Below are 60948 nucleotides of genomic sequence, written 5' to 3' on the forward strand. Positions count from 1 at the left end.
GTCTCTGCCAGCCCACCAAACACCCTAAATAGTGTTTTCATCATAACTGTCAGAGCAGCTGCCATCGTCTGCTCACTGTACCCACCTCTCAGCTTCCCCACGACAGAAACAATATCATGACAATGATATATTATTACTGCTGTGTCATTCACTTGTGATGCCTGCTACTTCTGACAATGACAGTGTGAAAAATTGAAACAGTGCTGGAAAAACAAATTTTAGTTCAGTCTTCCTAATTCCTCAGGTACTCCTTATCCTGACTATTTTCATTTCATCTAGTTGACTGTGGGAAATATCTCACAGTACATTTATTTGACACCCACAGTTGCTACTTAATTGCAAAAAGAGGGTTGATGTACAAAAACAAATCTGATTATAATTAAATTAAATTACTCAGAAGTGTATTGTGCTGCTTTGATATTTATTCAAACATTACAATGTGATTATTGAAGTGTTTTATAATGTGGGATCTAGTGAAATATTCACCAGCAATTAAGTCACTGAATCCTGCCATAATTCACTGAATGCTACATACCAGTATTGGTTGATAATAATGATTTTCTATCTATTGTTTCCAAACAACACATCCGTAAACCATTGTTGTTTTAAAATAGTTTAATTTCACAATCTCTCTCTCTCTCACACACACACACACAGAGCATCTTCTATTCTATTCTACATGCACACTGTCAGCAACAAATTTGACCAAGTCTGTTGCTGAATAACAGTACTCGATTCATGTATGTATGTTCATAATTCATGTCGTGTATGTTGTAATCAGCTATTTATGGACCTACATAATGAAACTATATATTAATGTGTCATTGAAGTCTTCAGTAAGAGCCAACAAGTAAAACACAGAGTACCAAAAAAAAAAAAACAAAAGTAAAAGAACATCTTAGTGACAGTGCGGTTTGTGTTCATAGTAGTCATATTGCATCTGAAAGACAGTGCATCTATAAAGTGATGTCCCGATATGATATCCTTATTTGTGATGCAAAAAACATTCTTCAAAAACAAGTTTTTATGCATTTAACTGTACTTGAGAAGGAATGTGATGAACTGTTATTGCCTCCATTATGGACCCTTTATGGTTCTTACCCACTTGTACCTTGTATTGGATTTCAATGCATTTTATACAGCACCCTATTTTATCTTAAGGCAGAAAACCCTAAACTTAACATCCTGAAATAAAAACTGGAGTTTTACTTTTGACATTGGAAGATTTTAATGCAATAATTACTTGTCATACTGCTATGGCTGATCCTTCACATGAACACTTAATAATACTTTGATTACAAGGCAATAATGTTGATAATTTAGAAAAAGTGATCTGTATATTTAAACTCATAACCTTTCTCATTTAAAACAAATTTAAATTTGTGCATTAATTTTTTTTTAATTCAAATATAAATGAAGCTGTGTAGAATTGTTCTATTACTCTACATATACAGTAACTGAGCTCTGAGCTCCATTTTTCATCTCATTTGTTTCAGGCTACTGTATGCCATTGCCAGCATCCACAGCGTCATACATCTGTTCATTGTGATTAGACTTGGACATGTCCAACCAATCACAGGGAAAAGTGGCAACAAACACTCATCTAACAATTGGATCTTAATATCTACATTAATATATATACAGCTTCTCATCACAAAGACCCACACTTCATACAGCTGCATCCAGACTTTCCAGTCTAAACACTCACACCTTATTTCCCTATGAGAGGTGTTTTTATAATAGGCAATTGTTTCTCCATCCCAACAAATCCACAAACCTCAGTCAATAAAGGAATGTGAGTAACCCTATGCACATTTCATCACAGCTGCACTCAGTCTTCCAGCATAGCATACCATTGTTGATAGGCAGGCTTCAGACATGAAGAAGTAATATGCGCAGGTCCTGCCCTTAATTTCTACATACATTCTTCTGTATTTACACAAAAAGCAGGTGGGGGGGAAAGGGCTGGGCTTTGCTTAGATTCTCCTCTTTGGAAGCTTTACAATGAGAAAGGCAACAGCTGTTCATTTGATACCGCCTGCACCTTTGTTGACCCCATTTCCGTCTGTGCGGTGGCTGAGACAGTGGAGAAATTAGTTGTATTACCCGCTCCCTACCGTGGCAGGTCTAGCTGTGATTCTGCCCAGATTCTGTCCATTACAGCGGCCCCTCTGTCTGATTAGCCCCAACACACTCACTAACATGCCAAATCACTGCTTCGCCCGGCTGCTGTGAACCTCCACTCACTGACACACAGACAGAGAAACAGCAGCTCCAAGGCAGATAGGCAACGGTGTGGATGACAAATGTGCTTACCTAAATGCAGAAAGCAAAATGAAGTTGTTTGGTTCCAGAGTCTGGAACCAAACAAAAACAGATAGAGTTGGGATGTAACTGGCATTGTATTCACAAATAAAAGTTGAAAGTGAAACAACATATTAGGATATTGTCAGTCAGCCACAGCCCAACAGCTGTATCTATCCATTTAATGTCTGGCTTTAATCTTTGTTTTTTGAAACCTCATTCTGAGGTTTGTATACCCACAGATGTAAAAACACGTACATTGTCCCCTGCACTGAACAAATCATGCGCAAGTTGTAATTATTCCAAATTGATATATAATAATCTATCTATATGCTATCTATAATATATCTGCAGGTAAACACATCTGAACTGGTAGGTATTAATCAAAACCACACACAACACTGATGATGTACTGTAAGGCCACCTGTGCGATGGCCACAGTTCACAGTCCTGATCCTGGAACTGTGTGGGTCCATGGATACATCCTGAGTGCTAAGCCCTGAGCCTCCCCACACCTGTCTCTGAAGGTGCGTCAGTTAAACTGTAGTAAGCCATCAGTATTGTGAACATGATAGATTTGAATGCAGGCCCTGTGCTTTCTGCACTTTAACAGCATCCCAACGGTATTTCTAAAATACTGCAGCATCAGCTGGAGCAGATAACTGCTTAGAGTCATTAATCAATTAATATAATCAGTTATGTGTTTGTCCCTTTAAGAAAAATATAATAATACATAAAATACTTATAATTTTGTGAAATTGTGCTTTGGGTTACTTTATGTGCTTGTAATACTAATAATGCTGTGATGGTTTTATATTAAGTAACATAAACATGACAATATCATAACTCTGAATAGCTTGATTAAGACAAATTAGTCAAATGAGAAAAAAATTATTAATTGTTTTGAGCAAAACTGAGAATACCACCTCAGCCTCAACATCAAATTGAGGTTTCATTTACAGGCTCCGACACTGTATCTGTGAAGATTTGTCTTCACAGTTATTAATCCACATGCTATTTGCTGAGAATACCTGAAAGCAAAGAAATCTTATTTATATAGCACTTCTGAGAAAGCAGTTCAAAGTGCTTCACAGAGGCATTTAAAAACATTTAAAAGAGATTTGATCAGAGTTGCATAAACAGTAGTGGACACCATTTCAAAAGATTATGGTAAAATGACAAATAAGCTAATGCACAAGATTGAAAAGATGCGTGTTATGTGTGAAACTTGCTGTTGAACTACAGCTCAACTATCTAAATGAACTGTGTCAGGAGGTCTCAGGTGCTCTGGAATTTTATTTGATAGGTTGTGAGATAGCTGGACTTTGGCCTGTTGTGACTGTAACAGTACAGTAACAGTGAATTTTGAGAATCTTTGTCATAAAACATTTGTATAATGTATACAGAAAGGGAGCCTGTCTGGGGGATCTGCTGGGTCTCTTTAAATATTTTTTTTATGAGTTTGGTCAGACCTGCTCTATATGTAAAATGCCTTGATGTGACTTTGTTATGATTTGGCACTATATAAAAACAAAACAAAAATGTCTGTTATTAATGTCTTAATGTAATGAATACCTCTTTAAAATCCCTATCTACTCTAGTGAAATTAAATACCAGCTTTCACTTGAAGTATTGTGCTATAAAATAAGGTACTGATGCAGAAAAACAAAGCCACGGCTTAAATGAAAGTGAAGAATTTTAAATATTACATGAAGCAATAGCTGGAGTCGTGTTGTATTGGAAATATAAAAGAACTGGTCAAAAAGGTTGTGAAGGTTGTTGGTGGCGGGTGGTCCTGTCCTGGCATGGTGACACTATATCATGTGAGCAGTTATTATTATTACTGCACAGCTAACATTATTCACACCACATTATTATGATTATCATGACTATTTTCAAGAAAAAACCCATGCAGTTTCTGCAGCTCACATGATGAAGCATACAGCCTCCACCTCCATCTACCCCCCAACCATTTTTATTGAATTTATGCACAACAGACATTTGAACTGAAATATCCTTTTTTAATATTCACTCCCAACACAACAGTAGCCTAAGTCCTATCGATTGTGGCTGAATTAAAAGTACCTGATGCAGGGCGTCTCTAATCCACAGGGTCTTTTAAGAGTCACCTGGTCTGACAAATGGGCCCTTTTAAAGGAGTATAATGTGTTCTTAAATTATTTTATTGATGGGAGGGGGACAGCCTCTCCAGGTACCCATACAAACTGACTTAACACGCTGTGAAAGGGTCAATTTGGCCTCCATTTTCCATTTCTTCGTTATCTGCATTTGGAGTCCTGCTGACAAGCTCGACATGAGTTGGGATGGGATTTGAGGTGGTTTGGTAAATTTCAGCATTTGCTCACATATAAGAGGTTTTCCCATTTCACAGAAAATTCACTAATAGTTTTTGCTTGCTTCATTGCAGGTTTGTGGGAGACGATTGTTTTAGTGTCACATGGCTGTCATCTTCTCAGATATATAGATCTCTGCATTTCTCTTTATCTGTATGTGTGTGTGTGTGTCTTTTCATAAGGTTTTTCTGCAGCTGCTAATTTAAAAAAGAGTAAGTGACACCTGTGATTTTTAAAGTATGTCTTGGGCCCCACCAAATCTCCCCAGAATGGAAAATCAGACATCTGCCCTCTCCTGCTGCAGGTTAACACACAACACAAAGCTTTTCAGCTCTCCCCATGTACATCTAACAAATCCACTCCAAGAAGGAGCCTCATGCAGCGGACAGCCAGAATGACATTTTGTCTTTCATAAGCCTGGCAATTTCCCCCTGAAAATGAATGATTAATGCTGAATGGAGGAGAAAAGATGTGTAACGCTTTTCAAATCAAGCAGACTCTGTAAAAGGGAGAATGCTAATTATATTTCTGTTTGTATGACCTCTTCTAAAGTGCATGAAAGCCTCACACAAACGACAGGTGAAATTGCATTTTCAAGTAACATTTTAAAGGTCCACGTGGGCACTCTGCCTAATCAAGCCGTTTGTAAATGACTCCTCTTTTAGACTCCATTAGGAAGTGGAGAAGGGACATTTCGTCATAGGATTCAGAGTCAATAAGTATGTAATCAGGACGTCCAGAGAATGTAGCAACCAGTGAAGGGGATAATTAATGAGATTGCCTTATGAACTGATTAATTACTGACTGTTGGCCTCTTCAATTGTCCTTCCAAGTGCAACATTTGTTCCCTTGTTGCCAATAAAGCCCTGATTGACAGAGGTGACCACCATGGAAGAGAATCAAGGCATCTAAGGGTTTATTAATTGGCTTTTTACACATGGAAGCCGCAGGCTGACATTCATAAAGACAAGTGAAATGTCTTGAGAGGAGAGGTCAGACTGCAGGCAATAAGCCCCGTAGTATAAACACAGGTGGTCACCAATTATCAGGCACAGATAACTATCTAACATGAGTGTTTACTGGCATTTAAACAGAAATGGTAAAAGTGTATGCGCCTGCTTATTAAGCAGTTGTTTTAAGTTGATTAAAATAGATATTGTAATAAGATATCAAAATAAATCAACATGTGTAAAAAACACATTAATATACGTAATAATGTAGATATATATCACTATGGTATGGTACTGATATAGTTTATTATTGATAATCACTGATGAGCAGTAACGCGTTAGAAGTAATGTGTTATTGTAATCCAATTACTTTTTTTCAAGTAACGAGTAAAGTGAGGGATTACAAATGCAAAAACAGTAATTGGATTACTGTCACTCACCCGCAAGCATGCTGCTTTACTACTAAACCGTGATTTTGTTTTGATTCGTAAAAAAGACGTAGGCGCGACGTCAGTGACAACACAACAGGAGACAATTTGGAGTGCGGGAGAGAGCAGGACCGTGCAGCGTTTATTGCTTGGAAGTACCGACATTACTTTGAGTTTGACTGCGGCATTTCATTTAATTTTTGCTTGATGCAATGTGCATAAAGTTAAAAGATTGAAACTCATTGAGGAAGTTTTAAAAAAGGCAGTTTAATTTGATTCAATTTTATATGTTGGAAAATGCAGAAAGAATAGAATTAGGCTGAAAAGCTTTATTGCTTCATAGCGTATTCAGGTTGTGCATCATCAAGTCACTAAAGTAATCAAGGTAACTAATTACTTTTGGAAATAAGTAATCACTAAAGTAACTGGATTACTTTCTTGGAGAAGTAATCAGAAACTAATTACTTTTTCCAAGTAACTTGACCAAATTTTTAAATAAATTTTTCATTATTGATAACATGGACAACAATAACTACAGACTACAATTGACTTCCAGATTATAATACTGTGCTCATAGACAAAGAACCGCCCCCACACACACCCCTTATTTTGATTGATTTTCTCCCCTTTTCTTTGATTAAGAAAACAAAGAAGAATGAAGGATAAAAGGGGGTAACACCATCCCGCATTCAGGACATGAACCAATCCTAGGGTTAACACTGTGTGTTCTTTAGGCTGGGGAGGCTGGCTAGGTTATTCAAAAGTCCCCAGATTCCAGGACTATGCTTGTATGTCCAGAAAAAAATGGGTTAGGGTTAGACAAAAAAAATGTTTACATAAGCCCCCTCCTCCCAAATCCACTGAATCATTCATGCAAATACACACATAGGTAGCTTTTTAGTGGGTGTGTGTCTGCTGACCCATGATGACCACCTCTTTCTGAAGGCAACAAAGCTGAAAGAGAAGGAGGTGTGAGATTACACACATTTAAATCAAGTGGATGAGTGCTCTTACTGGTGTGATACCCACTGGGCCTAATTGTGACAATGTGCTGCTGGACTACCACTGCCTTCGTGGCAGTCCAGTCTGGATGTAAGTGGCTACAGTAACTGTGAAAATGCTCAATAGATTAAATGATTGTTTTTACAGTGTTACCATTGTCAGTGGATAATTAGTTCAATACCTGTTGGGTAGAATGAAAATATTGACAGATTGATTATTGGTCCAGTTCATACTGTATATGTATATATTTGTTATGTATTTTAACACTGACTCAATTAGCCCCTCCATATTATCATTACAAGGAAACTTGACTGAGGAACTTGAATGCTCAGAAATAAATCAATAAAGGGACAGTATAAAAGGGTTAGGGTTAGGGTTAGGGTTAGGGCTATAAATATTCATAATTTGACTAGATATAATTTATATTTCAATACAGACATATTTATTAAGCCAAGACAATGACTAACACAGAGATTTTAATAGATAGACTATAAAGTTGGTGTGGTTGTGAGTAAAGTTGTTAACAGAAACATAATTAATTGATTCGTGGATTCATTAGCCACACTAAAACTCTGTTTGTCTTGTGGGAAAGCAATGAAAGCAGCAGTAAGGTCTCTTTAAGATCTGTGGCTTGTGAAAAATGATCCAATGTTAGGGTTACATTGACCCATAATGTGTTATCACACTCATTTCAGCCTTTGTAAAGAGGAAATGATTCTTGACTGTCTCTGGTATTACTCTAATTACATGTATCTGAGTTCCAATTTCACTTTGGCTCCATTAGGCAAAAATACATCTCTACCTTCAGTCTAAAACATATAGTAAAGGACTTCACAAAATGGCCATTACTACTTCTTCTCTTATTTTCTACTGTGTATCCTTATCTCAGGTCATGGGGGATGCTGGAGCCAGGTCACCAGTCCATTGCATGGCCAACAGACAGACAGAGAGGAACCACCACTCACACTCACGGGCAACAGAGTCACCAATCGAACTAAATGTGCATGTCTTTGGACTGTGGGAGGAAACCAGAGTACCTAGTGGAAATCCGTGCAAGTACAGGGAAAACATTCAGGGCTGGGATTTCCCCTTGAATGCATGATCTTCTTGCTGTGAGGCAACAGTACTAACCACTATACTGCTGTGCTACGCTCTAGTTGTGATGATGACTTCAAAAATTCAAAATAAACTTTAAAAAAGATGGATTAACCTTTAAACCTATTATATTTAGCTTGACCTAATTTGCAGCATTATGTATAATTAGTTGACTAAAACAAGACTATAATGAAAACAGTACAGATTACTAAATTATGACTGAAACTAAGTGGCATTGTAGTAAAAAGACTATGACTAAAAGTAGATGAAAATTTGCCTTAAAGTTAACACTGCTGTGATTTTAGTGATGCGTTTAGCATCAACACTTTTGCAACATCTTATCTTAACTTCTGTTTTGTTCGTTTTCTTCCAAAGTTGTTAAAAGCAAATTTCGTTTCTGCATATCTGGATACTGTGATTATTCACTAATATTATTAATTATTTATTATTGTAGCATCAGCATAAATGGAGCACTGCAGTGATACAAAGGAGCTTCAAGGAATAGTTTTGCGTCGTACATGCAAAGAAAAAGAAAATCACATCATAATTTTTAGATTTTTTTAGAATGAAATTTACATACAAAAATAACCATTCAAACTGAAATAATGACTCTGGCATTTTAGCAACTGCCAAAATAATAATGTTATTTCGATGAAAAGTATTTATTCTAATGAGAAAAAAATAAACTGACCCAAAATTAAGTTTGTTGAAAAAGCAACATTTGCATTTGTCAGAAACATCTGCTTTGAGGCTCAGAAAGGCTAAAAAACAGGAAAGGACAAAATGTGTTTTAGATCTCTCCATATAAGCGTAAACATTGCCTTAGTTCTACTCTCCTAATTTCAGATGCAGCCCTCTCAGACACAGGAAATGTTGGACTCAGGGGGTGGCGTATTGCTTGAATTGGATCGTTTGCTCCTGGAGTCTTGGTCCCTCATGGCTACACAGATCCCCGCTGAAGCAGTTGAACAGCCCTAAGCCTGTCTATTCTCACTGTCTTCCCTATGGATTAAATGGCTTTCTGTTGCCTCTTTCCCTCCACTTGCTGTCAACGGGAGTGACATTTCATTTTCATTTCCCATGGCCTCAGCAGATGAGGCAGCAGTTTTCTGTTTTTCTTCTTGCTCATTTGAAAGTAGCAAATGACCAGCAAGAACTTAATTAGCAACATGTCCCTCCTGGCTGGGGGTCTGAACCGCCACTTGTTCAGCCTGCATCAGAGATAAAGTCGGCCTAAGTGAAGTGACAGCAAGCAAGAGGAAAGGGTACACAAAGTGTTGGGGGGAGGGAGGCAGCATCTGCCCCCATACAGATTTGCTTAATTGGGTTTGACTACCACAATTACAGGGTAATAATGGCCTTTTCAACCTGTCCACATTGAAGTGAAAGGCAGTTGCTCCGCACACCCGCATGCTGTCAGATGGTTTATGGCAGAGAGCGAGTGACAGAGAAGGAGGGGAGAGAGAGATGGGGGAATTGGCAGTGGACTTTAGTTAAGCAGTGGTTATTGAGTCTTTGATAGGACTCCAGGAGGCCGGGGTAGCAACAATGACAGAATTAATGGGCAAGGCACGATGAGAATGTCAGCTCAGCAGGGGGCTCCTGTGGCCTTTGAGCTGCCTTCTGACGCCTCTGTGATTGTGCTCTGCATAGCACTGTGAAAAGGCTTGACCTGTTTGTTGGTGTTTCTGGTCTTGAATGCTTTTTTTTGCCATTGTGCTTATCATCACCCAATACCCTGAATGAGTTAGTAACGCAATGAGAGCATCATCAACTGGATATAATGTTGTTAATGAGAAAATAAACAAATAATTCTATGCTTTTCAAAATTCGATACACAAGTAGATTTGGGAGGGAGGGGTAGTGGTGTGGCAACTGCACTACAAACGCAGGAACAAAAACAATTTCCAGTATCACAGAAAATAATTACTGTGATTGTTATCACTGTAAAGTTTCACTGCAGTATGTGGTGAAAATATAATATTTGATGAGATTGAAAAATTCAAATAATCAAAAAAGCAGGTGGAGTAAAAAAGAGATCTTGTCTTGGAGCCTTATTGGATTTGACCACATTATTCATTTTCATATTTACAGACTGAGAGCTTGCTATCAGGAGTGATTCTTTTCTTCCTCCTCAAAAATTGTAATCTTAAATTTTTGTACTATTTGTTTAAATCAATTGGATTCACATTTTGAAAGAAATGTGCACTGTGTAGCACAGTGTGTCTCAGTTTGAGCACATGAAAAAAAATTAAATTTACAGATTGGCAGCACACATACACATACACAAAGACAAAAAGTTTCCAGTGTGGGCCAACTTGTATGGACTTTAAGGCACCCTGCTGCCAGTCATGATTAGCCCAAACGATGGGCCCATTTTGACACTTCAGAATGAAGTCTTGGCAAATAGCCCTGGGAAGGGGAGCCACATGCTACGAGATGGCTTTTCCCTGATATAATTTGTGGCTGCAAATTACAAAACAGAGGCAGAAATAATGTGTAAAGTCAAGTTTGGTGAGGGAGAAAATGGAAAAATTTAGGACTGTGTGCCACTCTAATGGATATCCTTGTGTCTGGGAGAAAATGGGACTCAAAAATGTGTCCTTAATGTCTGCCTGCGCTGTTTCAGGGAATGTATCAGAAGAAATGTCCCCTGCCATTTCTGCAAGCAATCACTTAATGGGATGGGCAAATCTCAACAAAATTGATGTACTGATCTATTTCTGGGCCTGACAGATGGAATGAAGCTGTGGCTCCTGGACCACATAAAGGAAAAGGAAGAAGGAGAAAAACAGAACTGATGAAAACAAGCCTTTCATGCTTCACTCAGCTATGCAGCATGCCGGCAATGTTTGTGTGTGGCTTAAGTGCAGACACTGACAGGAATTTCAATTATTTAATTAGAGAGGGAAAATGAAAAGACTTAAGTGTTGTGATTTCTGCAGTCTTTCATAGATCAATCTAATGTGCACTCACATTGGAAATCAACCAAGATGGAAGAGGGGCAAGTGAAGTAGCGTCTTCCCAAATCACGCAATTAAAATGGCAAATTAGTTTCTTGATATATTCATTTAAGTGGTTAAGTGGAAAGGTTTCTCTCCCCGTCCACACAGCTGTCTCATGGGTGGGTGCAGAGAGGCAGAGCCATCCACATACTCGTTTGGTTAGAGCTGCCGTTCATTTGCTGAGAAAACACTGAAAGCACTTTTGCACAAATTAGCCATTTGAAGGCTCGAAAAGTCTATTCCGGGGAGTTGATTTATGCATTTAGGCGAAGCGCTGCTGCAACGTAAAGATTTAGAAGCATTTTTTCTGCTAATGTTGCTAACTTTCAGAGGCCATTATAGCTTTTTTGTTGTTGTTGTTGTTGTTGGGTTTTTTTTTTACCTTGTGAACAGCAGAGCTGGAAAGTACCATTTACCAAAATACCATTTCTCATTTCCGTCGCCATTACGTCTCTATTCTTACTGAGATATTGGCAGGCTATTTCACAGCTGTATTTAATATAATGTGAACATGCTGTCCATAACAATGTTTCTGAAGAACCTGTGCCACTTAATTAACTGAGTGGAGAAACTGGTAATATATGGAATTTAATTCTGAAATTCCACAGATTTAAACAATGAAATAATTTAATTAGAAAAATATTAAAGACTCAATTATGAACAATAAATTGGAGAAAAAAACATATATCTGATGATGAGTTCTCATTGCAGTGATTTTTATGAACTGGATCCCTTTAATGGAAAACTTGACATGAGAGGGAATGCTGTTGTGCTGACTATCAGAGGCTGCTACTGGTGATCTGTATATCGAGCTGATAACTTTCCCTTCATCCTCCACTGAAGACCACTTTCAATTTAACTTCATGGGACAAAGCAATTTTAATTTTAGTCGTATTGCCACTTAATAACAAAGAGAAAAATTGTTGTACAAAGTGCTGGTGATGTTATCTCCAACAAGAAAAAGCCTTGTTTTCAGGTAAATCACTGGGTTTGATCCATCTGTTTCATAGTGAAAAAGAAATATGTGTAAATAAAACAGAAGATGCTATGTGTCCTTTTTTTTTTAGCAGTTTAGCATTGCTATACACTGAGAGGCTTCTGTTAATGTTTCATTTACTGATAGAAAAACACAATCTGTATATAGTTCATGGGATTGAAAACCTACAACAGTGTGATTGCGTGCCATTACAAAAGGATGTTTTTTGATGACTGTACCTGGATGGATATATACCTTCACCACTCTTTTGAGCTTTTTATCACACTTTTCTTTACTTCTTCAATATTGAAAGTAAAACTCAAATGAATTAATTATTAAGTAATTCATTGTTTCATTAATTATAACAATTAACAATTTATGCAAAAATAAGTGACAGTAAGTAAAAGGAGGCATTGAAAACAGAACAATAATTCTGGGGAAAAACAAGAGTTAAAACGTGTAGTAAATGCATTTGGGCCCTCTACCTAAGTAGAATTTCACCAATGTCAAAATACTCTGAAAATCCAGTTTTTACAAGTGAATTTGACCAGAGGAAAGTGCAGCACTGACAGCAGAATGTGTGTATAGTGCAGTCTCCTCTATTTTTGTGATTACAGCATTAGAATTGCTGATGCATTGAAATGTTAGCAATTTGTACACATCAATATGACACAAATGAGTCTTGGGATAAAGTGATGACATTTTTTACCAACTGATTAAAGGTTATCTTCACCTTGACATCATAATGTTCTGCAAAAGCACTTTTTTGACCATGCATTATGCTGATTGGTGGACCCATATAATTGTTCAACGTTTGTTCTAGCTCTTTCTTGACAAAGCAGAGTAATACACAGTAAAAATCAAACTAGACGTCAGTGACAATGATGCTAAAGGCAATAACTCTTGGAAACACATCAGTAAAGTATCGTAAAATTGTAAATGTGATTAGAGAGGCTACTTTCAACAATGGGTAAAAGGAAAATCAGGTAGAATCCTGGGCAACACCAAGTATCAAACCAGGAAATGGGTTACTGCTTGGAACAGAGCTTTGACAGAGGTTAGAGTAAGGACACAGCGTGCCATGGGGCATGTGCATCATCTCACTCAGAGCTGCACAAGCAGCCCACAGGCAGGAGGATTTTAATGCAATGCAGACACGCCAGCCACACAGTCTTGTAATTACTCTTGTCGTGTTACTTTCCAGCTCCTTACCCACCAATGAATCCACATAAATGTAGACTTTCCACAACAAAATTAATCTCTCAAAAGCTGAATAGATTAGAGAAATGTGGATTTGCTCTTCTGTCACATTGGCATATTGTCCACTTTGATGGTGCATAGGAGGATATCAAATGCCTTCCTAGCTGCTGCACTCCAGAAGGAAGGAAATAGGCTGTGGTCTATAAAAATGAAGTTAGAAGTAAGTACAGCACTCAAATCTCAGGGAGAAAAATGCTTTTTCTGGGGCATTTTGTTGTCAATTGGTCTGAGCAACTTGCTGTAATGCAGGTAATGGAGCTACTCTTCTCCTTTCATCTTCAGGGTTTGTACCTGTGTGTGTTAAAGCAAAGGGGGTCCTGGCTGGATAAGGGAAAGAGCCACAACATGAGGAAATACAGCCAAATGATGGTCAGATTGAGTCAGAGCACAGCGTAGGGACCTGCACAGGTGTGAGCTTCCTCTTCAAACATCTCCCAGCTCCATTTACCTACATTGGGATGAGTTTAGAAAGTGGAATTTGTGCACATTTCAAGTATTTAATGAAGAAAATGTTGCAAGATTAGACTATAGTGCAACATAAGAACAGTAATCAATCAGTTCATTAAATGTTTACAGCAACATGTTCATGGTAACACCTCACAAAATAAATAGAGGAAACGTTGCAACATTTTTGCATTTCACTCACTTAGTCAGCGATAAGTTAAACCAGACCAATTAATATTAAAGTTATCTCGGCTAAGCACTTACACAAATTAAAGATGATCATGTATGACATATCATTCACAGAATTTATTTAAAATACAATACCATAAAAGTATTACAAGCTATTACATTTATCAAAGGACAGTTCCTGAGTTTTATTCTGCATAGAACATAGACCCACATAAAGACAAAAAAGGCACCACTTTTTGATTATTTATAATAAATAGACCAGCCAAATGTATACTGAGACAAAGAAAAGAGATCAATAATATCATTATTATAATTCCCAAAATATTACATTTGTCAAGTTTCTCTTATTTATCATTGAAAACAGAGTTGTGTTGTCTGTTTGATGGGGTTTTAGAGCAACTTGCTGCTAGGTGGAACAAAGGCCAACAAAACAATGTTTCACATTAAGCAAGTTTAGTTTCATCTATAGAAAAATGGCAGTGAAACATGCTGCTCATTTAAAAAGCCATGTACATCAAAAACAGGGTTTCCAGTAAATCCAGCAGCAGATGTTTACCTGAGCATGTGACATATTCTCAGATTGGAGAAAAGATGTCCTTCACTCATTCATTCTTGCCCTGTCACAAACTCTTCAGACATGTCAGAGCTAAAAGTAAAAACATTGTCTATTTCCTATATATGATGAGCTGTTGAACAGTAGTGTAGTTTATGTATGTATTTATTTTGGTGAACCAAGATAATGGGAAGGACAGTGATATAGCGTAACATAGTGTAACAAGAGTGATAAAAATTAATGAATGTATTTTTGACTCTTTTGATGGATTAAAAAAACTAGATTTGTATTCAATAATTAAATAAATGTATATATGTGGTATAGAATTTTAAACTTTCTTTTCTCTTTTTCTTTACCCATTTTCCTAGGGCAGTAAACAGAGAGCGGACAGTGAGGGGTGGGGTTAATGGGGTGCCTCCACCAGATGAAGAAGTGAGTTGTTGTGGCAGTTATTGCACATGTTTGGTTTGATTTGGTTTAGAGTTGTGAAAAATCATAAATAGATGGCTGGTCTACTGTTGTTACGCTCCAGGACCCAGTCTCCCAAACTGGATTTCTCCCAGAGCCTTAAGGAGGAAGCCAGTTCTTCCCTTTTCCCTTGCCTCTTTCTCCCTTTTCAATTCATTAAACAGTTCATTCATTAGCCATCCCATTTAGAGTGTAAAATAAGTAACAAAATAGAGAATAAATAACAAAATAATAAAGTAATAAGTGGGTGACTCTACAGTCTCTATACCCTATGCAGGTTATTGAATATATATAAATTTTGTTACTCCTGTCTGCTGGGGCAACAAAAAGCTTCAAAAATGATGAAGCTGATATGGAAATGGTGTTCCACACATGAAGCAGAGACAGAAAAGCATTAGCATTAAAGTTTGAGTCAACATGAAGAAGGTAAAGTCCAATCACTATATCACTTTTCTCCCAGTAAAATCTATCTATAGCTGCTGAAGGAATGAATGTTGACCTACTGGTCTATGACCGTGTTTTTTTTATGCAGCTGCATTTTATACAGCTGCAGCTGGAAACCAGTGCTGATGAGAGTGAGCCAGTGAAAAGTCATCGCCCATCAATCAAATAACCACTGAAACAAAACCAAGTTAAGCTATACTTTGCAGTAATAAAGTCACTGTAGGAAGTTTAATCTTTCAGAGGTTTCAATAATCTTCTCAACAGCTTTGAATGTTTTCTACCAACACAGCAAGACACAAAACTAACTGACACAGCATTCAATGCATTTTACAGCCAATATTCTGGACTTGCTATATGACCTGAATGTAAAAAGGCCCAATACAAGTGAAATGTGTCTTCTTTACGAACCTGTCCTATCAAGGTCAAGTGCTCACATTTTGGGTTTGCACACTGTTGCCAGAAAAGTATTGAATACTAAATGTGAAATCTGACCTAGTTCATATAAACTGAATCCCATAACTAGAAGACTGAGAGGTAGTGAAGAACTTCACTTTTTTACCGGATGTGGATATAAACAACTACAATTGAAAGCTTAAAGGTTAGATTTTCAATTGAAATATATTTATTTCATGGTAGGTTTTTGAATTACGTGCTTGTGTTTTGGAGTATTTTCTAAAATAATGTCTACAATGTTTGTTCTCATTTTATGACCAAGGGTGACAAAAGGTGAAAAGTAAAAAAAAAATGTCTTGCTTAAAGATGGGGAATATTTGATATGATTAAAACTTGAGAGCACTGTGACAAGGTTCATTTCCCTGATATCCACCACATGCACTCGGAGAAGGTTCAATTTGCGCTGCACCTGCTTTGGGATACATAAACATTAAAAATTGATAGATAACAACACTGTGTATGTTATTATATCAATTAGCATATGCTGCAAATCTAATTACAATACACTGAAGCTCATTTACATCGATAACATTTTCCAAATGTATTCAAACTTAAATATTAGATCTTAAAGACTTGTTAAGCTGTGTAACGATGTGGCGAGGCCATTTAATACCTGTTCCTCCCTCGACTAAAGCCAGTTCAGCCCTCCACTTTCAATTAAAACCATGCAGTCATCAGTATTACTTCAGCTTGCCAAGCTTTGGCAGTTACTGTGTTTTCAGCAGATTCCCAAACCACAAAACTGGTTGGTGCTGATTGGCCAGTGGTCGTCCCAGCCTATTGTCATAGAGCAGCGTGTGTTGTAGCCCCAGTTTCCCTCTGTTCACCCTTCACATGCTGGCTCTATTAGCCTGCTGAAAATCTGCCTGTGTTGGCATTAAAGGATCTTGTTGTATATTGTAAGACAGCCCTGCCTTAATACATATCTTCACAGAAGGGGTTGATTAAGGTAAGATGATCTTGTATTTTGTTCACTAATATTATGTTAATCCAATCATTTGTAGTTTTGTTTTGTTTTTTGTTTTTTTGTGCTATCTTTTTTCCTCATGTTGCAACACAGCTCCAGCAATTAAAGCTCCACAGGCAGCGATGCAAATATTAGCTGCATTGGTAAAATTAAAACTAGGATTAAAACATGAGTATTCCCATTTTATTGTGTTTTAAAAATAATTTATATCAACAAATGTGGTTGTACAACAAACAACCGCATTTGTTGTTCTCCTCATTATGGATCAGTTTTCTCATTGGTGAATGAGAAAACTGATGAATGAGGTGAAAGATGAAGAGTTTCTGTTGAAAGGTTTAGTGATTGTGTGACAGAGTGGAAACCATCAGGCTCGAGGTCCGCGGCTGCCACAAGCAAGGCCTCTGTTTTGCCATTTATCGCAGATTAAAGAAAATGACAACCAAGGCAAATATTAAAGATAGCTGTCTGATGTTAATGTTAGCTGATGTTTTCTACACGACAACACTGTCAGATCTTCATCTGTTTTGCATAGAATGAAGCTGATGTACAAAGTGCTTTGGTTTGGATTGAGACAGCTCCTGGGACACAGCAGAGAGGATACTCAAGGGCAAATGTGATCCAGTGAAAATATAGATCGCTTCAATAACACACAGAGATCTTCAATGAGCACCACGTTTGGGTTTCAGACATAACAAGATATATTTCTCATCCTTCATCCCTTCCCCAAAAAAATATCCATGACAACTCTCCATGAGAAAGAGAGGACAGCTGCAGGATATTGCATCCAGGTGGAACAATGAGCAATAGATGTATCAAGTATCAAAGCATTGCTAGATTCGATGGAGGCCATGTCTGTGTGCGTGTGTGTTTGAGTGTGCGCATTGTGAGTGGGCTTGCATGTAAAGCCTTCTTCAGGGACTGATCTCCCAGAGAACAAAGTAAAGCATACACACACGGATGACCCACAGCTCAATCCAAAGGAAATAATATGTTCATTACAACGCAATTACTGACACTTACACTCTCTCTCCCTGAAGTGCATGTGAGGTGGATAGAAATCCGCTGACCACTGATTTAAGCAGCCTTGTGTTCCTTCATGTGTGTGTGCCTGCAGGTGCAGGATGTACAGCTTTATGGGCGGAGGTTTGTTCTGTGCAGGCGTGGGGAACATCCTCCTGATTGTTTCCACAGCAACAGATTACTGGATGCAATACCGGCAGGCCAGCAACTACATGCACCAGGGCCTGTGGCGCTACTGTATGCCAGGAAAATGCTTTCCACACAATGACAGCATCGGTAAGTATAGCCAAGTGGTGTAGATGACTAGAAAACCACTAACTTCTGTATCTAGTAATGAGCAAATATTTCTGTTGCTAGATGTAAAAGTTATCTTTGTATTGTAAACTTAATCCTTTATACTGATTAGGTAAAGAATTTCTTCAATTTACTTGATAATGGAATTAACTGTCTCAGACAGTCCGCAGCACAATCATATTATAGGCTTTCTGCCTGTACTGTTGCATGTTTCTATGGCTCATTTGTGCTTTGGAGTTCAACAGGATACTTTAAAATACAAAATGAGAGCTAACAAAATTAATCAAAAACAAGACTGAGCACTATTTTTCATGGCATAAAACTAATAAAGTGTTTTATTTAAATGTTTGACGTTCAAAGCGTAATGTTCACCATTGGGTTTGATTATAAAACAGGTCTATGCACTATATTAAGCATGTTAAAATATTATGGATGCTCGCAGGCTGTACACAAAACCCTAAACCCTAACCCTAAAACCCAACCATCAATACTTTTTACACTGATAGCTTTTTTTGTCACAACAAAGTAAGCCAGGCCAACTTTCATTTTTGATTGGCGGACTGACCTAATGTTACTAGAGTTCCAGAGAGATGCCTGAAAAGCGGAGATGTAAAACTCCACTGAGATGGTAATTTTCTCTTCAAACCAATATGGGATCTTCAATGAAAAACAATATATTGTGATACTTAATGTTATATATTTATCTATTTCTTTCTTACATAGAACTATTGTTAAGGTTTTGGTCATGATTGCACTATTTGCTAAAATTACAATTCTGTCAGAGACTAGACTTCCTGTAACATTCTCATTTCCAAAGGATTTTAGCGCTATTGTCTGTCTCTCCAGATTAATAAATGTTAAACACACATTTACTATGCCATTCTTCATAATGTCTGTTTGTTAACATGGCCTGAGTACATCTTGCATCTTATATCATTCACCTCTGTTAACTTCCACTGAGCCTATGGGTGACTGACCTTTGACCTTCTCTTCAGCCCACTTAGACGGAACCCGTGCCCTCATGATCCTGTCTCTTTTGGTGTGTTTCATTGGTATCATCATTGGCATCATGGCGTTCATCCATTACTCCTCCTTTGACAGGTTTGATAAAACCTTTGCTGCAAGCATCTTGTTTTTCACCTCATGTAAGTTCAGCAATCCTGCTTTCATACTGTCCGTTTGGCTTGAACTTTAATTTGCAAAAAAATTCACTTTAATTAATTTAAAGTCAAGATTCAATACTCAATGCAAGTTTTTTTTTATAAAAATAATCATGTACTCACCATGAACTAATGCTTTTTTTAATGATTCCATTATCAGAGCAATTTCAAAACACAGCTGCTTATTACTGTATATAAAAGATTTTATTCATAACAGAGTTTTCATTAAGCTGCTATTTTAAATGTTTAGATTTGTATTCACTATCAGTGAGACAATTTGGTGGTCATCTGTAACTAAGAGTGAATCACATTTTCCGTGAACTGCTGTGAACATCTGCGTACTGCATTTCCCACACACAGCAGAAATCTCTCTGAACCAGTTTCCACTTCTCTTTTTCTGACCAGGCGTCCTGGTGTTTCTAGCCATGGCAGTGTACACTGGTGTGACCATTAATTACTATGGGAAGCGCTATGGGAACTGGAGGTTCTCCTGGTCCTATATTATTGGCTGGGTGTCAGTGGTGCTCACATTCTTTTCAGGTAAATATGTAAACCAAATGGCATGAGGATTCCTGTCAGTCACAGCGGGGCTGTCAAATTCCTTAATTTGTCACATTTTGTCTTGGTTCATTTTCCGCAAAATGTTGACCTCTGTTAAAGTGGCCTTGAGTAAGTTCCTGGATATTAAACTAATGCACCCAGTAGGCAGTTGATAAAGTCTCTGCTTGAAGAACAGATTTTATGTTTTGCATCTGGCTCAAAATACTTTTACTATTTAGGATTAACTTTACCCAAGTCTTGTAGTAGCTTTTAAAAATCCAAATGTAGTACAACAGAAAAAATATCCATACCCACATAATGTCAAGGCCTAATGGCATTCACAATACATGGGCTGTGTGTGATAAAGAAAAAACATGTAAAAAAAACACAAAGAAAATGTGTGTTATTGTACAATGCAGCTCTCAATAACAACAGTCAAAACATACATGTGTTAACCCATAGTCAAGCCGCTGAATCAATGATGTGACATTATAAGTAAGTGATGCTTTTACTAAGTGCTCATCTCTGAATCCTCTCCCATGCTGAGCAGTGCTGCATGATCAGCGTGCATTTCACTGCACTGAATATGAAAATGGTTTGGAGAAAAACAGCATATTCAATGTTCTGAAAGTACCTCTAGGCTTAATCGAAAAATAAAATTACTAAGTAGGCTCATAGGACTATGATTAAGTGTAACTGATGGAAAACAACTCCATAATATACATTCATGTCTGTTGTGTTTTTCATCATTTTAATGCATCATTCAGAGGCAATACTGGATAATTACCCTGTAGCAGAGGGCCTTCAATTCCCTGATCAGTTTAACTATGGTTTTGATATAAAAAAATATGACTCAAGATATATATAGATGTTTAAAAAAAATCACCCATTTAAACTTCTTCTGTTTCAATGAAGAATTTTCGATTTCGATTTCGACATAAAAAAGCGGATTTTCTGAGTCGAAAGTATTTATTGTGAGTGGACAGTAAAGACTTGGCCTCTTTTCCCTTCCAGGTGTATTCTACATGTGTGCCTATCGGATGCATGAATGCCCCAGGAGCTCTAACTCTCATTAGATCTCAGTCATCTTCCAGGAATAAATAGGATCCACAGTTTCCCTCTAGAGCAAGATAAATCAAAATTGAAATTATTTCAATAAAATAGACTGAGAGCAATGTGACTCTTCCTTTTGATTCGCAGCATTCATACATATTTTACTTTATTTAATTCTGGAAGTTGGACAGTTGGTTTTATGCTACAAACTGCCCTGTGTTGTATAACAGTCAGTTATTCATATGTTGCTCAAAATGATATTCGTACAAGAGGGCGTTAGAATACACCCTGAAAGTCAGAAGATAAAAACACAAATAACGATTATATCTCTCCGATGTTTAATGACTAAGTTCAATTCACCCCGCTGCAGAAGATGTAGAAAATAATCTATGGAGTTTTATAAATGAAATGATTATTTTTGTGAGCCCCTAAAATGCCGACACATTGGAGCGTTCACTCTAGCAGCAGCAGCATGGACGTTCTGAGGGCTGGAAGTCAGTGCGCTGCTGCTGCTGCTACAAACCTCTTATCCAAACGCGCCGCCTATGAACTCAGCGACTCACCACCTGACCGGCTCAAAATTTCACTTAATTAAATGACCGCGAAATGCAGCTTAACCCAGCAGTAAGAACGGATGCCTAAGAAGATTTCATCACCATTAGTTTCATTTACTTTCTAATTCTCTCCTAAAAGCAACTTCTTATCGTGGTGCACCCGTTGAAAGCGACTGACGCGCGGCCGGGTGCAGCAGGGTCAGTTCCATCTGCCAGGGCCAGCTCTAAGCTCTTTCCTAAACTTATTCCTTAGTGGAAAAAAGGGTCCGAAATATTAATTTTTAATGTGTTGTTTTACTCCTGGAATATTGTTTTGCTTTCAGTCTAAACGTACTAGCGAAAAAGATTTTCATTAAAACATATTAAAGGGTGCAAGTTATTATACGTATTATTAATCCTAATGTGACATCAGGTAGCACTAAGACAGCCAGCCTGCTGTGCTCATTTACATTTTGAGCACACATGTTGATTTAACACAAACCTATACAAAGGGCAGAACAGAGCTTTCCCGCCGTAACTGATTCCCAGTAATGAATTTGTTCTCGCTGCATCTGATCAAATAGAAATGCTGTCCTTCAGCCCGAGGATTACAACTTCCGCTCTAACATCTCCCTTAATTGCCTAATAGCATTGCAGCGCGAATTCTGCCTACATTAAGACACTTTCACATTAACTGGCCTGATTGGAAATGTGAGGACAACACCATATCAACAAATTACAGCGCACCGCTTTCTTTCGCAAATGGGCACAGGAGCGGCACTTGTACTCTCCCAGATTTTAATACTGACAATTATAGCCAATTTGGGCGGAATTAGACAGACCTGTAGCAGCCTAATCCTCCTGGAACACGGGCTACATCACTTGATTCAAAAGCTACTAACAGGAGGGAAGATGATGATCACAGTAAATCCATCGGACAATTACAAACGCTGCGTGTGGCCGCATGTTCTAGTTTGAAGACAAGTCAATCTAAAGTTTTGTGTGTGAGACTTTTGCCGGATTTGATAACTTGTGGTAAATAATTAAACTTTTTTAATCAGAGTCAAATGAATTCGCACGGTCAAAACATCTTAGAAGGACAGTGAAGAAACGTGACCGTGATGTTATAAGACAAAAATAATAATTTTAGGTTGTCTATGAGAGATTGTAACAATGTTTACCCGCCGCTTTACACCATCAAGCCAAATTACATAAACAGAGTATCAGGACATAGCCACTGTCATCTCCCTTAAAAACAACTACTGTACGAGTCTTTAGTGCGTGTTTTCATAATAAAACATGTTCTCTGTTCTCCACTTGAGAAGATTTCAGCTATCTTCCAAGTCACCAGTGGAGAAGCAGAAAATGTCCAACGAACGACTCCGTTTGAAATGAGATGTACCAAACAGTGCTGTGGTTTCGGTTTAATGTGGGGGAGCGAGGCAGCACGGTCACATCGTGGACACTGCTCTTGCTTCACAACAAAATGTCGTGGGTTGTTGAGGTTAATTGGTGACTCTAAATTGCCCGTAGGTCTCAGTGTGATTGTGAGTGGTTGTTTGTGTCTGTGTGTTGGCCTGCGATGGAGACCTGTCCAGGGTGTCCCTCACCCGGAGCATTGGCTGGGGCAACATCTTCACCAATATGTTTTGCTATTTGACAAAGTATAATTAAGCTAAATTAAAAATTCACAGCCTGCTAGTAGCAATGTAGTTGCTAGGCCACCGCCTGAGATACGCCGGAGCTCCACCACGAGCTACTGCTACCACAGGTGCGCCGCTTATCTAAAATCTGATAGCTTTTTTTTTTCACAAGGCTTCAAACGCGGCCCAGCCAATCAGAGCGAAGAACTGGCCCCTAGTGCAACCCCACCGCCAGTACGAAGCTCTAATTGGCTGCAGCGCAAATCAATTTCCACGACCCGCCACTGTGTCTGAATAAATACATGTTGGAAACTCGCCCTCCCTATGACTCCTCTGTCACACAGCACACGCCGGGGCTGCATTTAAACCTGGGAGAGTTGGAGGGAAGAGGCAGATTCTGGTGCAGGTTATAAGGCAGAAAAAATACGCTAACTAAATCAAACTACCATCATGAGTATGAACTACGCGTCTGCGGCGCCCACGCAGAGGTCGACGTCGTTTTTCATTGAGGACATCTTACTGCACAAACCCAAGCCACTGAGAGAGGTCATCTCCTCGCCGTTCTGCAGCTCTCTGGCCTCCCGGATGCCTATCCTGGAGTACGGATACCCGCTGATGCCCACCCCCATCCTGGCGCCACATCCGCACCACCCCCTGCACAAGCCCGAGCATCACCAGTACTTCTTCACGTCTGGTAAGCGGAGGCCTCCCCAGGAAACTTATAAGAGCAGATAGACCCACGGAACTCCCTCTCTGTGACAACAGTGATATCAATAGAAGCTAACAAGTTTAAAATAAAAGGTCTGTAATTGCCAGACATCTTTTTCAGAAAGGGAACGCCTCTTTCAGACATTTATTGTGTAAATTATGAATTACGCACACACACACACACACACACACACACACACGCAGCATATAAATCCTGCGCAGGTAGTGAAATAAAGTATTTCTGATTTAAACACATTTGAAAAATAAATATATTTTAAAAATGCTGTTGACTGAACTCGGTTTACTCTCATTGAAAATCACAATTACTTTCCAGTATCCACTTTTTACTTAAAATCAGTTTAAACCTGAATTCATTAATAAACCTTTACACATAGTAACTTTTGTTCAGGTTTTAAAAGACATTTGTTCTGTATATTCTTTATATCGTGAGGATAATGTGTTTACTTTCACTAACTAAAAATCCTATAAAAGGCAATTTTCTACTTTTTTTCTTTTGACATTATGTGTTTTATTTTATTATTATTATTATTTATTTATTTATTTTTGTTTGTTTGTTTGTTTTTTACAAACTTTTGTCAAATCCCCTTTTTTCGTGTCTTATCCCCTGCAGGGATGCAGATGCCTGCCTTGTTCCAACACCACGCAGAGCTCCCGGGAAAGCACTGCAGACGCAGGAAGGCCCGGACGGTTTTCTCCGATTCGCAGCTCTCAGGTCTGGAGAAGAGGTTTGAAATCCAGCGATACCTGTCCACACCGGAGAGAGTGGAGCTTGCCACGGCGCTCAGCCTGTCTGAGACACAGGTACTCACAGGCACACTCACACATCTTAAAGTACAGGAGAGCAAGAGGCGCTACGGGGGTCCACTCAATGGCACTGAAATGTATTTTATTGTAGATAATGTGTGGTTTTTGTTTCTGTGCATTCTGAAAACTCAATACACCAGTATTTCAAAAATAATTTGTGACACTATTGAAAAACAGACCGTGACCACAACAAAATGGTGGATTTCATAAATGCATAAAATTTGTTTTTGCACACATTAAAAATCTTAATGTTAATTGCGACTGAACTGATATTGTAGTAATCAATTGTTTGAAATAAAATCAGGCAATAACTGATACTTTAGAATATAACTCAATCTGAAAATAAGATGACTGTCTATTTCACTCTACTATTATTAGACCAGTTCAAATTACTTTAAATTAATTTTGGCTTTATATTGATGATTGTAGCCGTTTGGAATTGGTTGAATCACAGTCGAAAGAAGCGAATGTATTTATACAGCAACTTTAAAATACTAGACAAAGCGCTGAATATACATAAAGTAAAACAAAACAAAAACAACAACAAAAAAAATAACAATAAAGGTCATTGAATGTTATACGTATTCAGTGCTTCCGCCCCCGTCCCCGCCCCCTCCTGTGCAGGTGAAGACATGGTTTCAGAACCGACGAATGAAGCACAAGAAGCAGCTGAGGAAAGCGCAGGACGAGCGGAAGACAACCGGGGATCTGGAGCGCTCAGCGGAGAACTCCAGCGAGAGCGAACTAAATGACACCGGAGGGGAGGAGCTGAAACACGGACTGCAGCCGGACTCGTACCTGCTAGAGGAAAATGAAGACGACGACGACGTGGACATCGAGGATGACATTTGCTCCCCGGATCATCTACTATAGTAGGTTGTGGCGTTGCGGCGACGTTCACACTGTAAATGTACATATACATTACGCACTATGTTACTCGGGGTTGGAGGGTAGTCTACAATACAATGTCAGTATTTATTAAAAAATTTAAAGTGGAGTCCATAGATTTTTTTAAATGCCCCTTTAACTCTCTCTAGGCTACTGGCTATGGGGACTCCAGTGTTTTCGTGTCTGGGGAAATTTTAATGTTATTATTATTATTATTATTTTTATTATTATTCATTGGATAGTGTCGTGATCAGACGGAGAATAAAACAGACTGACTCCTTGCTTTGTAGCAGCACCCCCAGACTTTTGCACTTTTATCTCAAAACAACTTTTCCATGTTAATTTTATTTTTTATCAATGTTGTCTACTTTCGACATTTTTCGTTCATACTGTTGGACGTTTCGTTTTGGACAGAAGCTCTGAGCTTCGCTAAATGCCGTTTCTATTTCTGTGTGTAAATATATAAATAGTATACATGAATAATGAATGAGTACTTGGCTCTGTTTGTTCTCTTATGTTTTTCTTTTCATTTTTATGCTGAACAGAAGTAATTTAGAAGATTTTACAAAACTGACGCTGAGAGACGCAATAATAATAAATGCCGTGTTGGTGTTTAACCTGCACATTTGCGTGTGATCTTGTTTTGTCAGCTGTTTTAACCTACAGATGAAGCAAACTTGACAGCGTGCAGGTCAGAGCTGAGAGAAGCTGCCTGTTTCACTGAATTCCTGCTGCAAACACATGCAAACTGTCCGCAAACACACACAAACTGACTCCACACAGCACGGAGCCCGATGATGTGTTTGGTCTGTGTTTATTTTAGAAGAAGACCTATCAAATGAAATTAAACAAGGAAAAATTTTAAATTTTTTTTCCAGTGGAAATCTTTAAATATACACTGTGCTCAGTGCTCAGTGAGTAATATGGCCTTTAACGTCAGCCTGTTTTTATGAATTAACAACAAACAGCAATTGTTTGATTTATTTTATAAGAATGAACATAAGCATAATTGATTTCAACTGGTCAAAAAATAATAATAAAAATAACAATTTTATTACATTAACCATGGACTTTGTAAAGACGAGAGATGATTATTACTCCAGTGATTCAGACCTGTTGTGAATTTCGAAAAGTTAAACCCTAACCCTGACCCCATGGAGCAGCATTTTCTCTTAAATTTTTGAAAAACAGAACATTAAAGTCCTTTCTGTGCAGTTTCATTTACACAAGAACACGTTTTATTGTTCATTAGATTTGCATAAAATTTTCTATTATTTGTTGGATGGGTTAATCTTTTTAAAAATATTCATCAAAAGATATCTATCATATCAGAGATCTCCCACTGTGGCCTCTGACTGTAAGGACGAAATATCTGTAGAAAACAGCCTTCCAGTGAATTATACTGTTCCTGTTACACATTCAAGAATATTACGACAGCTTTATTACATGTACTGAATTATATAAGCTGCATAATTCTTCTGGGCATCTTTACAATTACCTGAATCTTGTACTTCCTGATGAATTTGCTGTCCTTTCTTTCCTTTTGAAAAGCAATTCATGTCATCTTCAAAATGTGATTCTGATTGACAGGCAGTGGGGAAAAACAATGCGGAGAATAGGCCATGCAGAAGGTGATCAATTAAAAGATTAAGCATTTTGCAACACATGGACGCATCTGCATTTGTGCCTAATAGCACGGCCATCAGCTCATTTTCAGGAAGCATGCCGCCTACTGAAAGCACACTTCTCACATCAAAGCATCCACGTCTGCCTTAGCATCCCAATGGGCAGAAAGGGATGCTAATTTGGCCCCCTTCATGTATAGAAGTGAAAGACTCCTTCAATTAACTGGATTTCAATGGCAAAAAACGAGAAGGTGGTACCAAAAAAAGATGCAAAGAGACTCAGTCTAGATAGGCAGTGTTTCTCATTAAATTAAAAAGGGCTTGGTCATTTGTTTCAAACCACGCATCTGAGGACTTAACACTAAAAACACAGAGCTTCAAAGAGTCCATGATGGGTTAAATAGAGACTGTAATCTAATTAAAATATTGCACAGAGGTAATAGTGCTTTGATAATGATCTGAGGGTTCAATTAGTAAAATGAGCTGCTTGAGTGTGTTGTGTGTTGGGGAGAATTTACACCTTCCAGCATTGCTACAAGATGCAGGGACCAATGAATGAAAGAAAAACAGACTGTTTGGTTTAGACATAAAAAATATTGTAAGCTGTAAGTGTGGCAATATATGGCAACATTAGTCAGTGGTCTGGGGCAGTTGTAAGTAGACTATGCAATCACATTAAAAAGGTACTTGGTGTTGACTGTTCAATGTCACAGTTCATTCACTGTGACCATTCAAAGCCTGCTAGATTTGTTTCTTCCTTTCCAATGAAACACAATCTGGGCTACTGCCTCTCTGTCTATTAAGCAGTTACATACAAATACACAGTTATGTTTAAACACAAAACAGTATGAATAAACAGATCTAGTAAAATCAGTAAAATGTACCAAACACGCAATGCATACCATGCACAACAACAACATCAATTCCACAGTACAACAAATTATTTCAACCAGTTTTGAGAGCATTATTGAGCAATATCCAGGATCCCGAGGAGTGCACCCTAAACATGTGTATGGTCAGTCAGCCTCACTTGTTACTGCTGGAGTTGGCTACTCCCATGTCAGAGTGTTGTTACTGTGACTGAACTGACTTTAAACAGCATGAACTTTCCTGAAGAGCGACACGGTGTGCTTTTCTTCTTGGTGCCGTTTTCTTAGGAGCTCCAGTCTAGTTACCTGGGCCACATCCAACTGCTGAAAGTGAGGAGCATGCTCAGTGAAGCCCTCTGGCTGTTTTTGTCTCTGCTTTGGTTGGGACTTTAGAGGGGGTTTGACTATGGTCTTGGCATATTCCAAGGCCTGAGTGACACAAAGAGACAGACATCTACATGTTAATATACTTATTGTGAACTTTAATGAAGTTACAGTCAAGAATATTCCTTTAAGTCAAATTTATTTAGTAAATTCTCTAATATCCTAAGTCCTGCAAACTTCCTCATTAACCTGAGCTGGTTCACCCACTAACTAATCACCTGTAAAGATTACATCCCCCACAGGATCCTTAAATAAACAACATTCAACATTAAGATTAAAATGCAGAGAAAACTGTTCATCATCATCAATTTGCCACACTGGCTGTAAAACAAGCAGCAGGTAGAAATTTGAGGATAACTGACCAAACGTAGAACTTAGAAATTGGAAGAAGGGCCCATCAGCAAGCACCTGATGGCCAGGTCTACCACAGGGCCCAGTAAGGTACAGCCCGAAATAGGGCTGCACAATTAATCGAATTTTAATCACAATCATGATTCTGGCTTTCCAGGATCAAATTTGCGTGATCGAGCAATATTTAAAACATGTCATTCTGCTCATAGAACTTTTTTCCAAAGTCTCTGGCACTCCATGAACCACTGCCTGATCACCTGCCTCCATGAGCTAATCAGAGTTGTTCCCTGCACCACCAGGCAGCTTAGTTTCTAGATGTATTACTAGTCGACAGTCACTGAGGACAGAGTAACAGTGAACGTGGGGAAAGCTCAACAGTAGATAGCAGTCGCTATTCAGAAGGTGACTCGCTAGTCAGAAGGTGATAAACTATCTTAACAAACTAACTAAACTAAAAGGGGCAGAGTGTGAGGCCGAGGGGCTTGTCCCGAGAATTGGATTGTCATCCATTGTGTGGAAGCATTTTTGGTTCAAGGCAATAAAAGAACAGGTCATATGAATTTTTCTTTGTTTTGTTTTTTTTTATTTATTTATTCTATAAAGAGAAGCATTGAATTTTGGTGAATAAGAAGACCTATTTTATTTTTGATACACATATTTGTGCATTAGCATGAATTTAGCACCATTAAAAAATTTGACAAATAATCATGATCTCAATATTGATGAAAATTATTGTCATTATCATTTTGGCCATAATCGTGCAGCCCTAGCCCAAAAGAGTGATATATATGCTCATCCTTCCCCATCTTATGGACTCACCATCCATGCGAGAATCTGGTGGGGTGGGGTACCTAGACCTGGGCAATGGAGGCTGGCTCTGGGGATGTGGAATATCAGCTCTCTGGTGGGGAAGAAACCGGACCTTGAGTGCAAGGTGGAGCGCTACCTCCACACATGGGCGCCAATGCCATGGTTACTTTGGGGTCTCTGTGCATCAAAATAGCAATGCATTATGCAAGGACGGTGAGCATCAACCAGCAGAAAGATAAATTGGAACACCTGCCTCGGTGCATAGGCTCAGCTTTGGATCCAAAATCCTGAATAGGTGCTGGACATTATTCTTCTCCTAAGTTACCAAGGGCATGAGGCACCAGGCAGGTGTGGGGATATTCACAAGTCCCTGGCTGAGCGTTGCTGTAAATTTACCCCAGTGGACCAGAGGGTCACCTCTGTACCCTTGAAGGCAGGGGAGAAAACTCTTACTGTTGTCTGCACAGAAACAGCAGCTCATAGTTTTTGGTCTTCTTGGAGAGCCTAGCTGGAACCCTGCATAGGGCTCCACTGGGGGACTCCCTGGTACTGTTGGGAGATTTCAAAGTTCATGTCAGCAATGACAGAGATACGTGGAGGGGCATGATCTGGAGGAACAGCCTCCCAGATCTGAATCTGAATGGTGTTCTATTTGTTAGACTTCTGTGCGAGCCACAGTTTGTCAATAATGAACACTATGTTTGAACACAAGAAAGTTTGGTACCAGAGAACCTGAGGCCAAAGGTCAATGGTCAATTTTGTAATCGTATCATCTGACCTGAGACTATGTGTTGGGCACTCGGATAAAGAGAGGGGCAGAGCTGTTGACTGATCGCCCACTGGTGGCCAGTTGGGTTAGGTGGTAGGGTAAACCCCTGGACGGCCCAAACGAGTAATGTGGGTAAACTGGGAACATCTATGGGAGGCCCCTGGCCAATAAGCCTTCAACTCCCACCTCCAAAGGAGTTTTTCCCGCATCCCTTTGGCGGCTGGGGGCATTCGAACCTGAACTGTCGATGTTCAAAGCTTCCGTTGTTGAAGTTGCAGAGGTGTCCTGCAGTCTTAGGGTCTTGGGTGCCTCAATGGGCGGCAACCCTTGGACACTGTGGTGGACAACGGGGGTCAGTAAAGCCATCCACCTGAAGAAATAGTCCTTTAGGCACATGTTGTCTCTGGGAACTCCGAAGCCAGTTGTGAGGTAACAAAGGGGCGAAGGGGCAGCAGTCATGGCTGTGGCAGAGGCAAAACAGCTGTTGTGGGAGGAATTCTGTGTTTCTGGAAGACCATCTGCCACCTCAGGAGCGGGCGAGAGGGGACCAAACTGTGTAGAGCAAGGATGGAACACTGCTGACCTCAACGTAGGAAGTGATAGGATGCTGGAAAGAACACTTTGGGGAACTTCCAAACCCCACTAATTCACCCTCTAAAATGGAGACAGGACTGGAGGATGAATGCGAATCATCGCCAGTTTCCCTAGGTGAGGTGGTTAAACAACTCAGAGGTGTAAAAGTGCCAGGGGTTGATGAGAAACCCCTTGAAATGCTGAAGGCTCGGGGGTTTCAGGGGGTGTCTTGGTTGACAAGCCTTTTCAACAATCCTTGAGGAGGCCTGGGAATACAATCTCCCATTCCACATGCGCTTTGTGGATCTGAAGAGGGCATATGACCAGGTTCCCCGGAATGTTCTGTGGGAGGTGCTGCCGGAGTATGGGATGATGGGGTCACTTTCAATGGCCATCCAATCCCTGCATGCCCAAAGCAGGAGCTGTGTGCAGCTATTTGACTGTAAGTTGGACTCGTTTCCGATGGGTGTTGGCCTCCTACAGGGTTGCGCCTTGCCTCCAATTCAGTTTGTGATATTCATGGACAGGATTTGAAAGTGCAGCAATGGTGAGGAAGGGTTGCAGGTTGGTAGAAGGAGGATCGCATCATTGCATTTTGATGATGTGGTCCTTTTGGCATCATTGGCCTTAGATCTATAGCGCTCATTGGATCAGTTCACAGTTGAGTATGAAGAGCCAGGCATGAGGATAAGCAACTCTAAATCCGAGGCCATGGCTCTCAGTAGGAAACCAATGGATTGGTGACTCCAAGTGGGGAATGAGCCCTTGCCCCAAGTATCTTGTTTTTTTTTTTTTTTCATGAGTGAGGGATCTCTGGATTGTGAAATTGACCAGAGAATTGGGGCAGCTGGTGCTGTGCTGCATTTGCATACTGTTGTCATGAAAAGGAAACTGATCCAAAAGGCAAAGCTCTCGATCTACTGGTCAATCGTCATTCCTACCATCACCTATGGTCATGAGTGATGGGTCATGAGCAAAAGAACAAGATTGCAGATACAAGCGGCCAAAATGGGTTTTCTCTGCAGAGTGGCTGGGGTCTCCCTTCTAGATAGCGTGAGAAACTCAGTCATCCGGGAGAGACTCAGAGTAGAGCTGCTGCTCTTTTGCGTGTAAGTGGGAGCAAGTTGAGGTTGTTCGGGCATGGATATGGATGCCACGGGGGTGTCTCCCTAAGGAGCTATATATATATATATATATATATATATATATATATGTGTGTGTGTGTGTGTGTGTGTGACTGGCTCCATTTACCCTGTGGTCTGGAAATGGATAAGCAGTAAAAGATGAATTAATTAATAAAATTATCATATTGTTGTTGTTTATAACAATAATTATAGATGCTCTTTGTTTGGGTAGGGAATATGGAATTAGGGTTTTCACAATATTAATGAATATTTTCCAACTATATACACATTTCATTTTCACGTTGGTTGTATAATTTGATATCTGTTTTAGTGTTTGTATTTATCTCAGTCAACAAAGCATGTTGTTTAGTTCACAAGAGATAAGTGAGAAATGTAAATGTACTCTTTTCATTTTAAGTGTTTGTGGACACTGGAAAAACATTCTAATTTCTTGGTTGTGAATTTTGATAGGATTATGGGTTATACTTGAAGACCCTGGCCAACAACCATCGCACCTCTTATACAGAACAGGGAGTCAGACTAAAGCTGGGTTTGTGGACATTGGAAAAACATTCTAATTTCTTGGTTGTGAATTTTGATAGGATAATGGGTTATACTTGAAGACCCTGGCCAACAACCATCGTACCTCTTATACAGAACAGGGAGTCAGACTAAAGCTGCAAGATTCCCACCTTCAACAGGTCTTGTGTTACATTTACACACACACTCAAAAATTAAACACACGCACACACACACCTTCGTCCTGGGAACTTTCTTGTCACTGCCTTCCGGGTCCTTGGTTCGTAGAAAGGGAATCCTACTTATCTTTTTGTTCTGCTCACGGATTACATTTGAATACAGCTTCTGTCGTTTCATTTTCTCAGCATGATGATGGTGAAAGGGTGGGGTGGGGTCGGGAGTGGGAGGGAAACAGAAGCAGATTATGAAAGGGGTTTTAATTAACTGAGCCATTTCTCCCTTAAGGCCCTTCCCTTTGTGTCTTTCCTCCGCAGAGCCTCTCCTCAGAGCCCAACAAAACCAAACACAGCTATCCATTCAGCAGGCCTATCAGCATTTACACATATCATTCACTAATAGGCTTGGCCCTGGAGCTGCACATGGCTCAATCTAGTGTAAATTGGCAAAACATGCTCACTTTTTACAATTGGAAATTAACAAAAGGTATATCAAAGCACAAAAAGCACTTAACTTCTTAGGGGTACTCTCATTTGCTCAGTATATGCAATTTTATCTCTGGAGCTGCATGGGGGCCTTTAAATTACAAATTGTGGAAGAGAGTCAGTGGATACACAATGATATTAGTGGACATCAGGGTTTAGGCACAAGAGAGTAAATTCTGTCTGAAGTCCCTCCTCAGATGATATTGCCTAATAGCAAATCAGCATAAGGTCCATCAGGGAATATTTTATCCTGTATCATTCTCTCACCTGAAAGACTGAGTAAAGGCCACATAGGTTCCCTACATTCAATATAAAGAACAGAACATATAGACACCACATAGTGTAATAAACTTACAGATTGCTTCCATATATAAGTCAAAAGGTCCATAATTGATTTTTAGCCAACATGGAAGCTGGTGTGAGTTCTCTTTGCAACAAGAATTAAACTTTTGTCTTCTGACAGTCAAAACGATCCTTCTTACATGTGAAGAGAAGAAGAGTTCAGAGTGCAGAAGATGGGGAACCAAATGCAGAGGGACTTGTATGTGGCTAAATGCAGATATGGCACTGTGTAACTTTATTTGTATCTGTGTGTCTGGGCTTTGTTTTACCAGTAGCTCTTTCACATGTTTAGGTATATTCATCACTTGCAAATGCATACATATTTTTTCAGTGTACCTACATAACGTATATTAATGTTTTTGTGATCAATCAGCTATCCATTTTCACAGTACTGCAGTTAGATATGAGCTATATTAATTGATTGCAACCAATTACACACTGTGTAAAAAAGCTGATCTGATCTGAATTTAATTTTATGATCATATTTCACACATTTGATATGCTTCTCTTCATACATCAGCAATCCCTATAAACACAAAGGCCAAGAGAAGAAGACTGTACTTACAGACCATACTTGATCATCTGACTTGCTTGTGCATTATCCATCATTTTATATGAATCTGTGTACCTTCTGGATAAATGAAGCATGCAGGTGAGAGAGTGATGCTGCAGGTAAGTACTTACTGGATTTTCAACAACTGGGTCATCAGAACGCTGGGCTTGCAGGTTTTGATCTGACTTCATATGTTTGGATGCCTGATAGATTGATAAATAAAAAAATAATCAAACAGGGCACAGTGACCTTATGTGCATCTATCTGGGGGGTCCTTGACATAATAAAGCCTGATTCTCATCACACACAGGCTATGGGGCCAAGAATAGCAGCACTGTTGTCAATCAAAACAACTAGATGGCTTGAGATGAAACTAACAAACTGACTACAAATATAAATGCAGATAGTAAGAACATGTATCCTGATGGCTTTGATAATCCTCTGTCCTTTCACCTTCACCAGTAGGATGAATCTCAAGTCGGACTGTTCTTGTGCAGATGACGATGACAATTAACCATAATGAGCCCATTAAATTTTGATTGTATGAGCAAGTCATGCTTTATCAATTCTGTAGTACAGAGTGAAACCCCAACATCTTTGAGTCAATTTATTTACTCTTCTCTTTGGGTGAATTGAGATGACTTTTAATCTCAATCTCTATTTTACATATAATACTGATTAGCAAATGTTAGCATAAGAGACTTTTGATGATGCTGTTACCATCAACATATTGACCATTTTATTGTAAGTGTGAAGAATTTGTGTTTATAGCCTTATAGGAGAAAGCATGGGTGTAGACTTTAAGTATCCCTTCATACTTTTTAATTGAAGCATACATGATCCTCACTAGTGGGTTGTAGTTCACTGGCAATAGATTCATGACTGTGATGTCCTATTGATTTGGAAAGGTAAATTTGAGTTTGTGAGAGGGTATGTTCAAATATCACAGCTGCCTGGGTCATCTATAAAATAAATGTATGTATATATATATATATATACATATACATGAAGGTACTTTCCTCAAGGACTTTAATGATGGGCTGAACTGAAGCAATAAAAACAACATGGGCAAGTACAAATCGATGTATCATATACTACTCCTCCGCTGGTGATGATTTGCGTGGCCATGTATACATAGATCCATGCAAACAAAATGGTAGTTAATCATTCCAGATTGTACCGACTGCTTTTAGGAAGGGGGATTTCAGTTAGCTTTAGCCATTGGCAATGCACACAACAGGGTACCTTTCTTTTTCAAGCCCTCTCCCCTCTCCCAAAAACCACTAAGTCACACTCATCTGCTTTTATGCCCCAGCACAGCAGCCAGACCGCTATACAAATTGAGCCTGTAATCTTGTCAGATGATGGCTGACATCCTGAGAGAAAAAGGAGGTCAAGAGGTTGGGAGTGGTGGGCATCACAGGAGGACTACCTCAAAGTACCAGTGTGAAAACATGCCTAAGCATTTAATCATATATTCTAGCCTTTATTGGGAGTACCTAAATCCACTGCTCCTAGTTAAGTGGTTTGAAATCATGTATCACAATGAAATGTAATCAAGACAATAATTTTCTGAGTTTTTCATTGTAATGTAACAGTAAGGAAAATTTATAAAAAATTATCAATCCATCTCTGTTAATTCCAAATTGACTGAGTATTGTATTGTAGTATTGCTCAGAACACTGTCAGTTATATTTAAAGTGGGTCATCTGAGCACAGAGACTCATCACGCAGCGGCTGTATCATTGTCTTGTTATGGCATTGAAAACAGGCCAGTTTGTGTGTACTCGCTTTACACAGGTATCATCAATGTGTCTTCACAAGAACACAAATGAATATGTGATAATAAATATAATGACAGTTATTTACACTTTTAAATAGTTACTTCCTTAATCCTTATTTGACTTGTTGCAACTCCCCAGGAAAAAGCAGGATCCTTGAGTCTCTTTCCTCTCAGGACCCAACTACACAGCTCAGCCACACAAACCAAAGAGAGGGGGAAAAACAACAGCAGCTGAATCATTAAATGTAAATTGGCTTCTTTAGTGGCCCTGTGCTGCGCAGACTCTCCTTTCTAATCACCTTACCCTCTAACGCATCTTCAAATGCCTTTTCAGAGTCTGCGGCTCCATGGTTTGTATAGTCATCATCTTATAGCATTTGAGTGTATCTTAGTGAAGCTAGACAATTAACCTGATGTTTTATGCTCTCTCTGTTACCAGAGCCCTTCTGATGGATTACACAGTCCCTGCATGGAGATAGTTGAAGGGATTATGTGGGACTTCAAACAGGGATTTATTTGTGTAACCTCTTGTGTATGTGCGGATTAAAGGTGAATGCCACTCAACTGTCACTTTTGTTCAGTGAAACTGCATAATGTGTTCTTTTTCTAATTTGTTGATGATTATTCAGTATTGGGTGAAAATGTTTTGTGGTCATGTTTAAAAATCATTGCATGGGGACGATCTTAATTAAGTGCACCACAGTATATTTTTTGTCACATTTACAACCATTTACTTTTTTAAAAATCTATTTATGACTATGGCTAAAAACAGGGGAGGTATAATGGGTTCATTTGTTTGTGATGAGAGTCATGGGTTTTTATTGTGATTTTGGACCGGATATTTTCATTGGTGCCAGTTACTCTAAACAATGTAAGCAATGCACTGAAAATTCAGTGAATGCATCACATCTTAGCCATATAACATGAACCAAAGACACACAATAATTACCAAAAACATGTTAACACTGTCTTCAGGCAGCACCAACCGTTAAAGTAATTCTCATCCTCCTGTGCTTCTGTTTCTCCATCTGAAGTAGATAGCTGTCGAAGCTGCTCCCTTGGATGGCGCTAACAGTGTGGACAGTCTGACTGGGGTTCATCTTCAGTTGTTTTCCTGTCATTGACTTTCTAATGGGTGGAAGAACTGTACAGGATCCCAGGCCCTGAGAAGAAGCTGTGGTTGGTGTCCAGGGAAGGTATTGTGGAACTTGATTTAAACTCCAAGTCTGGTCCTCTGGTCCTTCACAGGTTAAAAGCCACTGTGCTGCAGTTGTCCTGAAACATAAAGTTATGATTGAATAAAGGGTCTCGTGATAATAGATTACATTTGCATATTTCTTATATGTTGCTGTGGTATATATTGCATATGGCTATGTTTTCATTTATCTTCAGATGGCTCTAACAGACATATGTTTTTCTGTTATTTTACAAATCAAATCTAATTTATTTATAAAGCACCAAATCATAATGGACACAGTTACATGAAGAGCTAGTTATAAATCCAGCTCTTTATGGAGTTGTGAAAGAAACCCAACAAATCCCTTTCAAGAGCAAGCATATGAAAACTTTAAGAGGCAGAAATGCTCCTTGACCATTTAAGCTGACAGAGAGTGAGAGAGAGAGGCAAAAAATATCTAGAGATAGAGAGCTGAAGGAGAGGAAAGGCTGAGGGGGAGTGGAGGGATGGAGAAAAAGAGCAAGAGAGGAGAAGACGCAACAAAAAAATTCTGCATAGTGTGTTCACATTCTCGCTTTGAATATTACTTGCTCTACTTTTTCTGTTAGAAGTTGTCATCATCCAGTTTTTACGACATAATCCTTAAACTTTGAAATCTCTGGTCAGCAACAAATGGTAGAGATGTTTTACCTTTTTCCAGGGTGATGAAGTCGTACATTTTGCCCTTCCAGAGATGTGTGGGAGAGCTTTCCTGGATTTGTTTGTTGATACCTTGGGTACAAGGACAGTTGAACTTCAGATGAGGGTCTCCCATCAGGATGGCCATGCAGAGATTCTAACTTGATGATGGCTTCCTGGCTCCTCTGCTGGAGTAATGAAAGAAGATGGGGTGAGGTGCTGAGGAATTGAATGGTGGGGGGCAAAGGCTGTGATGTAGTTGTCCTCTGAGGTTTGAGTTTAGTTGCAGGAGCTGGTCTTGCGAATGTGGATCTCCGACAGTCTCCCTGCTCAGGTCTGACTGCCTGGGCATGGGGGTGCTGCAGAGAGAGGACCAGAACACATGTTGCTTTTAAAGTTTATATTTGCAACATTTTACATTTCTGTAAGATATCCTAGATTTTATTTTAAGGCATTTCTTGAAAGCTATGTGAAGAAGAAAGCATCAACTCTATGTTTACCCATTTATAACACAAACATAAAAACAACAAACAAAAATTTGATCTCAGTAAGAGGCACAATTCTTCTTTCCCAAGAATAAAAGGAGATGGCATTAATTTTTGCATGATATGAACAAACTATGTAGTGCAAGGTCTATTAACTTGTCTCTCATGTATCTAGTGCTGCTGATATGGCAGCTTTTCCCATTCCAGTGAGGAAAAATTTACACTCCTCTATTTGGCTATGTTAGGGTGAATACACAAGTGCTCAAATATAACACTCTTCCAATCCCCTCCTTTTCTACTCCAACTCCTCTTTTTTTTTAATAGCCGGTGGCAAGATAGGAAGCAGCACCATAAGTGATCAGGTCACATTCCCATTAGAAAACAACGAGCCCTGGTATTCTGCAGCAGCTCCTTTGTCAAAGCGCAAACATTTGAGCATCCACATCCACAACAATAAACACATCACCAAACACAAATGTTTGAAACAATGTCAAAAAAGGAAACAGAATAGGGGGGATATCCTACCTGCAACTGTTGAGTTCTCTGGAACCACCTCAGCTCAGGATCTGAGCTAATCTCTTGATTTTCTTCTGTGGCATTTTCCTTCAGAGTTTCATGAACCTTAAAATAGAACATATAGCCTGAGTGACTCCTGATACAGACGCAAGAAAAATATTTCCATTGAGACCAGTGACAAAATTCATTAATTTGTTAATTCATCTTCAACCGCTTTTTTGTTTCCAGATCGCGGGGGTCGCTGAAGCTAAAGCTCATACTGGGCGAGGGCAGGGTACACCCTGGACAGGCCGCCAGTCTATCACAGGGCCAACACACAGAGACAGATATACAACCACTCACACTCACATTCAGACCTACTGCCAATTTAGAGTCATCAATTAGCCCAAACATGCATGTCTTTGCATGGTGGGAGGAAACCAGAGTACCCGGAGGAAACCCACACAAGCACGGAGAGAACATGCAAACTCCATACAGAAAGGTCCCTGGCCCTGGAACTGAATCTGCAACTTTCTTATTGTGGGGCAACAGCCCCAATAATATACCTATTATTGTTGAATCCAGAATCAGTGCCTGTCCTCTTTTCCTACATCATATTCCTTTGATTCACTGCCATAGTTGCTCCCAGTTTATTTATTTGTGACATGGAAATATGTTGTGGTAATGCTGTAATCACATATCATTGGGTTAACTCCAGGACTTCCCCTGAGGCAGAGGACCATCTGAGTGGATCAATATTATTGACAGGATGAAGGCTTTTTGCTGAATGCCCCTAATTCTATGTGGTTGAATAGGTGAAGGTCAGAAGGAACAGGTGGATTCAGTTGTAACATATCAATCAATAAGCGTGTTTGTGATTTCTCTTCTTCATCTACATCTAATTCACTGCTGAACAAGGGCAGAGCAGTTGTTTGAAGATTAGGAGCAGGTGCTGGTGACTACTGTATGTCTAGCAATATACCCACAAACACAAACATTCATACCAAACACACACACACATTCTTGGCACCTCTCACCCTTACCTATTCCCAGTCCCATTGCCTTTTGTCACCCATTATACTGATCCCAATCAGTTGGAGCAAATGATCAAGCCTGTATTGCATTTTGAGCATGGTAAGCTGTGTAATATCTTTTCTACTAAATTGGAAGGCTCATAATTGCTTCTCTGTAGGATGATGTCATAACAAAGTCTGCCAATTGCAGCTAGCTGTATTATCTCCTGTACACATCTGCTTTTTGCAATGAAGACTTCAAAGGGGCTGTGGATCTTGAATTGCATTTAGCTGCTATTGTGGAAAGCCTAGGTAATCTTGATTAGGTGTTTAGACTGAGGCTGGGTATACCGTGGCAGAGAGCTCCCCAGAGCTTTGGTCTAAAGCTATTAAAAGATTGTACATTATGTTCCCCTGGCTTTGAAGTAAGGGCCTGCGAGAGGAGAAGGGATACTGAGGGCTGAGTGCAATAGCAGAAGATTGATCTGCTACTTCTGTCTTTATCAAAGGAGGCCCATGCCCCGATGGATCCAATCATTGCTACTGCCACTCTGCCACTTGTCCGGGCTAAACATTTGCAGCATTAGGAAGTTGTGTACATTTAATAACACGTCTAATTTTAACAAGTTGCTTTCAGATGGCCACTCTCTTCAGAAGACCCAATGGGTTGTTTTAGAAAGACCTTGTAACAACTAGCTCGTCTGGACATATATTGATTTGTGAAACCGATGTGATTTGTACATGGAGTGTTGCTATCTTTTACAAGAGCGAGGAAACAAGGATGAGCTTTGTGATAAAAATTGTGCAGGTATTCTGATAACAAGTATTGTTTTTGTTTTTGTCTGTCTCTCTCTCTCTCGCTAAATTTAACTCTTAGATTTTTCAAAAAATCTGTCCTAAATATCCTAATCCTAAATATAGGCATTATTTCTTTGAAAAATAATCATATTTTAGAATAAGATTAATTTTAATCCAACCAAGAAAAATAACCACAGTATAAGTAGAAACTGCAAACTGTAGTAGACTCACTGGTAGATAAATGTGTTGAATTGTTGTGTGCCCTGTTAAACAATGTTGAGTCACTAACCCTAAACCAAACCTGCATATTATAAATGGACTGTCCAAGTTCAAATAATTATCTCAATTGTGTCTATAACCATGTTAAACAAAGAGCTGAGATTTGTTATAATAAACTCTGGTTTAAAAAATACTTGAAACTTTAAACTTGAAAATCTCTGCTAATATGTTACATTGTAGCCATAGCACAACTGATTCATAGATTAGTGTTGTAATGACACAAAAAATGGACTATATGTAAATTGGATCTCTTATCCCTCATTAAGTGAGATATGTCTTTTGGGAGACAGAGAAATGGAAAACTAACAAGCAAATTCAGAGGGAAAATGGCAAGACACAAAGGTTTAGGAGAGGGAATGGCCTTGGCTCTGTTTACCATTGTACAAAGCTAACAGCACTTGACTATGTAAATGGTGATGATATGAGACATTGTAGAGGGCTGGGGCTCAGATGGGTGAACAAGGTTGTTGGTATTATAGCCAGCAAACTGTCTTGTGGCCCAACAAATGGGGAATGCAGGCCATCCTAACCAATTATGCCACTGTGCCAGGTGCAGGGATGTTTAAGAGCCTATTGGGAACCATGCGTCTCTGATGTTCTAGTTGTACACATCAGCTCATAATAAGCATAGCCAAACATGGCTCTTCTCATAAGGTGGAGGAGAAGGCAGATAAAAACAGCTGTGCTGCTTTGCCAAATTAATTTTTTCAGACTGGGTCAGAGCAAACATAGGATATTCTCATTATTGTTTGAAACAATAATGTAGGGCTTATAGCCACCCACAATATTACTAAGTAAGTATAAGATCAGCTGATACAGAAGAAAAATGGAGATGAAATGAACCCTGTTCAATATTTTGCTTATGGGGCCATCTGTATTCAAACACCTGCTCATTAATAGTGTCCAAGATTAGAATCAACTATCAGTTTAAATACAGTAACATTTGGCTACAAGGACAGTTAATACATGTGTGATGACAATGTTGCCACCACTACAATCAGGATCTCTGCCTTACCCTTAAATGTCCTGCTCAAACATTTGGTAGAGCACGTTTTGACATTTGAATGTATTTTAATACATTTGCCATGAAGTGTCATCTCGTTTGGCAGAGGCCTATATTTACAAAATTTTTTGTTCGTTTTTTGTTATTATTGCCCCAAGGAAATAAAAATGCAAAGAAATAATTTTTCCATTGCTTTTTTTCTTAGTGAGAACATTAAAGGGTTATATACATAACTTTACACTCACTTGGAGCTCTTCACAGCTAACACCTCATCAGTCATCACTAAAACCAGCGTCACAAAAACACTCTAAATGCTGAAAACAAAAGGGTAATGAACAGCGGCCACTAGATTGAATCGATAAAAGTAATCTGCCATCACAAAACACTGACCAGTTAGGTCATGGAGTATCAACACAAAAGCAGAACTATTGGGTTGTCTCTGGATTTAAAACACTGGCTTGTTCCCAGTCAGATTTCATGCCTGATCAGCTGACTGTAACATTAGCTTGGCACAAAAAAAATCATTATCAATACTAGTGCAGCTCCTGGTGTCTGTTTCTGTAACTGCAGGCAATTGTAGGAGAAAGGCTGTCTGGATGCTGGATGCTATGCTGTCTAATGGTCCATTGACACAGTTCAAAAATATGATTTCAGTAATAAAGAGATATTAGAGTTTGAGAAAAACTATATTATGTACACACCTCATTTATATTATAGTGCATCTCCTGCTTCAGTGAATGAGCCCTTGTAGAGTAGCCACATTTAGATCTGTTGCATCCTAGGGTTAGTTTGTTTGATTCTACTATGTCCTTCATTTGTCCTTCTGGCTTTTTGTCCAATAAAACTTCAGGACTTGTCAATGAGGTAGAATTGGTGCTCTGGATGGGTGCTCCTTGTGTACATGTTGGTTGTTGTTGATGTTGGATCTGAAGTTCTGTTGCATTAGTTCCTGGTGCTCTGCATTGTAAAGCTTGGTTGTGACATGGGGTGGATGTTCCTGAGCTAGAGGTGCTACTTTGAAGATGTAGGCAATAGGGCTGGTCTGGCTCAATGGCAGCCATATAAGGAGTCAGCATCACAGCTGGACTTGTGTCAATGAAAAATCTGTATACTTCTCTTATATCCCGCCTCTGTCTATTCAATTGGATTGAGTTCTCTTCATGGACTTGACAATATTCCTCAGTAGCAATCTCTGGATTCTCCCTGCAGCAGCTATTGGTCTTCAGTTGGTTCCTCCAGTTAGGGTAATAGCGCAAATCAGAATAGGCATCCCCCGAGAGGGGCCAGCTGTAAGATTAAAGAAAGCCAAGAGAGCAAAGAGTAAGTCATTATAAATAACATACAGACGAAGAATGATATTTGCATGTTATAGCTCTAATGCTACGCTTAATTAATTACACATGAATGCAATTATAAAAGAATGTATACATTCTAACAAATTATATTCCCAGTAATTGATTAAATTGTTGGTACACTGCTTCATTAATGACATTTCAAGTTTTACAGACACCTGAGTGCCCCATAGTCCTGTGCATTGAGGTCAAAGGGGTCAGAGGCATTACACCATTATTAGAATGATGATGTCCTCAGACAAAGTATGAAGCCTTATCAGAGACTTCTGAAACTGAAACAGATGAGGGGGATTATGAGCCTGTATTTACAGATAATTTTCGTATTTTCACCTCCATGCACACTAATGAGAATGTATTTGAGAGCTACTAGCGGGGGAATGGTTCACAAACGGCAATTTTCAGCTTATGAAATGGCTTGAAAATTGCAGGCTAAAATGCTTTTTCTGATGGTGATGAAAAGATCTCATTAAAATAAATAGCAGAGAGCCTCTTTGTTGTGCTTACTGGGAGGACGAAGAGAGCCTAATTCTCCTGCTGTGATGCTGTGTGTGGGGGCGCAAAGCACACAGTTGCCTAGGTGTAGGGCCCTTCACTTCGATGAGGCCAAAAGGGTAAGGGATGTCTCTCTAATGACTGAGACTCAAACAAGTTGGAGAATGCATTATAGACAATATGCAGCAAGACGTGTTGCCTCTAGCACTGGGAAAACACCACAGTCCATTATTTTGGCCCAAGACACAGACACCTAAACACAAAAGCAAGTGAAATGCAGTGACAGATACTGAATGGAAAAACCAAAACTGGTCACACTGCCTATACTAAAATTTCCTTTCGCAATTTTGGGGTGAGATATGTGCAAAATATAGTGAAGAGGCATGAATAGGGATGCTTGAATAGGAATCTTTTGTTTGAATAAGGAATGCCCATTGGGTTTATAAACTATGCAATTGCATTGTGTAGAAAGGGTTACCTGCTTTGAGGAGCTAGTAGAGAGGATGATGAGAACATGATAATGGATGAGACTGTGTGTGCTGCCTCAGTTCTAGCAAATGGAGCCTTTTGTGGGAAAATGTCAAGTTTATTTTCCCCTGAAACAATGTACTTTGGAGGCAAACCCACACTTGCTGAGCATCAATCTGCACAGGTTAATGACGGTAAAATTGAGAATGCCCCTTTTCCATTTTGAAGGGAGATGACTGTCAGACTGGGTCTGAAGGAAAGAGAGCAGGAAACAATAGTACGAGCGACAAGATTGCAAAAACAGATGAGGTGGTGTCCTCATCATAGATACCTACCTCACTCTATCAAAGGAATGAAAGAGAGATCTCCTTTACAGCCACAGTGATTCATGTTAATGGACCACGAGTGACCACTTATTGCGATCCACCCAAACAATGCAAAAATCTAATTTCCCTCAAATGAAAGCTGTTATTCTGAAAGCATAACTCTCACTTCAATGTACGATAAGTGGCTGCATCTCATTAAATAACTGACACAGTTTCATTGTAAAGTGGAGAATGAAAGCTATTTATCTTTTATCATCAATGTGCTGTTTAAAAGTAAAGGGCTTGATTGCTTCTGCATCATCTTCATTGTGTTACATCTAAGCTGTGCTATTATCTGCTTAGTTTTCAATTAATTTGTCACAGACAGTGAAAGTGACAGCCTAGTCAAACGGCCAAAACTGAACAAGGTCAGTCACAAATCTCCCTCAACTGAATAACTTATATTAAGTTCCATGTTTACAGATTTTTTGCAATAGACAAGGCTACACAGCCAATAGTGTCAGCGGTTTCCACAGCAGTGTCTATGTACTATGCATATCCACAACCATCCAAAGTAAAATTAAGTTTTAATCACACTATTTTCACCAAAGCAGACTGCAGTTTCGCCTTTATCTGTCAATCATTTGCAAAGTGCCATTAATTACTGCCATCTACTGACCAGACTGCAGAACTCCACCTCAGGATGTCTAGTTTTCCCTTAAAACCAATATGTCTTGTCTGTATACCCAAGGCTTCATAACTCAGATATCCAGTGCTGTCCAAAAGAAAACAAAGAGTCAAACCATTGCACTGAATTAAATGCCCCTCTATTACCATGAACATATCCACACACATATTGTCATTTATTTTAACAATGCAACATACAGTCTCTTCTGGCCACTGCTGCACCAAACTTTCAGACAAAAGTTCTATTGATGCATGTTTTAAAGAAAGTACAATTTTTTCTCTCATTTTAAAGGACAAAATAAACAAAAGCTTTAGTTGGAAAAGGCCAAAAATATCTAGAGCCTGATTGTCTTATTTCTTTTCATGTATTGTATCATATATACAGTCAAACATGATCCATATTTTGCTTAAACGGTTGAAACTTTCTCACAGTAATAAAGAAGCAAACCCAGTATGTGTTATTTACAGACTCTTGTTACTTAGTTTTATGTGCAACAGAACACACTTATGAGTACAGCCACCTGATGCAGGTGCATATATAGTCAGATGTTCTTTGAACATCATCACTTAAATGCAATACCAAATAAGAGGGTTAGACAAAACAGAAATTTTACAACTTACCTTCCTCTACTTTCATCTATTTTTGTATCAAAGAACTCAGCGTCAGTGGTAGGGAAGTTTAAGGTTGTCTCAAGCCTATCAAGAACTTGAAGATCTTCATCATTATTTGTGTAGTCATGCTCTTTATTTCCCTGCTGTAAACTATCAGCATTGTCCTGTTGTGGTGGTGTGTACTTGTTTTGATCATGTTGGTTGACACACGTCAGTAGCTGCTGACAGGTTCTCTTTTGGACAAAGCTCTCTGGGTCAGAATCTTCATGCTCCCACTGAATGGACGATGTGGCTTGTTCTGGAGAAGGACACCTTTTTTCCTCAGTCTTCAATACTGGAAACATGCTCCCAAGTTTTGAGTCCTCTGTCCATTTTAGTTCTTCATGAGGATATTTTCATCCTCAAAGTTTTGTTGTACAAGAGTAAAAGCATCCTATAGGAAGAGAGGAGATAAAGTATGAACATTCATATATTTACTTAATGAGATACAGACAGGATGAAAACAAAAGCTGATGATTTGGAGACATGGCTTTGGTTCCTTTCATCTAGCATCAGATTCTGTATCATGTGTTACAGACACATTACAGACTTGAAGCAAAGGATTCCTGCCACTTTTCTGCTTGCAATTATGATTTAGATTATACCACCTCCTGCACCCTCTATACTTTCATGCCCCCTACCCGAACCAGGGTCTGTATCCCCACCCCGCTTTCACTGGTGCAGTTGGTGAGAGGTCAGAGTAGGTGATAGTAGTGCTGTTTGAGATAGTTGTCTTTGTGTGAGGAGCGGTGATGGCTGGCATTAGGGGGGTGACGCTGGGACGCCAGTGTTGACGGTCTAGCCTTCTGGAGGTGTTGTGGGCCTAACTAGACGAAACACCGGTGAAAGGAGGTTCCCACCTGATGACCCCGAAGACATGATAGCTATCACCGCTCACTGGCCTAGTTGGATATCATCTGTAGGGAGCATAGAGCAGTGTGAAAATTTGTTGCTAGGAGGGTGTTCACTGAGTCTGGTCCATTTTTTTGTCGCACAAGTTTCTTGTGTTTCTCTAAATATAATAAGTGATACAAGGGCCCTGGAACTAAAATACCTAAATGGAATCTATCCACTGCTAATATTATTCTCTACAATATTGTATTATAATATTCTCTCTTACTTCTTGTTGTGGTTTTGTTTTTGTTTTTCCTTTGACATAATACAATATGTTCAAAAAGGCTTCTTTTAAGGCCAAGTAAAACTCCAAGTAAAATCCAATTAGTCAGAATTTGCTCAATTCATCTCAGTGTGGAATAGAATGAGAAACTTACTTCCCCAGTTGCTAAGTGACATTCTGCCTTCACTCTGATTTTTGACCAGCAAAATCACCAAACTTTGAATTGGAGAGAGGAGGACAGAACTCACCTCTCAATCAGAAAATATGAATTATTTATTTTTGTCTTCTTTTTATTATTACATAACAAAACAACATTGGCAGCGAGTCATTCAATGGGGTATCAAGGATAGAGTTTTGGTTCAAACACAATAAAGACTAGATATAGAGAAAAAGTAATAATGTAAATCAAATAAGTGAAATTGTAATTAGTGAAATTTTTCCTTTAACATGGATGGATGTGAGTCAACCAGAAATCTTCTGGATAATATAGATTCTAGATGATATTTACTATGGATTTAGAGATACTGTTAAAATATGTTTTTTCAAGTTGCATTTTATATATATAAACATAAACAAACATACATAAAAAAAGAACTCACACACACGCACTAAAATGCTTAAATGGAATCTATCCACTGCTAATATTATCTTGTTTGGTTTTTCCACAATAGTTTAGGTTTTCCTGTCAAGTGTAACTGTTCTTTTGTTCCACAAGATGGAGCCATTTGAAGTAAAATCATTGGTAGGGTTGACACGAAAATGCATATATTTTAAACTATTTCATACTATTTTTCTTCATACTATTTCAGACTTTTTACAGTTTTGTTAAATACAATTGAAAAAAAAATCATTGCAATTTGAAAATACTACCATTAACTTCTGTTACATTTTGTTGTAGTGTGCACTTGTGTTAAAATGAAAAAAGCAAAGGAATCAAAAAGGAACGACTGAAATATCAAAGTTCAGGTTCCTCCATTTCTCGTGATCATCTCCGAGATGATGGTTGAGGTGTCTATCTTTGGTAAAATCAGCTGATTGGACATGATTTTGAAAGATTTTGTTCATATTAACTGTCAGAGTTGGCAATGCAGACCAGAGCAGAAAACCAAGCCATGGGCAGGAAGGGGCAGCTTCCAGAGTTCACAGACTGGACAATTTAATGTAATATAATATAGCAATTTTTAAGACCAAAACATACACACCTCAAAATTGTATTTAATGTTATTGATTGGTTGATTTTACGTTACGTTCACACATATATTTAGAAATAAAGCGTCTGGCACATTGCTTACTGGAGAACAGTTAACCTGTCGACGTGGTACTTACTGCATATTAATTTCGAGTGGGTTCAAGGTAACTTAAAATATTTGTCGAAGCATGTTTGGGTTGCCAAAACTCCAGATTTTCTGATAAAGTCGAATCTTGGGCTACTAGACTTATAGCTTCTTGAAGACTATTTATCCCAGCCGCCGTAAATTCCACTACCAGGATATTGCTTCGTAGAGAATCACCGTCAAACTTCCCAGTTTACCTCTCAGCCAAGTTCAATAACTGAATATTTATCCGTGTAGTGTTGAGCTTAAAGAGTGTACGTTATCGTTCTTAACTTATATTAACTATATAGTTTAATATTTTGCTATAAAATGTCATCTTTGTCCCTGTTCAGTTAGAATGCTGTGCCAGTGACAATTAACATAAATCCAAGCGCTGTCATTCATTTCCTTAAACTTTCAGACGGTAAAGTAAGAAGCATTTGTTTAAAAACCTCACCTCTTTTCTCCGCCAGTCGTCTACCGAGCATTGCAACCGTAGCAACGTGACGCAAAAGTACCTGTAAACATGATTCCAACTCTCGCGAGAAGTCTGTATTGCGGTTGATAACGTCCATCGTCGAAGCGTATTACACTTCGGTTTCAGCATTTGTTAGAAAAACCATTTACTTTTACTGACACCTCTAACGTTTCGAAAATTTAAGACAGTACAGACATGATGCTTACAGAGTTCTCTTCTCTCCAGATTCAGTATGATGGCAGACATTTTCTTCTGAGCACACTAATGTAATTGTGTACCTGGACACAAATACTCGGTGGTCCGGAGTGCGCTGGGATGCTCCGTGTTCTTTTATTTAAAAAAAAAAAAAAAAAATTCCAGGGATGTTATAGGTCACTACACAAAATACTGTTGGCCTCACAGGAGATGTTTCAGAACCGGTGTATATTCAACAATTAAAGTTTATGCTATGACAGCTGTTTTACTTTCATACAACTTAAACATTTTCCACAAATAAAAGGAAATTCATTAAGTTTCAAGTCAGTTAAAAAAAAAAAAAAAAAAAAAAAATATATATATATATAAAAAATAAAAGTCTGAAATAGTATGAAGAAAAATAGTATGAAATAGTTTAAAATATATGCATTTTCGGGTCAACCCTACCAATGATTTTACTTCAAATGGCTCCATCTTGTGGAGCCACTGTAAACCCATTAGTTGAAATGCAAAGAGCATTTTGACAAAAGAGGCCAAACAGAAGGGTTACAAGATTTTATTGTCAAAGCAGTGACATCTCCAAACAAAAACTTGACATGTTGCTACAAGCTGTTCCCAGTTGTCACTATTGATTTAAACCCAATTTAATTTCTTAAATTGCACTCTTTAGCCTGTTATAATGTGCTAGAAGAGGGTTAACTTTCTCAAAACATCTGAGGTAGCAGGTGAAACAATGGACTGTTTAATCAACCTCCTCAATGGTTGGTCCAGAGGATCCACCACCAGGTGCGGCACCACCAGCTCCAGGGAAGCCACCAGGCATGCCCTCTGGCATACCACCTGGCATGCCACCAGCACTTTGGTACAGCTTGGTGATGATAGGGTTGCACACTTTTTCCAGCTCCTTCTGTTGATGCTCATACTCATCCTTCTCAGCAGTCTGCAAAGGGCCATTTCAGGGTTAGTCAAAAGTTATGTGATCATAGAGGAAAGGAAAACAAAAACCTTCACTGACCTGGTTCTTGTCAAGCCAGCTGATGACCTCATTGCACTTGTCCAAGATTTTCTGCTTGTCATCATCACTGATCTTGCCGGCAAGCTTCTCATCCTCCACAGTTGATTTCATGTTGAAAGCGTATGACTCCAGGCCGTTCTTGGCAGACACCTTGTCACGCTGGACATCATCCTCTGCCTTGTACTTCTCAGCCTCCTGGACCATGCGTTCAATGTCCTCTTTGCTAAGACGACCTGTCAAAAGAAACAAGGTTAGCATTTAATAATTTGTTTGGCCAACACTGCAGCTTAATTTGTGTTAAGCTACAGTTTTATACCTTTGTCATTGGTGATGGTGATCTTGTTCTCCTTTCCAGTGCTCTTGTCAACAGCAGAGACATTCATGATGCCATTTGCATCAATATCAAATGTCACCTCAATCTGGGGGACACCACGAGGAGCAGGGGGAATGCCTGTGAGCTCAAATTTGCCCAGCAGGTTGTTGTCCCTGGTCATAGCACGCTCACCCTCATAAACCTGTTGAAGGTGCACAGGATTAGCACACATTAAGGTTGTTGTGACATTTGTTCTTTGAATTTTACTTTGCTGAGAAATCTGGAGGATTCCACTTCCTGTGGTCTTGCGAGTGCTGGAAGACATTACAGAGATCAGGAACAAATAACTTGATGTACAATGCTGTGCTTACCTGGATGAGCACACCAGGCTGGTTGTCAGAGTAGGTAGTGAAGGTCTGGGTCTGCTTGGTAGGAATGGTGGTGTTACGCTTGATAAGGACAGTCATGACACCTCCAGCTGTCTCTATACCCAGGGAAAGAGGGGTGACATCCAGAAGCAGCAAGTCCTGCACATTCTCAGATTTATCACCAGACAAGATGGCAGCCTGGACAGCTGTAAAGATCAAAACAAGTACAGCAAGTTCCCAAACTAGAACACTCAAATAAGGAGGAGGCACATAAAATTACTTGACTGGCACTTACCAGCTCCGTAAGCCACAGCTTCATCTGGGTTGATACTCTTATTGAGTTCTTTTCCATTGAAGAAGTCCTGAAGCAGTTTTTGGATCTTTGGAATACGAGTGGAGCCACCAACCAGCACAATGTCATGAATCTGACCTTTATCCATCTTGGCATCACGAAGAGATTTCTCCACAGGGTCCAAAGTGCCACGGAAGAGGTCAGCATTGAGCTCCTCAAAACGAGCCCTGGTGATTGAAGTGTAGAAATCAACCCCCTCATACAGAGAGTCAATTTCGATGCTGGCCTGGGTGCTGGAAGACAGGGTGCGCTTGGCCCTCTCACAAGCGGTACGCAGACGGCGGACAGCTCTCTTATTGTCACTGATATCCTTCTTGTACTTGCGCTTGAACTCAGCAATGAAGTGGTTTACCATACGGTTGTCAAAATCTTCTCCACCAAGATGAGTATCGCCAGCGGTGGACTTGACTTCAAAGATGCCATCCTCAATGGTTAAGATTGAGACATCAAAGGTGCCACCACCAAGATCAAAGATGAGGACGTTCCTCTCTGAGCCAACCTAAAATTTAAAGTGTTAATTTTCCAAAGCTGCTTTATTACAATCAATTAGAATTTGTTTTTAGACTGAAATCTAACTAAAGTATCAGGTATTTAATTGCAGTATTAAAGATGAATTTACCTTCTTATCCAACCCATAAGCAATAGCAGCAGCAGTTGGTTCATTGATGATACGCAAAACATTGAGCCCAGAGATTGTGCCAGCATCTTTTGTGGCCTGACGCTGGGAGTCATTGAAGTAGGCGGGCACCGTAATTACAGCATTGTTGACAGTCTAAAAAGGGATATTACAGTCAAACAGATGCAATTCTTGTAGTTTCCATGTTTTTAATTCAAAGCTATGGGAAAAACAGCCTACTTTTCCGAGGTAGGCTTCAGCAATCTCCTTCATCTTTGTCAGCACCATGGACGAGATCTCTTCTGGGTAGAAGGACTTGGTCTCACCCTTGTACTCCACCTGAACCTTGGGGCGGGTGTTATCATTGATGACATTAAATGGCCAGTGCTTCATATCGGATTGCACGACTGTGTCATCAAACCTGCGGCCAATCAGTCTTTTGGCATCTGAAAAAGAAAGTTTGCACTTGTTAAAAATTTAAGTAAAGTCTGCTACAACTTGATCTCCCGGTAGAGAGATCACTCAGACATCCAAGGAAGGATTTATGCCATCTTTGGTCATTTGAACTCTGGTGGAAACTACGAATGGCAGGAGGGGAAAGGGGAGAGGGGAAAAAAAAAAAAAAAAAAAAGAACAATCAATCACAGTGACAATTTCCGAAGAGCACTTAGTGCTAGAGAACACTGTCAGTTTTGTGTCATTCCTGCATCATGATTAGTGAATCATCATCAGCACTTTGAGGCCTTTCCTTCATGGTACAAGTGACAAGCGTGACAAGCCTGCAGGTTCATTTTGATGAATATGAAAGACATTCTTACCAAAAACTGTGTTGGTGGGGTTCATGGCAACCTGATTCTTGGCTGCATCTCCAATCAGCCTCTCTGTATCTGTGAAGGCCACATAGCTGGGTGTGGTCCTGTTACCTTGGTCATTGGCAATAATTTCAACTTTGCCATGCTGGAACACACCAACACATGAGTAGGTGGTCCCAAGATCGATGCCAACTGCTGGTCCCTTAGACATATTTCCTATAATCAAGAGCAAGTGTTTATCTCATGTATTTCACCTGAAACTGTGACAGGCAGCTGTTACGCCATTAACAGAAGTTTCCAGAATACATAAAGTTAACACAAATGAACTGTATAATAGAAAGTTGTGCAATACATTTAATGAAGAAAAAAATAAATTAACTCAACAGCCCTACAACCAACAAAGTTGTCTGTTAAGTGAAAGTGACTTTCAATATGGCAGATGTAACTTGGCTGTCAACAAAATCGCAACTATAAATATGAAATTCGTCCATCTTCACTGTTTAAAAACAAGCCTTTCAGCAATTAACAATTGAAGGGGGAAAGTCCGCATTGTAGAGAAATGGCGCTGGGTAATGTGGCCACGTGAGAATGACGCATCAAGTGTGCTCGCCCTCAATACGTAAACTGAAAAAATAAAAACGCTTTAAAGTGCCAAAATGCAATACATTTTCATCCCGAAAGAGGTTGATCATAAAAATCAGAGCATTCAAAGTCCCATCGACTCAAAATAATTGTCCATTATGCCTTCGCCCAAGCAAATGGCCTTTTCTTCTGAAAAGCCAACAGGAAGTCTTTTCATTCACGCTAACTTGAAAAGGAATTTTCGAGAACCTTCGGCAGCGTCCCTTCCCCCACCCTGTCGGTTTTGCTAAGTATGTAACGTTAGCTAGTGTGTTTACTCAGCTTATGACAACAGCTGCATTGCAAACATACGCAGGGCATTCATCCACATCTTTAAAAATCTAAATCGTTTAGCGTAAACAGTAGTCATTCGGACATTGAAATATAACAATTTCCTGGCAAACAATAGCTGACAGTGAATGCGTTAAATGTCACATGAACTACCGCCATTGAGGCGGAACTCAAACAATAAGGCTTGCAAGACAAAACGAGATAACGCTTTCAGACAAACCCAAGACAAACTTACCGTACTTGAACTGCGGTTTACTGTAGATGTTGAAAGAGGTGAACTGCGGCGAGGCTTTCTTCTCCTTGCCGGTATGAGAAGGGAAAGAAAGGCAGAGAGACCACGGGACTTTATATAAGACCGGCAAAACAGCCAATCACAGGTCGAGTCATTGAGTCTTTCCACACCAATCCACCAATTATCTTCGACTGACGCATCAATGGTCCCACCTACTTCCTGCTTTATTCTGTGTCTTTCAAAATGAAGAATGACCGCATGGCTCAATTACAACCCGGAGATACATAATGTTATTAGAGCAACCATCCAGTTTACTGAGATTTCATGTCCACTAACTTCCCTTCGTGTTTAAAGGAAAATAAGATAATATTCTTCCGATATTAGGATTTCATTAAAGGTCAAAAGCAAGGCCATGCATAATTGTATCTGATTTCAACGGATTATATTATATTCATTATAAACCTTACATATTATATTGTTCTAATTTTCATGGACTTTTTTCTTCTTTTGCCTTTCTATGACATATCAGTTTTGATTGGTTCACTATATTGATGGCCAAAACTCGAAAATCTCCTATATGGATAATTTTCTGATGAGTGGGTTTTTACTATGGATGAGTAGAACAAGGAAGGCTGCTCATGTTCTGTCTATCTGCCCATAAAAAAAAAGTGCATATGTCAGATAGGACGTTTTTCTCATTGATATGTAATATCTATATAAAGATAATTCTTGGGATGACCACATTATACAACTTTATGAATACAAAATATTAATATTTCCATTAAACATCATCCATCTTCAAACAATGTATATTTTAGGACAATAGTAGTTATTGGTGCAAATTAACATCATATGTATTAAACATTACAGTGTGGTTATAAACTATTTTACCACATGTTTTTCTGTGTAAACATTCTACACATCATTTTATACAAGTGCAATAAAAGAATTGACCAGCTTCTTCAATGAACACTGCTATGGGGTTATTATAAATATTAGCATATTTTATAGCTCTGTCTCCTTTATGTCAAATTTGTCTGAAGTTGGAGGTTGAGACTCCTGCTCTTTAGGTACACTCTCCGCTGCTGCCATTGCACTGGTGTTTATCACCAAAGCTGGTTGTTCAACATCATACTTTGTGAATGCTGTGTTGAAGATCCCTGTGAGAGAAGAGTGAGAGAAAGAAGAGAAATGGCACATGCCACAATCAGTGATTGTACAGTTTACTTTTTTATGCACCAGCCCTATTTCTGAGGAGAGACAAGCAAACACAGCTTGAACTGCAAGAAGCTGAAATTGCTGCTTTGGTGTTGAGTCAATTAATTGTCAGAAGGAATTTGTTGAGTAAACTAACCAAGGAAATGAATCAAAACGACTCAAAGGTTTGAAATTAGATAGGCTTGAACATAGCACATGCAAGTTCCTGATTGATTTTCTTGGTTCAGCTTCCTCATAAATCTGGGCACGAGACCACAGAGTGAGAAGGCAAAATCAATTTTTCCCAGCAGTGACCCACTCTTATTAAATGTCACTTTAAGAAATCACATTATCACATTCAATTTGATCTTTTAGCAAAACATGTCTGTAAATTCATATTGTGGCAGTAATTGGAATTCAATTTTCAATTCAATTTTCTTGCAGTTACAGCCTCAGCCAGTACAGATTTCTCAGAAGCAGTTAACCTAAGTGCTGAATCATCTGCATACCTCTTCGTCTTTGTCCTTGGGAGTTCCTTTCTTCCTGACTTGATTTTGATTTACTGCTCTCCTCTGATGGATCAGAGTCTTCATTCTCTGTGACAATAAAAACTGTTATGTGTTGTTATTATTATTTTTTATTTTTTCAAAAAGTGCTTAGTTTTGAGGTATAACTTTGTGTCCACAACGAGAAGATCAAGCTATAATTTATATCATATTATATTTAACTTATATTTATAGTCAGCTTAAATCTAAGGCTGGGTCATAAAAGTATGCATTTTCATACATGAATGGCCCTGCCATGACTAAAGTTTAAACTAACAGCTGTGACACAGCATGGTCCATGTTATTGCAGAAACTAGGAAGATGAACTCCTTACCTTTTTTCCAGTTGATATGTGCTCTTCTCAACTTGATGGCAAAAAAAAAGACCACCACCAAAAGGGCAAAGATCAGGCTTGTCACCAAGAAAACTAATATTGATGAATTTCTCTGGCTTCCAGTGTGCATCCCAGTGTCATTACTGCTCTCTGAAAATGGACAGATAATTGGAAGGTGCTCCCCAAACAGTTAAACATTGAAAGCCTGTTACATATTTTGAGTGTAGGAACCAGACAAGGTTTTCCCACCATCAGTCCCCCATCAGAGGAGGTACGTTTGTTTAACCCTGAATTAATGGTGTGAAATTACCTGTTCTGTTGCTCTCCATACTGTTGCTGGGTATCATCTCCTCTGTTGTCATGGACACAGATGTCCTGCCCTGTTCTGGAAATTGCAGTTGTTCAGAATCATCACTCAGTGGCATCAGGCATTTAATTTTACATGACTTTACAATAAAGTGCTGCCAACATTACTTTTCCTATTGCTTGCACATAACAGTTTTTATGCAATCTACACAAAATGAAGACCTTTAAATAAATAAACCTGAAGACAAAATTTGAGCCAGAAATTTGATTTTTTTTTTTAAATCAATTTAATCACATTATTAGTTTTGCCAGAAGATCAATACATGGATTCTGCAATTTTATAATATCAAATAGATTTATCACAAAAACATAGTTTTTCTTGGTTTCAGAAAATGTTGTTTTCTTGACATGGAATATTAAATCTCTGCTGATTTTGTACAGGCATCATGGCAAGCCTCACTATAGCAGGTCCATGCTCTGATTTTATGAATACACGTAGCACAGCTGAGTGTCACACTACAGTATGAGACATCCGTCACAGGAAACTGCTGTGGTGGTTAAGCAACCATCTTAAATGCACAGTGGAAGCCGAAATATCTGTAGTTTCCAAGCCATGAGCTAACATTACACAAACATGTTTGTTTAACAGTCTACAAGTACAGAACACTGTGGTATGTAGTATGAGTTAGAGCCAGTTGTGTTTTATTTATCCCAATGGTTCACAGTGTACAGTTTACTGTCCATTTTTCTACACTTCACATATACAGTATGTCTTAATTTCTCTAGACATTGCATCTAATATTTTTTATGAATATAAGACCATCGCTATGGTGTCATATACAATTTAAACTGAAGTAACATTTATTTTTCCAGGAAAAGGTTACTGCTACTGTTCCTTTTCGTGTTCATTTCTGTCACATATGTGTTACATATATCTCCTGATGTGGAATATTCTCTGGGTTAAATGTGGAAATCAAAACTTACCACTAGTGCTGAGATACAAGTCTGTGGTTGTAACAGGGTCCATAGGATACCTAGTGAAGTCTTTAACTGTCTCTGGCCGACTGGAGGGAACAGTTGACTTCATAAAGCTCTCTGATGAAGGCCCATTTACACCTCTGGTTGTCGTGCTCTCATGTCTGATCCACCCAATTGTTGTTCCCAACATCTGCAATGTCCCTTTAGGCTGTGCTATGGGTGAACTAGTTGTTGTTCTGTGGTGAACTGTAGCTGCAGTCGCATGAAGAGATTTACATTATAAAACATGCAAAAACAAGATTCAAATCAGTACATAGTCTGTGAACTACAAATCGTTTTCCCTTTATTAGAATACAGAAAAATCAAACTATTTACAACACAGAGAAAGAGGAAACAATATGAGGTTGTTTCAGTCAGTACACTTTCGCAGTCTGGTGATGTAGACAAGGTCATGGAGAAACTCGTGAAAGAAAAATCCCTTCCCAGTGCTTTCCCTGTTTTGTGACGACACAACTACTCTTTTCCTGTTCCTCAATTTCTCTCTTTATGCAGAAGTAAATAAGTTTTAGAAAAGAGAAATGATATTTTCTCTGGGTTGAAAACCATAATGTTATAATCATAAACAAAGGAGCAAGGGAAGCTTCTGTTTATACTCACAATCTTGTCCAGTTTTGACAAAGTTTATCAGAGCACGTGGAAGTGCTGGATGTCGAACAAGGCATCTCACAGTAACTCTTTGCTCTGATAAGTCCATATATAGGATATCTGTTGAGATGTATTTTTGGTTTTCATGATATACCTGGGGAATATCTGTGGAATGGGCAGATGTCTTTAGTAACTGCTGCTGTATTCTCCAACTGAGGAAATAAAACTGCATCTTAATGCTAAATTGTTGAAATCAATAATCAAAATAAAACACATATTTTAATTGCTTTGCTACACCAACAAAAGATAATTAAAAAGGAATTTATATTTAATTTATCAAGCCTTAAAATTATACTGTACAGGTTGTGTCTTCAAGAGATGATCTCACTCTATGGTCACTGAGTCTATTTTTGATGCACCTACAAAGGTTTAGCAACTTGTACAAATAGCTGGGTGTGATTACAAAGTGTAACTGCAGCTTTTATTGTTGCATGTGCACCGCAACACAAAACTAATGGGTAAACAGGAATGGATAATGTCTGGTTTTATTTCTTATACTTTGAACAGCTGTGCTGCTCAGTTTGAGACACAGGCTCTAACACAGCACCACAAACATGTAGCTAAAGCTTGTCAGTTATGTACCCTTGTGGGTTGAATCTGTTTGAAGTAAGTCTACTACTTATAAATACAATAAAATACAAGAGAGTTCACAACATCCCCCATGAAGAACATACTGTGAATTTCAGGCAAGTTGTTCAGTTTCCAGGAGATCCTGGGAGCTTCATGGTTCGCCTCTGCAGTGCATTTTACAGCAACCTTCCCATCATGATTTGTTTTCGTCATTTTTGGATTACCTTCAAAAGAATCAAAACCACTGCCAATGATTTCATTGAAGATGAACCACTCACCCACTTGACAATGGCTAGTCCAATATTTGGTGGCTCAGCAATAAAAGAATTTGGGCATATGGCATCGTACTCACCCACCACTGTCACCTTCACCTGCATCACTGTTGAGTGGTTGTCATATTGAGAGCATGTGTAGATACCGCCATCTTTGAAGGTGACATCGGTAATACTGATGGTGAACTCAGAGAGGGACAACTTTTCGATTGTGTAGCGCTTGTCCTTTAAAGCTGGAAACAAGAGAGAAAATAAAATTATGTTTAATGTAGGCAAAATCCTGAGAGATTCTCTCAAATTTGTTTCAAACAGCAGCCAGTTTACGTTGATGCTCACAAATTTGTTGACTTCAGTTTGTGATATTTTGTTCACCTTTTTTATGACTGAAGAACATGATGAATCCTTGTGGGTTCTTCCATTCTACACTGGTATTGTGAGCATTTGCAGTTGGACAGTTCAAGTTGAGTTTCTGGCCTTTCATCACATACACATTCTGCAATGCAAGTGCAGCTGCAATTACATAATAGAAATGTTAGTGCATTAATAAAGACAACAGTTTACTGGAATTGAAAAAGTCAGTGAGAAGCAGTGAAATTTTCCCTCCCCCGCACACAGAAAGGTCCGAAGGTGAAATAAACGATTTGACTCATCTTTTCCTTTCTGGCCTGTGCCAATGTGTGTAAGTGTGAAAAGGAGGGGGTGTGAAAACTATTTTTCACCACAATGTACCTGCAAAAGAAGCAGCCACCCCCCAATACATACCCTGACCCACATCTAATGTATTTCCTTCTGCGTGAAGCAAAAACCTACATATAGTGTTGATTGTTCACAGGGGCTTTGTCTGCTTTTTCCTTTCCTATGACAAGGTGTTTGGAAAACACATTTGTTTGGGGACGTTGACACCAACGGTCCGGACAGTGGGCTTGAAAGATTAGAAGTCATCAGCACTTTTCTCATATGTGGGCAATGTGTTAAATATTACATTATGAATGGTGGAAGAAATGTGTCAAAAATTAAACATACTCAAAAGTAATTTGACATTTCTCTAGACAGTCTAGTCAGTGAGAATGAGATTACCTTCTTTGCTTTGAATCCTGATCAATAAACTCCACAGATACAACAGTGACAAATATACATGCATTATACAGAATAAAAGTATTGCACAACATATATTCATAGAAAGATATATATCAAATAGACAGACAGATAGATGGCTAGATAGACAGGCAACACCCCATATCATATTCTGAACAGACTAGTGAAGAATTCACAAGCGAAGTAAATTGACAGACTTACCCTGTATGATTAGCATGAATACGCCAAGCTGCAGCTTCAGTTCCATCTCTGTCACTCAATAACAGTTACACTCATACTGTTGCATTTCCTCATCAGGCTGTCTATGTACCCCTCTGAGGCTGAGGGACCTTCCGTGACATCACAGCTCTGTGGTTTCCACAGAGTTTTCAGTTAAAGATATTTTTGTTTAAGCCCTACTGTTAAAGTAAAAGGTTAATAGTTCAGGATTTATAAATTTGTACCATATTAATTTTTGTGAAAAATTTGTTATATCTGAAATTCCATATACATAAACATATTTTATGTGTATCTTCAGTGGAATGTTTTATTTTATTGTTGTTGCGAACGGCTAAAAGTAAACTGCTCCGTGGGTTCCTGAACAGGTGTACCTTTGTGAGCCCCCAACAGCAGAGATGTGTAGAAAGTGACAGACCATGTTCAAACAGTAACTGCTCAAGAACAATACATAGTGTATAATAGTGAGTTGTGGCAAGATAGTAGGTGGAGATAATAATGCAGTTTGTTTCAAGTAGATAGAAAGGTTATAGGATTGACCCCGAATTTTCCTCTTGTGTGATCATGTGTTTCAAGTTATCTTTTTTAATTTTATTTTAAAATTTTTTGAAGAATTGTTGGATTTGATACCTTTAAAGCAAGGGTGTCAAACTCGTTCACACAAGGGGCCAAAACCCAAAGCACAGTTTAAGTCAAGCAGGAGTCCGTTTCACAACGCAGGTTCAACAAACTGAGTCTAAACCTCAACTCGGAGTTTATCTACTCTGAGTTTAGAAACTCCGACTCTTCGGTTCCAGAACAGCAGATTTGAGTTAGTTTGATCAACTCGGAGTAGTTTCACCAGGAGTTTAGCGCGTGCACCACAACTCTGAAAAGACAATGGCGCTCCGAGTCGACGGATCACCATAGCAACGGGGAAGAGGAGGGCCGCGTTTTTCATCCCGATAGAATTGGACATCTTAATGCGATCATACGGCAAATTTGAACATGGTTTTAGAGAGAAGTGCAACACCGCTGCGGCTGCCAAAGAGAGGGAGACGGCGTGGGAAAACTCGAGTCAATGCGTACGTTTAAATGAAGTCCTTTGAAATCACAATAATATTACAGGGGAAAACTGCTTGAATGATAGCCTATAAATTTATTTCATTTAGGTACATCCCCCACGGGAGAGGCGCACCTGGCAGCGGTTTAAGATGAAATATAA

At 39.0% G+C, this 60948-nt stretch overlaps 5 protein-coding genes across 7 annotated transcripts; 2 read left to right on the forward strand and 3 right to left on the reverse strand.

The window, feature by feature from the left end:
• Positions 1 to 18013: 18013 nt before the first annotated feature.
• Positions 18014 to 20982, forward strand: lim2.1 (lens intrinsic membrane protein 2.1). Its single transcript, XM_029519955.1, has 4 exons — positions 18014 to 18188; positions 19202 to 19351; positions 19772 to 19906; positions 20921 to 20982. Exons 1-4 carry the CDS (start codon positions 18014 to 18016, stop codon positions 20980 to 20982), a joined length of 522 nt encoding a protein of 173 aa, XP_029375815.1.
• A 2603-nt stretch (positions 20983 to 23585) lies between these two features.
• On the forward strand, positions 23586 to 25541 carry bsx (brain-specific homeobox). Its single transcript, XM_029520069.1, has 3 exons — positions 23586 to 23829; positions 24475 to 24665; positions 25293 to 25541. Exons 1-3 carry the CDS (start codon positions 23586 to 23588, stop codon positions 25539 to 25541), a joined length of 684 nt encoding a protein of 227 aa, XP_029375929.1.
• An 8117-nt stretch (positions 25542 to 33658) lies between these two features.
• On the reverse strand, positions 33659 to 43117 carry jhy (junctional cadherin complex regulator). Of its 2 annotated transcripts, none has more exons than XM_029520006.1 (5): positions 42550 to 43117; positions 38786 to 38881; positions 37788 to 38134; positions 36907 to 37195; positions 33659 to 34340 (listed from the first exon to the last, which is right to left on the reverse strand). In XM_029520006.1, exons 1-5 carry the CDS (start codon positions 42922 to 42924, stop codon positions 34146 to 34148), a joined length of 1302 nt encoding a protein of 433 aa, XP_029375866.1. In that variant the 5' UTR covers positions 42925 to 43117; the 3' UTR covers positions 33659 to 34145. The 2 variants fall into 2 exon arrangements, with proteins under 2 accessions (XP_029375866.1, XP_029375867.1); XM_029520007.1 differs by having other exon boundaries at positions 36870 to 37195.
• A 6329-nt stretch (positions 43118 to 49446) lies between these two features.
• LOC115054761 (heat shock cognate 71 kDa protein) lies at positions 49447 to 53640 on the reverse strand. The gene is made up of 9 exons (XM_029520138.1): positions 53530 to 53640; positions 52389 to 52598; positions 51811 to 52016; positions 51574 to 51726; positions 50898 to 51453; positions 50606 to 50808; positions 50238 to 50436; positions 49922 to 50154; positions 49447 to 49846 (listed from the first exon to the last, which is right to left on the reverse strand). Exons 2-9 carry the CDS (start codon positions 52591 to 52593, stop codon positions 49649 to 49651), a joined length of 1953 nt encoding a protein of 650 aa, XP_029375998.1. The 5' UTR covers positions 52594 to 52598; positions 53530 to 53640; the 3' UTR covers positions 49447 to 49648.
• A 574-nt stretch (positions 53641 to 54214) lies between these two features.
• Positions 54215 to 59794, reverse strand: crtam (cytotoxic and regulatory T cell molecule). 2 transcript variants are annotated; one of them, XM_029520141.1, is made up of 10 exons: positions 59730 to 59794; positions 58806 to 58943; positions 58514 to 58666; positions 58266 to 58385; positions 57544 to 57696; positions 56893 to 57138; positions 55913 to 55987; positions 55603 to 55752; positions 55233 to 55319; positions 54215 to 54686 (listed from the first exon to the last, which is right to left on the reverse strand). In XM_029520141.1, exons 1-10 carry the CDS (start codon positions 59773 to 59775, stop codon positions 54532 to 54534), a joined length of 1323 nt encoding a protein of 440 aa, XP_029376001.1. In that variant the 5' UTR covers positions 59776 to 59794; the 3' UTR covers positions 54215 to 54531. The 2 variants fall into 2 exon arrangements, with proteins under 2 accessions (XP_029376001.1, XP_029375999.1); XM_029520139.1 differs by having other exon boundaries at positions 55233 to 55334.
• Between the last annotated feature and the right edge of the window lie 1154 nt (positions 59795 to 60948).

Source organism: Echeneis naucrates, chromosome 14 (genome assembly GCF_900963305.1).
Source record: "Echeneis naucrates chromosome 14, fEcheNa1.1, whole genome shotgun sequence".
NCBI lineage: Eukaryota > Metazoa > Chordata > Actinopteri > Carangiformes > Echeneidae > Echeneis > Echeneis naucrates.

Bases quoted from the DNA above. Each gene is read 5' to 3' on its own strand.
- LOC115054761 (XM_029520138.1), bottom strand. From the start codon at position 52,593: ATGTCTAAGGGACCAGCAGTTGGCATCGATCTTGGGACCACCTACTCA. The intron at 51,727-51,810 runs GTAGGCTGTTTT...ATCCCTTTTTAG, and splicing joins CTGAAGCCTACCTCGGAAAA to ACTGTCAACAATGCTGTAAT. The intron at 50,809-50,897 runs GTAAGTGCCAGT...TGATCTTTACAG, and splicing joins AGCTGTGGCTTACGGAGCTG to CTGTCCAGGCTGCCATCTTG.
- crtam (XM_029520139.1), bottom strand. From the start codon at position 59,775: ATGGAACTGAAGCTGCAGCTTGGCGTATTCATGCTAATCATACAGG. The intron at 58,944-59,729 runs GTAAGTCTGTCA...ATGTAATTGCAG, and splicing joins ATTCATGCTAATCATACAGG to CTGCACTTGCATTGCAGAAT. The intron at 57,139-57,543 runs GTGAGTATAAAC...ATGCGACTGCAG, and splicing joins TGTCAAAACTGGACAAGATT to CTACAGTTCACCACAGAACA.
- lim2.1 (XM_029519955.1), top strand. From the start codon at position 18,014: ATGTACAGCTTTATGGGCGGAGGTTTGTTCTGTGCAGGCGTGGGGAAC. The intron at 18,189-19,201 runs GTAAGTATAGCC...CCTTCTCTTCAG, and splicing joins TCCACACAATGACAGCATCG to CCCACTTAGACGGAACCCGT. The intron at 19,352-19,771 runs GTAAGTTCAGCA...TTTTCTGACCAG, and splicing joins CATCTTGTTTTTCACCTCAT to GCGTCCTGGTGTTTCTAGCC.
- jhy (XM_029520006.1), bottom strand. From the start codon at position 42,924: ATGCTGACTCCTTATATGGCTGCCATTGAGCCAGACCAGCCCTATTGC. The intron at 38,135-38,785 runs GTAGGATATCCC...CTCTCTCTGCAG, and splicing joins AGAGAACTCAACAGTTGCAG to CACCCCCATGCCCAGGCAGT. The intron at 34,341-36,906 runs GTTGGTGCTGCC...TCAATCTATCAG, and splicing joins GGATGAGAATTACTTTAACG to GCATCCAAACATATGAAGTC.
- bsx (XM_029520069.1), top strand. From the start codon at position 23,586: ATGAGTATGAACTACGCGTCTGCGGCGCCCACGCAGAGGTCGACGTCG. The intron at 23,830-24,474 runs GTAAGCGGAGGC...TATCCCCTGCAG, and splicing joins CCAGTACTTCTTCACGTCTG to GGATGCAGATGCCTGCCTTG. The intron at 24,666-25,292 runs GTACTCACAGGC...CCTCCTGTGCAG, and splicing joins TCAGCCTGTCTGAGACACAG to GTGAAGACATGGTTTCAGAA.